The sequence below is a fragment of the Mytilus edulis genome, unplaced genomic scaffold (assembly GCF_963676685.1).
Source record: "Mytilus edulis unplaced genomic scaffold, xbMytEdul2.2 SCAFFOLD_110, whole genome shotgun sequence".
NCBI lineage: Eukaryota > Metazoa > Mollusca > Bivalvia > Mytilida > Mytilidae > Mytilus > Mytilus edulis.
In genome coordinates this window covers 1-72,089 of record NW_027268344.1, presented here as the reverse complement: position 1 = coordinate 72,089, position 72,089 = coordinate 1, and the positions used below count along the sequence as shown (strand labels likewise).

Here is a 72,089-nt window from a genome sequence, read left to right as displayed (position 1 = left end):
GCTTTAAAGGTAAAAACAAACAAAGGGATTGAACTTTAACAACTTTCCTATAATGTTCTTTTCATAATCTTCATGTTTGATAATTCCCTGGACTTATATGCGTGTTTTTAACAACACGGAAAATCAGAATTAAGCAGTATTTATATTTAGTGTTTTTCTAAATTTAGAAACACGTTAGAGGGAATTCCCAGTTTGATAAAATGCGAGAGTTCTCTGAATTTGGATATATCTATTGCTGTCATAATTAAGAACTGAAGTGGAGTTTTTCTTATATTTTACCTTTATGAAACTGATATTTGAGATTGTACTTCCATAAAGAAATAGAGAACTATCTAGGTCGTTCAATAAACATTATAATACGTTCTTGCTCCAGGTTTTTTTTTGGAAATTATGCGCATGCGTATACTTTTCTTGACTTTGAGGGGTTTTCGATTGAATGGTTGCTCTGGATTCCCCACTCAATTAATTAATTTTAAACTCATGGGATCTTTTCTATGTATGTCTGCTATTGAAGGTTATTATTGTTGCATAATTTTAAATCATATGCATCATTTAAATGAAAATAAATATAGTCCACATCGTAGAACACCCCTTCAGGTAAAATGGAGTCTTCCATATTATTGTTTCCAATTGTCTCCCTTCTGGAAGTAACTTCCGTGAATTCTGAATTAAAACAATACGTGAATAATGAAAGTAGTGAAATTCATTTTGCTTTGATATATAGATTTGAATTATAATTGTTCATGTTATTGTAATGCATATAAAAATAAGGAGATGTGGCACAATGTAAATATATGATATTCTGTGAGTTTATCAAACTAAAGGGGATAAGAAATGGGTATAAGCAGTTACAGGACTGTACTACTGTACAATCTCCAACAATGAGAAAAACTCATACTGTAAAGAGAATTTCATATTTACAAGTAAGTTTTGTTTTTGCATTGAATAATTTTCTTCTATTGTCTTAAAAGCAAATATGGGAAGTGGTTAAAATGCTAATGAGACAGCTTTTATGGCCACCAGATGTCATTGTTACCTTGATTAAAAACTCCTTTTTAGCTCACCTGACCTGACTCATCACTTGGTTTCGTCGTCCATAAACTTTTACAAAAAATCTTCTCTGGAACTACTGTGCCAAATTTAACCAAACTTAGCCAAAATCATCATTGCGGTATCTAATTTAAAAAAATGTGTGTTTAGACCCGGTCAACCAACCGAGATGGCCACTATGGCCAAAAATAGAACATACAGGTAAAATGTAGATTTTGGCTTATAACTCTGAAACCAAAGCATTTAGAGCAAATCTGACATAGGGTGAAATTGTCTCTTCAGTGAAGATCTATCTGCCCAGGATTTTTCAGACAAATCTGACAACCCGTTGATGGATTGCTGCCCCCAAATTAGTAATTTGAAGGAAATTTTGCAGAGTTTGGTTATTATCTTAAATATTATTATAGATAGAGAAAAACTGTAAACAGCAATAATGTTCTGCAAAGTAAGATCTACATATAAGTCAATTCACAATATGACCAAAATTTTAAGTTATAGTCAATTTTTAACAATTTTCATAAATTTTTGTAGTTTTTGTTAATTTTTAAAAAATATTTTCAACTGTAAATACTGGGCCATGTTTATTATAGATAGAGATAATTGTAGCACCAAGAATGTTCAGTAAAGAAAGATCTACAAACACATCCCCATCATCAAAAACACAATTTTGTCATTTTATATGTGTCCGTTGTTTAATATGCACATAGACCGTCCAAGGTGAGCGACACAGGCTCTTGAGAGTCTCTAGGTCATTAATACAGGTAGATAACTTTATCATGTTTATACTGAAAAATAATTTTGCTTGGAGGGAGAATTTTAAAAAAGTTCTGTCTTCAAAAGAGTTGACATGTTACTATGTACATTAACCATTATGTTACTTGATGTTCTAGCAATACACACAGAACGGAGACTAGTCAATCTTTGTGAATTATTTTTCATAGGATAGGAGTAATTGAATATGTGTATATAATCAATAATTAAAAATAGTTTTATTTACATTAAAAAGGAAAAGTTCTTATGTCTTAAAAATGCATTTCATGGCGAGGTACAGAAAATATACTGTAAACAGTAGACTATAGATATAGGTGAACTAGGTACAAGAGAACTCTAAATCTTAAATACTACAAACCACCTCTGTTCTATGGAAGATAATGATATAACTGGACTAGAAATACACACAACCTGTAATTAACTGCCTTTACAGCGCTTTCGCGCTTTGATTATAAATTTAGAAACACGTTAGAGGGAATTCCCAGTTTTGATAAAATGCGAGAGTTCTCTGAATTCCGATAAATCTATTTCTGTCAATTTTTATAAGAACTGAAGTGGAGCTTTTCTTATATTTTACCTTTTGAGATTGTACTTCCATAAAGAAATAGAGAACTATCTAGGTCGTTTAATAAACATTATAATACGTTCTTGCTCCAGGGTTTTTTTTGGAAATTATGCGCATGCGTATACTTTTCTTGACTTTGAGGGGTTTTCGATTGAATGGTTGCTCTGGATTCCCCACTCAATTAATTAGGGCCCCGCCAAAGGCGGGTCGCCCTATAGTGATCAGTCTGTCCGTCCGTCCGTCCGTCTGTCCGTCCGTCTGTCTGTCCGTCCGTCCGTCCGTCCGTCCGTCCGTCCGTCCGTAACACTTTGTGTCCGCTCCATATCTAGAGAACCATTATGATTTCATACTTTATACTTTACATGTTTATTAACCACCACCAGAGGGCGTGTCATGATGTATGTACAACTTCCTAGGTCAAAGGTCAAGGTCAAAAAACTTTGGTTTCAGTTGACAACCCTGTGTCCTGTGGTGAAAATCGTGTCCGCTCTATATCTTGAGAACCGTTATGATTTCAAAGTTTATACTTGACATGTATATGAACCAACACCAGAGGGTGTGTCATAATTTATGAACGACTGCCTAGGGCAAAGTTCAAGGTCAAAAACTTTGGTTTCAGTTGACAACCCTGTGTCCTGTGGTGAAGATCGTGTCCGCTCTATATCTTGAGAACCGTTATGATTTCAAAGTTTATACTTGACATGTATATGAACCAACACCAGAGGGTGTGTCATAATTTATGAACGACTGCCTAGGGCAAAGTTCAAGGTCAAAAACTTTGGTTTCAGTTGACAACCCCATGTCCTATGGTAAAGATTGTGTCCGCTCTATATCTTGAGAACCGTTATTTTAAAGTTTATACCTGAAATGTATATAAACCAATATCAGAGGGTATGTCATAATTTATGTACAACTTCCTAGGTCAAAGGTCAAGGTCAAAAACTTTGGTTTCAGTTGACAACCCCATGTCCTATGGTAAAGATCGTGTCCGCTCTATATCTTGAGAACCGTTATCATTTCAAAGTTTATACTTGACATGTATATAAACCAACACCAAAGGGTGTGTCATAATTTATGTGCAACTTCCTAGGTCAAAGGTCAAGGTCAAAAACTTTGGTTTCAGTTGACAACCCCATGTCCTATGGTAAAGATCGTGTCCGCTCTATATCTTGAGAACCGTTATCATTTCAAAGTTTATACTTGACATGTTTATAAACCAACACCAAAGGGTGTGTCATAATTTATTTACAACTTCCTAGGTCAAAGGTCAAGGTCAAAAACTTTGATTTCAGTTGACAAACCCATGTCCTATGGTAAAGATACAATTTTTTAATGCACATTATTCACAGCGGGGCCCACAGAGATGGCTCCCATCTCAATGATATCTAGTTAATTTTAAACTCATGGGATCTTTTCTATGTATGTCTGCTATTGAAGGTTATTATTGTTGCATAATTTTAAATCATATGCATCATTTAAATGAAAATAAATATAGTCCACATCGTAGAACACCCCTTCAGGTAAAATGGAGTCTTCCATATTATTGTTTCCAATTGTCTCCCTTCTGGAAGTAACTTCTGTGAATTCTGAATTAAAACAATACGTCGAGTATTAGCTCGTTCTGTCAATAAAGTGTATTATATTAAAAATGATCGAAATTTAAACCGATAAATGTGTACGGAAAGGAGTCATGATCACTGACCGAAAGGAAATTAAATATTTAAAGAGTTAGGAATGGGGTTCCTCCTAGAATTAACGTAGGAAAATAGGTGATAAGATACGAAGTGAAATACCTTCCCTCACTCTGAGTCTCAGTGACTGCTGTGGAAAGTAAACTTGGAATTGATAGTACAAAAATAAAACACAATAGGCCTAATCGCATTGTTCATACACTTTTATCCGGGATTGGCTATTTTGTAACTATTTTACATGTGCAGTTGAATTAGTTTTGAAAATAATATTATCCAGCTACATGTATACATGTACATGTGTCAACGAAACAACGGCAATCGTATCCGTCAGAGCAATCTGCTCTTTGATTTTTTTGGGGGGAGGGTTCCAAACCTGTTGTTTATAAGTTGCAAATCAGGCCATTACATTAATTGTTGCTTACTTAACATGTCTAGACTGTTTTTTTCTCACTTATTAAGGCTGTATGGTTGCCTATAATTACTTTGTTATTTTAACCTCTGGAAAGCTGTCTCATTGGAAATTATACCACATATATACAGATTTTTATATGGATTGTAGACCTGAAAAAGATTTTCAAAGTTGAATATGCTGCAAACTTCAAACAACCTACTACTTATTTACCATGCATGTCTATCATGAAACTTTTGATCAGAACTATGTATAAGTGATTTCACCATTTCTTCATATGTGTACCACTATCAATCAACAGAACAAATGCAAATTATTTTTTTAATATTTGCATATGGTTTCCTTTAATTTCTCACATCTATTTATTTGAATTTAGGGAAATAAGTATTATGTATATAAACAAATCTCATGTCGATATATAACATGTACAACAATCAAACATCAACCCACACCAAACTGGCTGTAGTTGAAAAACATCAAAAGGGAAAATACAGTGAAATCTGGAGAATTTATATTATCACATATACATGCATTTGAAATATATTTAAAATATTTTTTTCAAATTTTTTAGTTTTAGGTTCCACCTAGCTACCATATTAGAAAACTGGAATTTAAATGCTAGTCTATTGGAGGGATATTTCCAGTGGCGAATCCAGAAATTTTCATAAGTGCGGGCCCACTGACTGCCTAAGAGAGGGCCCACTCTGATCATGCGCCAGTGGTCCTCTAAATAATCAACCATATTTTTCCAGACAGGGGGGGCCTCTTAATTCGCCTTTGATTTCATTGGTTGTAATTTTATTTTATCATGAATTAGATTTGAACAGGACTTGGGGAATGAAGGTAAAGACTGAATGTCAGTTTTAGTCTTATATCATGTATATATGTACTTTAATTTAGTCTTACATGTATTTATGTGTACATATATCACTGATTCAGTGGCGATGGTGAATAGCTATATATAGACACTGACAAGTCTTGGATAACATTTTATAGTTTTGAATGTTTCTTCATCAGTTTACTAAAATTAGGTGGAGGTATGTTTTTATTTCCAACAGAGGGCACTCATGCTCAACCTATATCAGTTTGTGCATGAAGCGATTGATAGTTGCCAGACACTGAATGATTATACCTCAAATTTGTGAAAGTTTTAACCTATGCATATATACTTTAAATACGATAAAAAAAAAAAATCATGTCTTTTTCAGGACTTCTGATCCAACCATGTAGAATGGCATGTTATTGAGATATGGTTCTGGTTGATGGATGTTCACGAAGGACCTGTAGTACAAAGTATATCACTGGATTGAGCTCTCTGTCTAAGTGTATTATTAAAGTGCTTTGCTTTGAGCTCGGTTCATTGTTATGCAATTCATTCTTTGTGAAGTAAAGATTTTACAGACAACTCTCATGTACAAGGATGTCTCCATGTATTATCATTTCTATGTACAATGTAAGTAACAGGGAGATAAAAGCATTTTATTTTTTGTTTGAACCAAACATTATTTGTCCATTGACCAAATTTGTTTTGCTTTCACCAGCTTTGAAGGAGATATTATCAAAGAATTGATAGAAAACAGCACAGAAGCTTACTTTCTAGCTCATCAGGCCCAAGCATCATGTTAGGCATTGTCATTACTAAAAACCAATAAATTTCTTCTAATCTGAGGATCAATTCAACATTTTAAAGTGTTTTACTAATGATACTGACAAGCCACCACAAAGATATACTGAGTGCCAATGAAAACGCAACACTTTTGTTTTTCAAAAAAGTCTGATAATTTTTATTTATTTTATATTAGAACTTTGTAAAGTTGGTTGAAAATGACTTTAAAGACAATTGTCGACAACTTTACGGTTGGGTGATTTTTGGAACAAATGCGAAGTAAGGGTTATTTTGAACGGACATAAACCGAGTTCACCGCTTTTCAATATACGCACCATTTTCACGATTTTGTCATTTAAAGCTTGGCTAATATCATGAATTTTCCCGCCCTTATTGTAAGGAAACTGCATTAAACATCTGAGTAAATGCCAGGACTTTCTGACAACCAGCGACATGCAGTTTCCGGCATGATCCAATGAAGCCTTTCACAGCATACAATTTCAAGAAGACTGTAGCCTCTACAATAACCCAAATCATCCACAAATTCAACAAAAATGGATCAGTTAATGATAAGCCACATCCCGGGGTTCAAAAAGCAAGAAACGCTCAGCAAAACCGATACATTTGGTCTTTAACATATCCGATATCGACTCTGATGGATGTCCAAAGGTCACGAGAGTTCAATGGTAGTCACGGTAGATCCTCTGAAGCAATTTCAGTAAAGCACCATTTGCGCAGAAATTCAACAGTTAAAGAACACCACAGCCGACATCTTAATGGCCGTCTGGCGTAAACATCGAATTCTGTAGACCAAAAATCATTCATTATGTACCAAAAATCGTCAGTGGTGGTTACATAGACGTTTGGCACCCGCCTTGGCCAAAAGTCATGCGTTTCGCCAGATTTAGGTCCGATAGAGCAAATTTTGCATCAGATTTGACATGGTTTAGACGATGAAAACCACCACCAATATCAAAAAGTCAGCTTGAGTTTGCTTTGTGGGACAAGTGGAATAACATTCCTCGAGATCACATTAAACGTCCGGGATGATCAATTCCGCGGCGCTGTCGAGATTGCGCTGCACAACAGGGTTGTAACATTTTTTGTTAGGACTGTGATTTGATGATTCGACATTGGATGTTTCGTTTATCTATTGCGCCCGAAAGATGACAATGAAACATTTTTGTTTGATATCGATCTATTGTTAGAATTGTTAATTTTCAAGAACAATTCATTTTGAAAGATCATGATTTCTAATATAAATTTTATTTTTGAAAAACCAAGTGTTGCGTTTTCATTGGCACTCAGTATATATAAATAGAACCATACAAATAGTTAGCAAATACATATAAAAAAAGATGTGATATGATTGCCAATGAGACAATTCTCCACAACAGACCAAAATGACATAGAAATTAACAATTACAGGTCGCCACACAACCTTCAACAATGAGCAAAGCTAATGCAGCATAGTTGGCTATAAAAGGTCTCAAAATGACAATGTGAAACAATTCAAAGGAGAAAAATAACGCTTATTTATGTACAAAAAATAAAGAAAAAACGAATATGTAACGCATAAACAAACGACAACCACTGAATTACAGGCTCCTTATATCATGTTCTCAGATATCATCTCCCAATTTAAAAAAAATCACGAAAAATTGAACCTATTATGTGTTGCTCTCCTAGCTATAAAATGTATCCAAAATCAAAGATGTGGAACATATTCTATCATAATCATTTGGTAACTAATGCAATTAGTGTCTCTTCCATGCCTGTCTTGAACATAAAAACTAAACTACATATAAAATAAACAATACTCCTAATGCTCCAGTTGGTTGTCATCGTGCAACACAGTTAATAACACATATAGGAAAATCATAGAACTACATTTATCATAAAACACTGTCAAACATTCAAACATACTATCCACACTCATCTGTGTCCACACTTGTAAACTATCAATTTATTATAGTAATTGGCTAAAAATATCCTGTCCCCAAGTATTTTTAATTAAAAGTGGATGAGAATGTCAATTTACATAGTTGTTACATTTTTGAGACAACTATAGTGTCACTTCAGTCTTTACGGGAATTTTCTTTGTATACTCGTATTTATTCAATCAGAAGTAGATTCTAAAGCTGTCGCAAATATTGATTGAGTTAGCGAAAATTTTAAGTTTCAACTTTTGTCTCGCTTTGGAGGTATATATATATATATATATATATAAAAGTGACAACTATGCGACAGATCCAATGACTGGATGACCAGTGAAGGTGTTACACGACTGCAAAAAAAAAAAATTTATATTCATAATTATATACTTGTAAATGGGATTGACTGGTAGCAGGCTAGCCTCGAATACAAATTCAATTATTCTGTTGAACCCCCTGATCGATTGACTTTAAGACTGTATTTTCGGCTTCTCCACCAAGCATGATGCATTCACGAGCAAGAGCAGGTATTGGTTTACTCGTAGAAAGACAAGTGTTTCTTTATAGTGGTTACGCTCTCTTGTTAGCTAGCATATGAAAATGCGACTCTTAATTGTCGGTCATGTTTAAAAAGGTATATGTATTTATCATTATAATTAATTTTTATCATCCTCAATATATATGTAATATTTGTCGCTTGATATAAGACATATATCAGTATCATCATCATAAGTACTATTATAGCTTGAGGCTAAATCTTCGTCGTAAGTACATGTATTATATATAGCTTGAGGCTTCTTCGTCGTAAGTATAACGTGAGGCTTAATTCTTATTTTATATTTAAGCCAGTTTATGTCGAGAACTTATTTTACGCATGCATATCTATGATACATAGTTTTTATAAATATCCAAGTTATAGCAAATGGAGATCATAGAAGTATGTTTATCAAATGATCATGATCACAATTAAAACAGATAGAAAGGGATTGACTCGTAAAACTGAAACGAAGCATAAAAACAGCTAGCCATTTCTAGTATTTCCAAATAAGCTACAGGTACCGAAATGATAGTATCCACAGCTGCTGAACACTATCGTTAAAACAACTACAACTAATAAATAAAGAATAATTATCCCGTTTATAATGATGATTTTGTACTGTTACACCCTTGTCCTAGTACGAATGTGACTGTCCCAAGTCAGAAGCTTTTAACTAAGTGCTTATCGTTTGTTTGTTTTTTTAACATTGATTTGGCTGTTAGCTTTTGTTGTTTTATATTTTTCATTTGGAGCCTCTTATAGCTGACTATGCTGTATGGGCTTTGTTCATTGTTGAAACCCCTTCGTTGGGACTATAGTTGTTAAAATTTCTGTCATTTGTTCTCTTGTGAAGAGTTGTATCATTCAAAATCATACACCTTGATTTTTGTATATATCACAAATTATGAAATAAAAATAGTATAGACAGTCTAGAAAAGCGAGAACTTTTGTCATGTCAAACGTACAGAGTACCTGTAGGACCATTAATGGTCATAATTGTATGGCAGATTTTATGAAGTGCCCATGTGTCCATTAGATTACGCGTCAGTATCACATTTCTGTATTCAGTGAGCTACTAAATCACGGGAAAAAATCTAATTCAGTTTGTAGTCTTAAACTTTTAAATCACATGCGAGATGCCTAACGTTAAGACATTGTTGTTTTTAAAAAGTATTTATCAAAGTCAAACGACAATCATTTAATTAAGGATTTTTTTTCGTGCAATACAGTTCGTGACTATGGCCGGAGGGTGTAGTTTTCGATAATTGAATTTATACTGACGAGCGAAGCGATGCAAAAAACAATTTGGACAATTATACGCTAAAAATGATATTGTGGAAAACATGAGATTTTAAAACTTATCTAGCGATCGAAAGGGGGGGAGGTACGCCCTCTACCCCTGTATCCTCGGATGCAAGTTTAGGTATACTTTAACAAAAACCTCGCCCCATAATTTGGTATAGGTAAAGCAGAGAAAGTACTTTTGAAAAATATATCATTGATATAAATTTCTGCCCACATCAAATTATCTTCAATTAAATTATAGAAAAATATTATTTTGTTTTTAAAAGTCGAGTACACCTTTTACATTCGGGTGTGTTGGAATTTACTTTAAACTTTAAATCTTTTTAAAACAATAAAAAGTCAACCTTCTCGCTTTGGAATTCGTTATTTTAATATTTGTATGCTAAATGTCGTCTTGGTAGTTTTTAAAATTCATCATGTGAGAAGAACTAAAATATGGGTCAAGTGAAATGACAAGAAATGATGGGTGTGTTTGATTACAAGTTGCTAATTTACTTGTTCCATTATAGTATTTATGTCAATAAAATCATTCAAAGTTTAATGACAAAATATTTAAAGAGTAAAAAAAATAGTTGGGTTGATTTTAACTGAAGGCATATTCCACCAACAATGCGTGTAAAAAGAGCAAAACATGCATGCAGTGTATGCTCCCCTCCGTCATGCTTCAATGCAGTAGGACGAAATACGTTGAGTTAGGTCGGTTATGTCGAGTAAAGTCGTTTTATTGGAAATCTCTAATTCAACATAAAACTTAGACGATGCATTTAAAAAATGAATAGACTACTAGCTGAATATTCAGATTTACTTACAGGAAAGGAAATAGCATAATTGTGCAACTTCGTCCTTAAACGCGGACGTATGCATGGATTACAATTGCAAAATTCGTAAATGTCAGCAAATGCAAAGTGCAGTTATAAGACACCGAAATAAACCAAATATTAACATTTTACAACCAACATTTCTTAAGGTACAAACAAGAGACGTAGGACGTCTAAGTCATTGTACAAATCTGATACACATGTATTTGTGTGTTAATTGTTTATATTGTTACACGTTACAAATGTTTGCAGCAATGGAAACAGTGAAATCACAAAGATACTGAACTCCGAGGAAAATTCAAAAGCAAACACCATAATCAAATGGCAAAATCAAAAGATCAAATACATCACACGAATGTACATTGACGATAACAAGTTAATACATTTGGCCTCTTATCCTTTTAGGTGTAATACCACCATTGATTTTCCCCTATTAGTCTTTGTTAAATTTGCACTTTTCAAAAAATTGTGCAGAATTTATCTTTGTTTAAAATAAAGAAATACTTGACATGAGTAAAGTTTTATCCTGTCCAGTTCTATGGAAGTTATTCAATCAAATTTCTCCCCTTATTCTATGTGTGCACAAGGTTTAGTCACCATGTAACCTCAAGAATACAAAATTTTCTGTAGAAATCACAAATAAAAAATAATGGTTTTAAGAAATACACAAGACATATGTTTATGACACAGAAATAGTTTTACTTCAATAAAATGTAGGATTAATTACCTACAACGGTCAAATTCAAGGGAATATTTTTTTGGACCTACTTTCGTATACAACCGGATGTGACATACCATGATTTGGTGGTATTACACCTAAAGAAGACCTTTTAGTTCAATAAACTGAATGAGACTTTTTTCCTTTGTTATACTGGTTATTTCAAGCATTTCTGTCAAGTTTTGTCATAATCAGTTCAATAGTTTGAGAAAAATCTAGTATAATGAAAGACGACATCTACAGCGATTCAAGCAAAATTTCTGCGACAAATCCAAACCAAGTCGCATCAAGATAGAATGGAGTGTGGACCATTAAATGATCAACTATCTATCTTATCTGCCTACAAACAGTTGAATATGATACACAAGAGGATTTTAGGAAGATAAATACCACTTATGAACCTCTTTGTCTTCTTTGTAAGGTCTCTTTGGGTCAATTTATACCTCTTATTTCCTCAAAATTTCAACTTTTCAGGACAATAAATAAAAATAATGGGGTAACTTTCACTCATTTATGATAGAAATGATATAAGAAATGAGTAATTGAAGCATTTAAGCAAAATGAACAATCCATATAAAAGTTTACTGTCTCCAAGGAGGTTTCAATAAGTCCTTACGTAAAAATTAAATTTACCCCGCGTTCCAAAGAGGGACATAAAATTCTTCTCCTTTAAAGAATAACTTGTCGTTGCAACATTAGAAATAATTTCATCTACTTATAACTATATATCTATTTAAGTATATTACCTAGGAAAATGTTATATCATAGCAAAATATAAGAAATAACCATCCCCTCCAAAAAAAAATATATGCACTTAGTATGGCTTGTTCTGTCAACTGATTATTCATGGTACAGGCTTATTTCAAGACAATTTTCTCATAAAATGTGTTTTGGAGACTCAATCCACTCAGAATATTTCATTTTTTGTATTATTTCACTTAAATAGCAAGAAATTTTAACACATTAGAATACTCACAAGGCCATAGGTGCATGTACAGCTTCCCATATTAGGTGTAATACCACCATTGATTTTCCCCTATTAGTCTTTGTTAAATTTGCACTTTTCAAAATATTTTTCAGAATTTATCTTTGTTTCAAATAAAGAAATACTTGGCATGAGTAAAGTTTTATCCTGTCCAGTTCTATAGAAAAATTTTCACATAACATTTCATTGCATATAGGAAATAACCATCATTTGAAGTTAACCAATCAAATTTCTGCCCTTATTCTATGTGTGCACAAGGTTTAGTCACCATGTGACCTCAAGATTACAAAATTTTCTGAAGAAAACACAAATAAAAAATAATGGTGTTTAGAAATACACAAGACATATGTTTATGACACAGAAATAGTTTTACTTCAATAAAATGTAGGATTGATTACCTACAACGGTCAAATTCAATGGAATATTTTTTTAGACCTACTTTCGTATACAACCGGATGTGACATACCATGATTTGGTGGTATTACACCTTTACAGTACATGTGTTTATATAACATTTTGTATCATATTTTAAGGTCAGTTTAGATTTAACGTCTCATACTGTCCGGACCTTGCAAAACAATGCTAGTATAGTGTAAAGTAATGGTATTCCGTATTTGATATATATATATATAGCCGGGAAACAAACGAGCTAATCAATTTATCTAACCTTTTAGGTGTAATGCCACCAAATCATGGTACGTTACATCCGGTTGTATACGAAAATAGGTCGAAAAAAATATGTTTCCTTGAATTTGACAGTTGTAGGTAATTAGTCCTACATTTTATTGCAGTATACATTTCTGATTATTGAACATATGTCTTGAGTATTTCAAAGCACCATTATTTTTTTTATTTAAGGTTTCTAAAGAATATTTTGTAAACTTGAGGTTTCTTTGCACTAAAGCTTGTACATAGTTAAATAAGGGGAGTAATTTAAATTTATTTGAACAAAGATAAATTCTGCACATTTTTTTGGAAAGTGCAAAACAAAAAAACTAATAGGGGAAATCAATGATGGTTATACACCTATACATTTCTGTGGTGTGTTAATTAGTTCTTTTGTTAAAAACGTTTGCAGCAATGGAAACAGTCAAATCCCAACAATACTGAACTCCGAGGAATATTCAAACAGGAAGGTTCCTAATTAAATGGCAAAAGTAAAAACTTAAACACATCAAAAGAATGAACCTTGTCATGTAATCTGATTTTGTTTGATTTTTAATTCCATTTGTTCATATCTTTCTGTTTAAGCGATTGGTTATGTAGGTTATCAAAAGTTTAGGTTCAAATCCCGCTGAGGGAAAAACATTAATGATAAAACGTTTCAACAATTATATACAACAACTGTATTTACTCAAATTATAGTGCTAAAAACAACATAAGAGCACATCATACATCTTTAGATATGATAGAGTCCCTGGACTGTGTTGATCTATGGCGAGCATTAAATCCGGATACAAAACGATTTTACATGGCGTGGACCTGAGCTTAAGCAAAGCCGTTTGGAATACTTTTTGATTTCATCTGATTTTAAACCATTTGTAAAAAATGTAGACAAGTATATAAGTTCCAGGTCTGATCATTTTCCAGTGTACCTGACCTTACAATTTTTACAATCAAATTGATTGTAAAGGCGCATGGAAATTTAACAATAGCTTACTACATGAAATGGTCTATGTAACTGAAATAAAAAATTGCATTAGGGAAACTATAAATTAATACTCTCTGCCTGGGAATGACCAAGAAACAGAACTATAAGTAAACCCGTACATGTTTTTGGGAACTCTTAAAATGTATGATGATAAGATAATGATATATTATCTGCCAGTTAAATAAAAAAAAAGAAAAACACAAAAACTAAAAATGATTTAGAACTCAAGTTAGCTAAATTACTTGAAAATTATGGAATAGATCCCTCAAAATTATAAAATTCAGAAATTTAAATTTTAGAAGATGAACTTGTTCAACACAGAGAGAAAATAGGAACTGGTATTATGGCAAGAGCAAATGGAAGATGGGTAGCAGAAGGTGAAAAATGTACTAACTATTTTTGTTATCTTGAAAAAAGAAATTATGAGATGATAATTCCAAAATTAATTAAGAATAATAGAGAGGAGAAATTTTCAATCAAAGTGAAATTTTAGAAAAACAAAAATCATTTAATGAAAAGTTGTACTTCTCAACAAATCCTATTCTTCATCAAGAACATAACAATCATTTTTTTGATGAAAATAATCCCTTTATCCGCAAACTTTCTGATGAACAGAGGTTACAGGCAGAGGGTAATTTGAATGCTAATGAATGCTTAAAAACATGGGAAAATGTGAAACATGGTAAAATTGCAGGGATGGATGGATTTACAACAGAATGTTAAATATTCTTTTTGATAGACCTCCATGAATTTATTATAAAATCTTTTATGAGTCTTTTGTAGACGAAACGTTCGTCTGACGTATATACAAAATTTAGTCCTGGTAATTATGATGAGTTTATTAATTATATCTTACAAACTGGACCTTTTTCGGTTAGTCAGAAATAAGGAGTAGTAACATGCATTTCAAAAGAGGGTTAATCAAAATGTTAATTAAATAACTGTAGACCTATCACTTTATTAAATGTTGATACAAAAATTGCATCAGCTGCATAAGCAAATAGAATGAAACATTTTCTCGGGGATATGATTAGTGAAACCCAGCAAGGTTTCATAAAGTGAAAGTATATTGGGGAATGTACCAGGCTTATTTTTGACATTATGGGGAAAAAAGGCAGAAGATGCTAATCTACTAGGTCTTTAACTTTTTTAGACTTTGGGAAAGCTTTTGATACTCTTGAGTGGTCATTTACAGACTTGGCTTTGTCTTTTTTCGGATTTGGGTCTATTGTTTGTAGATAGCTTAAGACAATATATTCGGAATCTCAGAGCTGTGTTTTAAATAATTGACATTGCTCTCAATTTTTTAATATTGGTCGGGTTGTTAGACAAGGTGATCCTTTATCTCCTTATCTCTTTACATTATCTTCAGAACTTATGAGCGCTGCAGTAATAAAAATAACCCAGATATAAATGGTATGAAAATAAATGATTCTGAGTATCTACTAATAGTTATCAAAGGTACCAGGATTATAATTTAATACGCCAGACGCGCATTTCGTCTACATAAGACTCATCAGTGACGCTCATATCAAAATATCTATAAAACCAAACAAGTACAAAGTTGAAGAGCATTGGAATCCAAAATTACAAAAAGTTGTGCCACATACGGCTAAGGTAATCTATGCCTGGGATAAGAAAATCATTAGTTTTTAGAAAAATTCAAAGTTTTGAAAACAGGAAATTTATAAAAATGACAACATTGTTGATATTCATGTCAACACCTAAGTGTTGACTACTGGGCTGGTGATACCATCGGGGATGAAACGTCCACCAGCAGTGGCATCGACCCAGTGGTGTAAATAGTTAAGTATGCAGATGACTTATGTCTCATATTAGACGAGGATGAAGAATCGTTAGAAAATGTTTCTATACTTTAGAAAAATTTCTGAGTGTGCGGGACCTAGGACTAACTGTGATAAACCTGAATCCGTATGGATTGGGGCAAAGATTCACTCAAAAGATAAACTAACAACTACAAGAAATTTGAACTGCAATTATTCAGGAAAATTTAAACTTTTAGGAATAAAATTTTATCTGTTCAGTGAAAATAAAACGCTTGTAAATTTTGTAGAAAGAAAATAAAAAAATACAGAGCTTACTCAAGTCCTGGGTTTATAGAGATTTAACACATATAGGAAAGAAAGATCACTGTAATTAAATCACTAGCTCTACCTTTTCTAATTCAATCTTTGACAGTTTTGCCAAACCCGCCTGATGATAAAATAAAATATTTCAAGATATTCCAGACAAGATTAAAAGAAACGTTGTGATAGGGATTTGAAAATAGGGGGTTGAAAATGCCAGATATAAGATCTTTTTGTTATTCACTAAAGATGGCATGGATAAATAAACTGTTACACCCCTTGAATATATCTACAAGTAAATCATTGTTAATAGATCAATACAACAGATTAGGAGCAGACAAAATATGGTTGATAACCCCTGATGGTATCCAAAAGATTTCTTCAAATTGTAATATTTTGGGAAGATATTTCACTAAACTGGAATATCCTAAACACTGTCACTAATGTCACTGCTGAAGGGATCATGAAACAATCCATATGGCTTTACAAGAGTTTGAAAATTAATAATAAAACTGTATTTTACCAGAGGTGGGTTGAATCAGGAGTTTTCTTTGTAGGTGATTTACTTGATGAAAACAGTATTTTTTTACTTGAAAAGAATTCTGCAAAACATATAATCTTAATATCAATTTCTTGGAATACCATTCTTTACTTCATACTGATATCAAAAGACTGGACAGATCTAATCACTACTTCAGAGAAGATTACGCACATATCTAACAATAAATTTGAATTTATAAAAAACAATAAAAAGTCCTGTCAGTTCTTTTATAAAACAATTTTGTCAATGTATACAGAACGTCCTATAAAACAAGAAGACAAAATGTGTAAGGAACTAGGCATTCATATAGAAAATTGGGATTTCATTAATAGTTTACCCTTTTGTTGCACTAAAAACAACAAATTTAGTTTCTTCAAATTTAAAATTTTACATAGAACGCTCGCTACAAATGCATTATTGCAGAAATATGGGTTAAAAGAAACTAACTTATGTAGTTTCTGTAATGACACTTAAGAAACTATAAGTCACCTTTTTGGGGATTCTACCCTAGTTAGAAATTTGTGGTTAGATATTACAGCACTTTTTCTAGTTGAAAATAATTCAACTTTAATATTTGATGTGGAAAATATTGTTTTTGGATCAGAGTCTTATGATGTTTCCCTAAACTTATTCACTATTCTGGTTAAATATTACATTTAAACATGTCGCTTTGATACTTCATTACAGGTTCTTACAGGTGGCATAGCTATGATTAGAAATTCCTTCTGAATAGAAAAATATCTTCCTCCCCTAAAGCAATAGAGAAATTTGATAGTAAATAGGAATTAATTAAAACTTAGTTCACATGTGAGGAGAATTTTTTTATTTAATACTTAATTAAGGCTTTATAATAATTCATGTATAATTAATAATACTATTATGTTAATGCTCATCACAACTGGAAAGAGATTCGTGTGCATCTTAAAAGTACTGTCTATGTTTATTGATATTGTTATATATATAAATATTGATATACTTGTATTTTTTCGATTGTATTTGAATTATATCCCCTTGACTTTGGTTGACATGTATCATGTGATTCTGTCCAATATGTCATGTCTGACCCTTATCTGTTAATAATCTCTGGTGGCCTCTCATGTTCAACATCATTGTATAGTCAGTGGTGCATGTGGCTAGAGGAGAAGGCTGGTGCCATCTTTAACCTTATCAGCATATTCAGGTATTATAATCCAGAGTGATAAAGGATGTGTATGATCAAGTAGAAAATTTATAAAAATTCTAACTAGCATATCTAACTTTTTAATTTTTGACTGTTATTGAAAAATTCTATATCAATACATGTATTATAAATTATCTATATATTTATGTATCACAATGCTTGGTGAATTTTCAGATGAAATACAAATAAATAACAAAACTGTATTTACTCATCTTGTAAAAATTGGTTTATCTTATTCTGACTCGGACTAATTTATGTCTTTCTTTTTTCCCTTAAGCGCCTCGGGATGAACTTTTTTTTAACTTGTTAACATTTTACAGTAATATTAAACCAAATCGAAACTAAAACTTGAATTACATCTGCTTTACGAAAAATTCAATATCAAGGTTAGATAATTGACACGTATCCACTTAAACTACTTTTGTGTATTATCAGTTGCTGTACTTGGTACATTGTATTGTAGATCTATCGAAACAAATCACGTAAAAAATGGCAATGGCAAATGTTTCAATAAATTCTATCCGAAACGAACGTGACTTAGAAATCTTCATTAGAGAGCATATTCAAACGGATGATGCATATAGAACTGTCTGTAAACGGGTCATTAAGAGTATCAGTGAATTTTTAAAGCATAACATACAGGGAAAATACCGACCAGATAAATGACAAGATAAAAAAAAATGGTTGAGAACAATTACTTAAAAACATTCAAAATATGCTGTCAGTATATCTTTAACGTTTCAAACAAATATGTGTTTTTGCAAATGTCTTCCCGAATAATCTAGTCGTCATAATTTGATCACAATGAATAGTGCAGAATAATGCAATTATAAGTATTATTTAACTTTTTTATTATTCAACATTATTATGTCATATCTAGACTTACTATAGACCACTGAGTAGGACAGGGATAATAGATATAGCATAAGAAGAAACTTCTTTCAGATAACATAATTTATTCATTGATAATATCTTATAAGTGTTCTTTGTCACATGGCTTTTAACTTGAAAATAATGAATAATATCAAAAATACACTACTGAAACATTTCACGCTTTTTGGCATCTGAGATAAACATCCGAACTTCAAGGAAAAAATTTAAAACGAGAGTCTAAAATCAAATGGTAAAATCAAAAGCTAAAGCACATCAGACAAATGAATAACATCTGTCCTATTCCTTAATTTTTTAAGGCAATTTCTTGTGTAGAAAATTGTGGTTCAACAGCTAGCTAATTCTTGTTTGAGAGTCGCATAACATTTCATGATATTGACGACAATTAGTTACAAATGAAGACAATGAATACAAAATATTACAATAAAACAATAACACAATGACGAGATGTATGAGTACAGTATCAAAGAAACACAAAACCATCAGCCGTTATGTTTTGGTTTTTTTTGAAGATTTAAACCTGTTATGTGTTCGTATGTTAGATTCTGGTGTTTAGAACCTCTTAGACCTTTGTTGATATATTCTAAATATATAGCTAAATAAATACCTATTTTAAATTTAGCTACCAGTTCACAAGACTTCGTTATTTTTGTTTATCTTTATTCCTGATTATTGTATTTCATGAAGAATGAAACAAAACGTTTTCACAAGGACCTTCATACCTTATTGATCTGATGTGGTTGCATACAAGTATATTAAGCATTACATAAACAAATATAAAATCATAAACCCTAAATAAAAAATCATAAACCCTAAATAAAAAGAAATAAGAGGTAATATTGCTATATTTCAGAATAATTACATTAGATGTATGTTACATTATAATACGTTATTCTGATTGGCTAACTGCACATCACATGTTATTCCGTAAGCAATTGCATTAGACAATAAAATTTATCATTCATGATGACACGAGGTCTCACAATAAAATGCACAGATGAATTAAATAAAACTTGATAAAAAACATCGTGTTTTCATGATCCTAGCTAAAACATGCAATTATAAGTATTGAATGCTTCTTTTTGTAACTTTATAGGGCTGTAAAAGCTTGACCGTCCGTACATTTTTAGAATGAAGCGCTTCATACAAAATGTACTTCGGTCAACGCTTTTACACCCCAATAAATTTACAAAAAGAAACATTCAATTCTTAAATAAAAAAAACCACTTAAATACAGGTAAAATGGTTGCACGTTTAGCTACAAACTGTATTGTTTTAGGTATACACATTACATACAAAGGGAAAATGTCGAAACCGAAATCACACCACATAAATAGCATCCTTATCTATAGATTAAAACTGGTCGTTATTTACCTAAAAATTATAACGCAATCCTTATACTATGCACCTCGATATAATATTTGAACCTTACACCAACACGTACATGTACACCTCACAAAAGAACGCATACGTACCGGTACGTTAACCATTCACTTTCTTTACCGGATTTCTGGACATTAAACCTTACGTAAAACCTCAAGATTCATTTTCACAAAATACCTACCATATATCTGTTTTCTAACTGAATGTAGCGGGAAAATTCCTACATTTTGATATAGGATGGAAACATACTTAAAGTATGACTTCGAGGCATTCACAAGCAGTGAAACCATTCCGGAATTTAGCATTTTTACTCTTTTAGAGTTAAACTTGTCAACATCTTACGCACAGAACATATTTCTGATCACAGGAATAGTATAATTACCGCTTAATATCTAAAACAGATGGATCACGCCCCTACCCCATGCGTAATTATAAAAATCACTGAGCTGCTGTCCACTACAACAAAATCCTTCTATATTCAGACTGGATCTACAGCAAAGGGAACGGCTATTAAAGGGAAGTCAGATGTGGATTTAGTGTTTTTGTTGTCAAGAAGCCGGTATCAGTCTGTGGATCATCTGAACAATGACTTAAAGGAAATCTTGGCTCATATAAAAGGTGTCATTATTGGAAAATACCAGAATGTGCAGGTACATCAAAGAGCTGTCTCTTTCGAAACTGTGTGTAGAGAATCAGGGACTGGTCATAGCCATGTTATTAGTGTTGACCTTTTACCAGCTGTTAACTTCGGAGATCTTGGTAAGGACAATCGTCTACATATAATGAGAAATAATTAGATTGTAAAAAGTTTTTACATTTCTTTAAAGAAATAATTATTCTAATATGACGTTCTTCTTTGCCTTTTGATACAAAGCAATGTTTTAATTTCAATGAAATCTGGGCTACAAGTGATTGACGTCACAATTGCAAATTCAATGTCAATAGAATTTTGAACAACACCGGATATTAACATTAACATTTTTGTTGGTGTTGATCGCTAGGAAATTAAATGAAACCATTCTAAAAGTAAGTTTAAATATATCTGTTAATTTTTTTGTCGTGAAACTGTTGATTTTCTATAACATTTTTTTCTACATCAAATCAAAATAGATGACTTTCGTGTGTATTATATGTTCCATCGAAGTGCAAATGTTAAAAAATTGTCTTATTAAAATCAAAATAATTATATCATGTCATGAGCTATGCTCATTTTATTACGGGTAGGCATTGTATTTGTCAACATTTAACATCTCGCTTATGTTCGGTATTTAGTTATTGATATATATCATACCTACCAAATTTGAAATGAGCATAAAGGAGGGCATAAAAGAATCATTTCTTAATTATTGAGTTACTATCACATTTGAAAATAATGTCAAGACTCGATTTTCAGTTAATTTGAGGAGTATCCATACACGAATGAGAATAGCATCAGAGGAAGTACGAAATATGTACACCCCTTCTTTGACCAAATGGCAGAGAGAATTTGTCAAGAGAGACAGAACCGAGCAACTGAAAAAGCTAATAAGATTCGTAAAGTATTGGAAGAATGAGTCTATTCAGGTATCGTCAATTAACTCTTTAGAATTGTATGGTTGTCACTGCGAAATTGGCTCACCACAAAGTCCTAATTGCTTAGAATATGGAGCTCATATCTTCCAGTTGATACTACTTGTATATTCCAGAGTATCCTCTCATACTTTTCTTGACAGTGGGCTAAGCTTTTCAAAAGGTAAAGTCGAGGACGTCCCGTCAGTTTTTGGTTTTTGTCACTTATTATTTTGTGAAATGCAATTTCTTCTCTTAGTATTTTCGATTAATGATAATTTTTTTTATTATGGCATTGCATTATTCGTGAGTTTTGAATGTTTTTTTGGAATCCCTTTATAATAACAAATAATGACTTTGACATGAAGTATGAAATAAAAAGCAATATATGTTTAATTCTGAGTTTTCGTTGCCTACATTATTTTTGGTATACATATTATTTGTATCGCCAGTATAAAATGCCAAATATCCTTATCCACAATAAACCTTTTTGACCTATCATGGTTTACTTTTATAAAATGTGACTTCGATAGAGAGTTGTCTGGTTGGCACTGATTGGCACTCAAAGCCCATCTCCCTATATCTATATATTCAAAATATCTGATTTTTTTATATACGAGCAAACATACACCAAGGAACATTTTGTAAATATGCTTGATATAACTCGCTATCTGTCCGTAAATTGTTTGGTGTATGTTCACATTTTGTGACGTCATATGTGTATGTGTTGAGCATTAAATCTACATCAGTACGTTTAGCTAAAGTATGACTATTCTAATGGGGATGATTGACTTATGACAGCCTCGATAACTGTTTATAAATGATAGCATAAATATATTTCTTTAGGGTTTGTTTATGTGGTTCATAGGTTTTTATCGTTTCTTGTTTTTTTGTGTAGATTAGAACGTTCGTTTTCCTGTTTGAATGATTTCACACTTTACATTTTGATGCCTTTTATAGCTTATTTACTGTGCGTTGTGAGCCAAGGCTCCTTATTAAAAGCCATTCTTTAACATATAAAGGTTAACTTTTTACAAATTTTAACTTTGATGACGAGTTGCCTCAATGGCACTCATACCATATCTTCTTATATCTGTATATAAAAAAACGGGTGTTTGAAAATGTCAGGCAGTCCCAATTAGTCTATAAGTTCAATGATGTATGTAATAAGTTAGCCGATAACACGTTGAAATATTGAGAGAAATCAGAGTAAAGTAAAAAGAGAAATTCTGGTAATGGTAATGATATGGCTAAAACTGTTTTATCTTTGTAGCACTCTACATCATCTTTTGCTATTGAATTACTTGTCATTCGTCTGTGGAGTCAGGACGGTTCTCCTGTACATTTCAAGCTAACAAATGCATTGAAAAAAGTCATGGAAACAATCGCTGTTCCGAATCACATTAGAGTGGAATTCGTCGGGGAGTTTTACAACAGAGAGTTTCAACAAAGGTATAGTTTGCTAAAAGAAAATCAAAGAGGTCTATTAAACCTTTCGAAAAAAGATTCATAAAGGAACAATGATCATCAAATATATGGTATATCTATTTAAGATTTGTTGAACAGAATTTTGATTACAACGTATATTTACAATGTACACGTTCATAGCAGTGGCGTATTAACCATCCTTTGTAGTAATAAACTAGACTATACTGATCTCTGTGAACGTGCACAAGACCTGTTACCAATTGGGACTATTGTTTTTCTATTTTTCTATCTTAAACAGCTTTTAGGCAGAAAAAAATTCGTTCCTCCGTTTATCAGACTGAATCAAAAAATTAAAAAAAGTCGTTGATGCACATTTCAACTTTCGAAAGAAATATTTTTAAAAGTTAGGTTTTGCAACTATACAGATTCACTGTGAGATTAATCTAAAAAGCTTTGAAAACGCTTTTACAACGAGCAAGATTTAACACAATTGTGTGAAGGATTTTGAATATCTTATTGATTCATACTTTGACATAATGATATTTGTGTTTCGTGTTGCATGGACATGTTACAGAGTTTCTTGCTTTCTTCCTACACTTTTACATCAATATACTAGTATACCGTTTACTTTCCTATAATATATGAGCCATCCACTTTATAACGGGTTGAGATGTAATTTTACAATCAATTATTCTGAATAGATCATTAAATACTATATAATTAGGTCTTTCCACTTTTCCGTGGAAAGACCTATTGTATTTGTTCTGATTATTATTTATTTTTTTTTTTTTTTTTCTTTCGCCTAAATTTTTTTCTTGCGTAGTATTGATGTTTCAAAAGATGTCGCTTAGATATTTGGAATATGATGTCGTATAGTTTATACGCTTTTAAAATTTACAACTGCGTAACAAAATACTTTACGTTGTAAGAGTTATCTTCCCAAACACTGTTTTTCTTGTGGCCACTACTCCTTCGCAACCGTAAAAGATTACGACAAATTTATTTTACCAAACTGCTCGTTACTTCTTCAGGATTAGGCAATTCATTTGGACCGAAGCTATCTGGAGACTCCATATGAGAGTTATTTCCCCTTATGCATTTGATATAAGTGATATGCGTTTCTAACTGGTAAACCATAAGTGATAGAGACCTAGGGTCTCTTGATTTGAGATCCTTGGTCCAAAAAAATGAAAATAAGGTCAAGGTCAAAGGTCAAGGTCATATTCTAAAATTTGATTTTGGCTTATTTTCACTTATTTTCAAATACTGTATGACATATTGACAAATATTTTTTCCTAAATTGTTAGTTGCAACATGTCCTTACTTGTATATTTTGGTTGAAAGGGTGCGCATACAATAAATTGGAGTTTTTGTCCATCTTACATTTAGAATTACGCGTAAAGTGGTATTACTCATTAACCAAACATATTAAAGACCTAGGGTCTTATGATTTAAGGTCCTTGATTTGTGACCTTGAAATTTAGGTCAAGGTCATAGGTTAATAGGACGTTCTATATTTTGACCTTTGCTTTAAATTCATATTAATACATCACAAAGCCATAGGAACTAACATTTTAAACTGATTTTTCATATTTCAATATCAAAATAGATCTTCACTAGTGGAAAGACCTTCAATTGTTCTCTGAACAATTGGTTTTTAATTTTGTATCTGCTTTTTTGCGCAAAATAAAGTCATGAAAAAAAGAAGACTAAAATTTAGCATTCACCTTACAAGATCTAAGTTGATACAATAAATTTCTTTGCATACATCTTAACAATACTTTGTGTCTTGCTTAAAGCAGTTCAGTAGAAATTTTGCCTGATTAGACTCCCACACCAACAATAAACATCTTATAAACGTTTAATATCAACCCGCTGGAAATGTTTGAACCTGTGCTAAGTAAGAAATCTGATGTAAAGTGGTTTCCCTCTGTTTATGTAATTCATACGTGTATATTATTTCTCGTATTTATGTTGATTAAAAAGTTTGTTTCCCCGTTTGATTGGTTTTTCGCTAATACTTTTTTTGTGGCCCTTTATAGCTTGCTGTTTGGTGTGAGCCAATGCTCCATGTTGAAAGCCATAACTTGACATATAATGATTTACTTTTATGAATTTTTACATGGACGAATAGTTGTCTCATTGGCACTCATACCACATCTTCCAATATCGAACAAATGTTTTTTTTTATATATTTGTAGCTATGCTGCGCCATACATCATAGATCCTACCAATCCGTATTCAAATGAAGCTGCAAAATGTCGGTGGAATGAAATCAGCCAGGCGGCAAACACGTTCCTGCAGAAACCCTGGATGATAAGTGCTATTTCTAAATTTGTTTAACTCTAATTTGAACATATGAAAAGAAAAAGGACATGTTTTTTTACAATTCTATTGTAATTTTATTGACTTTAATTGTCTAGGTTGTATTACATCAACGGCTGGTAATTAATATAGTAGCATGTTAAATCCATAAATGTTGTGTAAAATGAATTAGGAATAACAACAGCAGTTGAGGTTTCGATCCAACTGTCAGTTATGATACAGGGGATCGTTGATACATGTAAGTACGAAAGTCGAGGAGGGTCATTTAAAATTCTGATTACAAACTTGATATCTATAATGGTTTACTTTTTTTTTAAATTGTTATTTGGATGTAGAGTTGTCTCATTGGCACTCACACCACATCTTCCTATATCTATTGATATCTTAAGACGTGTTCTAAGACATGTCTTATGATAAAATTTGGGACAGTCATAAGACCATCATTCGATACGTATAAGACTGCAAATAAAAGACAGCCATATTTAGTATGGAATCATGACAATTTTAGTTGTATTTATACTCTATTTAAAAGCATCCATTCGTCTATTAAATTGTATAATTTCTTTTATAATGACTTTATGATATATAATTATAGTAATAATTATAACACTATACAAAGAAAAAAAATCAAAATAAAAAATTGTTGAATATATAGCTACAGAACTCGACTTATCACCAGTAATGTACTAACATGCGAAACAGATTTAATGGAATATGATTGAAAACCTTCAATTCAGGGTTTTAGTAATAAACAGGCATATCATGTACAAATTTACTAACTTTTTAATATTGTAAATACTTAAAATAAAACAAAATGTATCAATGGAACAAAGTCATAGTTTGTGTGTTGTTTGACTATCAACCAATGGCTTATGTACAAGATAGCTATAGTCAATGGAAGTATCTACATTTCAAATAATCAATCACATAATCAATCAAATTCAATCATGACATGACTAGTTCATAACATAATGTACATTCATAGGTCCGACCTTATTGGTTCTGTTTTTGAATTTTATATATAATTGTGCTTCTGTGTCAACAGGGGACTGACAAATACGGATTAGAGGTACTGTTGTTATCACACTGAAAGATAAAACAAAGGTTATATTATATAAGAAAATTCAAAAAATTGATTATATGTTTTCTTGTAGTTTACACGTAAACCATTTTTATGATCTTGATTTTCAGAAAACAAACATTTCCATCAACAAACAAAGACAATTCAGAAAAATGCATTATCACTTTACCTTGATATCTATAAAGATAATTCGTGTGATGATTGCCAAAAAGACCACTCTCATCGACTTTAAACAATAAACAAAGTCCATACCGTAATGTCAGCTATAAAAAAACTTCTAAACGACAAATATAAAACAATTCAAACGAATAAATTAGTGGCCTAATTTATTGACAAAATAATGAACGAAAAACAACATACTATACATCACCAACAGAAAACTATTATTTATTTACAGTCTCCTGACTTGGGAAAGGCCCATACATAATGTGGCGGGTTAAACGAGTTAGATAGCGCCGATCCATCCTTAACCTAGGACTGTTGTTTTACAGTACAAAACAAGAACACACCGAACACACCCTATAAAACCAAAACAAAAATGATATAAACTGCAACAAACAAACAACCCCTCAATAACAGACCTCTGACTTAGGGCATGCACAGAATGTGGTACGGATAAACTATTTTTCTGGATCCAAACCTTCCCCTAACCTGGGACAGTGGTGTAACAATCTTATCGAAAAGCCAAAATCAGAATGAATTTTCAATCTTTATAAACTCATCATAGATACCAGGATTAAAATTTTATATTAACGCCAGAAGCGCGTTTCGTCTACTAAAGACTCATCAGTGACGCTTGAATCAAAAAATATTTAAAAGGCCAAATGAAGTTGAAGAGCATTAAGGACCAACAAAAAGTTTTGCCTAATTCAGCGAGGGTTACTGAAAAGGTTTTATGTCACTTCACTTGATTTATGCAGATTTGTATACACATAGCCCTCATGAATAAGACTTTGTTGTCGGTCGAATCTATTGAATTCATATACGTTCAATATACCTGTTCAATACTGGTTAATTTCTCTTTGATTGTTGTAAAATTTGGCCTCAACCTAGAATCATCTGCCCAGCAATTGGTCATAAGCTGATATCTGAAAATTAAGAGCATTTAAATGGCAGGGCTTACAATTATTTAATCTCAGTCTCATTTAAACATGACAACTTATAAATGATACAGTATTACGTTCCCTTATATGATTTATGTGTAGTCTATGTAATGATTAATGTTGTAAATAGTATGTCTCAACCGAGCGTCATCCATTCCGAGCTCCATTTAGACGTAAATGAGGGAGACTTGAACTATTGGTTACGTAGGTTCTGAAAATGTTCCTACCTTTTCCTAGAATCAATAGGAAGAGATTCTCTTTTCTACTCCCACTTAAAACTGTTCACTAATTTCGTCGTGTTTTATTGTTAGTTTTTTTTTTTTATTAATTTCAGTCTTAATGTTTAAATACAACATCTGAAAACATTTGCAATCAAAATCACGCAATGTCATTGGGATTAATTATAAAAAAATCTAGACGGGAATTGAATATTTATGACTGGTTAATACAAGATAACATTAAATGATGTCACTTTATTCAGTGTTTAATACGATAATTGCAATCCTTAGATATCAAAGATGTGGTATGATTGGCAATGAGACAACTCTCCATCCAAGACAAAATTTTTAAAAGTAAACGATTATAGATCAATATACGGTCTTCAACACAGAGCATTGGCTGACACCGAACAAGCTATAAAGGGCAACAAAAATTGATAGAGACCATTCAAACGTAAAAACTGTCTTATCTATATACAAAATGAAAAACAAAAACAGTTATTACCCACACAACGCTTTGTGTGTAATGTTCTATTCAAGTAAAAAAATAATATTAAGAAGAACGAATTGATTTTCAAGGATCAACTTTCTTCACGCACACCACTTTATTTCTGACAAACAGAATCCCGCCAAATTTTTTCAACATTATTTTTATTAAGGTAATATTACAATGTATATGTATTATTTATTTTTATTGCTCAATCCAATTGTTAAGATTCAGATAATTTTACTATCAAACTAGAAGAGAAAAAATATATGCTGAAAAAATTTATACCAGTAAAGAAAAAAGTTCAACTTAAACTAGCATATTTAAATCATTACATTTTCTCGGTGCAAATTTCTGGTTTCGGCAGTCGTCCACCATGTTTCACAAATTGCATGACTTCTTCGTTTGATTTTCCAGGATAGGGAACATGCCCTAACGAAAACACTTCCCATAACAAAACACCGTAACTCCTAAACAAAACAAAATAACGAATCAATGACATAGCAATATCTATTTTTCAGTTTTATTAGAAAACTGTGTATTAGTATATATGCCTAAATTAATAATAGCAATGATTGAATTCGGCGAACTCATTGTTTTCCAACATTTCCTATTCGTCATCTGTCAAATATGATTTTTGCATGGTAACGTTAGCAATGTTCTTATATACTTATGATGTGTAGGCGAACACTTAACTTCTAATAACTAAGGCTGCAATCAAGAGTTTTTTTCTATGACGCCATATTTTGAGGGACCATATAAAAAACAAGATGTGGTATGATTGCCAATGAGACAACTATCCACAAAAGACCAAAATGACACAAACATTAACAATTATAGGTCACCGTACGGCCTCCAACAATGATCAAAGCCCATACCGCATATAGTCAGCTACAAAAGGCCCCGATAAGACAATGTAAAACAATCAAGCGAGAAAACTAACGGCCTTATTTATGTAAAAAATGCATGAGTGACCCTTAGTGGTGGACTGATTAATAAAGATACTTGTATAAAACTAGATATCACTTGAATCAGAATGTTCTCTAGTTTCTAATAAAATAAATATATAGTGTACTTTTATTATATTGAAAAAAATCCATCCAAAGTACATGGGGAAAAAAACTGAAATCATGTCATATTCATACCCATGAAGACATGATACGTGCACATTTTTCATAATCAAAACTGTATTAAATTTATAGGTTTAAACCCAGATTTTATGCCTAAATTAATATGCAAATGTATTTCAGTTGTTTCCTGTAATTAGTTAATACTTCAGCTTTATCATGTACATCTTTTGAATATTCATTTTATTAAATTTACTGTTTGCAAAAGTATAAATTACTCTAAATTATAGGGATTTTCTGGTAACTTAACAGAAAACCCTTGCCGTTTTTGGCACAACCTTTTTGATCTTTTGGTCCTCGATGCTGTTTAACTTTGTACTCGTTTCGGCTTTCAAACTTTTGTATCTGTGCGTCACACATAGGTCTTGTGTGGACAAAATACACTTCTGGCGTATTAAAATTTTGAACTTGTTGCCTTTTGTTGGCTGTTGTTCGTGTGATTCTTTGTCAATTGTGTTCTCCAATTTATTTATATTGTAGTCCTGTGTTGTCATTTTGATGTTATATTTCACATGGCCATAAAAGTGCGAGGTTTGGCATGCCACAAAACCAGGTTCAACCCACCATTTTTTCCTTTAAAAATGCCCTGTACCAAGTCAGGAATATGGTCATTGTTATATTATAGTTCGTTTCTGTGTGTATTACATTATAACGTTGTGTCGGTTGTTTTCTCTTATTTTTGAGTGTAAATTCACATTGCGATAGACGTGTCGCGGTACTTGTCTATCCCAAATTCATGTATTTGGTTTTGATGTTATATATATATGTTATATTTGTTATTCTCGTGGGATTTTGTCTAAATGTGTTACATTTTAGTGTTATGTCGTTGTTCTCCTCTTATATTTAATGCGTTTCCCTCGGTTTTAGTTTGTTATCCCGATTTTGTTTTTTGTCCATGGATTTATGAGTTTTGAACAGCGGTATACTACTGTTGCCTTTATTTATAGGTTTAAACCCGGATTTTCCAAAATATTTTGTTTCAGGGTACGGTCCCCTGCTCCGAATAGAGCTACAGTAGCTGCATAAAAAAGTTCATTTTTCATTGCCTATAAAACAGGATGTTTATAGTGTTATACTCAAAACAATAATATTCAATATAATTTTTAAACTATTTCAATCATTCAACCTGTTTAAATTGAAAGCTAAGTAACTATTTTTTACAATTTAATACAAAAAACATGATACCTTTTCACCAATTAAGTCAATAAACAAGGGTTTCCCTCCATGGTTATTTTTAGTCGGGGGATAACCCCTAGTTTTTTTATACGAAACTGTTTATAGCACCCAATACTACATGCATATTTAGGATGATAACTTGTTATTAAGCATCAGCTTCCTAATACTAGATGGATATTGATTTTCGTATGATAGCTTTCAATGCAAGACTGTGTTGGAACGCATGCAACTTTCACATGTTGCTGTTTTGCATTTTTAAATGTTTCATAGAAAGTCTTCTTCAATTCAATCATTAAATCATTCATTAAATCATTCGTAAAATGATTTTTCGAATTATGCTTGATGAATGATGTACTCTTATTGAATTATTCAAACCTGGATTTATGCCGGTTGAATTTATCCCGTTGAACTAGTAATAAAATAATTAAATGGAGACGGTTATGTTCATATCTTGATATATATCAAGATTTAGACAGTGGAGGATAAGTGTATGACATACGTATACATGGATTATAAATGTTCCAGTTATTAAGATTGTTCACTGTTTCTGACTACTATAATGATTTGCCTAGCAATGATTTGCCTGAGATTGTTGACCCATCGTTTTCTTTTTTGTTATATTGAAGCCATATATTTGACATTTTCAAGGACTATACATGTAACACCAATAAAACAATATATATGTATATATATGGATTATCCACATCATCAGGTTTATAGTAACACCATGAATTGGCTGACCAGTATAATGTAACACATAACTAGCGAGTGCATATCCTTAGATTCCGGTTAAGTCGAAAGATGTCGTTGATGTAGTGAAATTTCGATATCGGTATGACACTATCGCCTAAATGCACTTTATTTCCCTTAATTAAAAGAAACCAATTGAATATTAATTGCAACTAGTCCTAGGAGCGTAATCAATCAGGTTTTGAAAACAGTTATAAGACTTAGTATGTTTCTATCAGCATTGCAATTTAATCATAATTTAAATTGAGGGATATGGTGCTTCAATTCATCACTCGCGCACATACAAAAATGAAATAGAATAGCCAGACTGCAATCCTTAAACCTTTGTCTTCTAGTACTTTAAAACCAATACTTACCAAACATCGGTCTTTGATGTGAAAACTCCGTCGATGAAAGCCTCTGGAGACATCCATTTTACAGGAACTAAAGCCGTACCTTTCTTCCTGTAGTAATTTGTTCTGAAATAATCAATGGCTTCAAAGTTCAGTATGAGTATTTAGTACATGCTATCCATATTGACAGAAACTGATTGCTTGGAAATGTAACGTATTTTTTAAAAAGTTGTAACACAATACCAGGTTCACATTTTCAATCGACCTATGGAAAAACGACACCTTTTATTTAAACAATAAAGAAAATAATAATAATCTACCTTCCAGTTAATCGGCTCATCCCAAAATCGCCGACTTTTACTATTTTCCTGGAACCTTTCTCTGACAAAAGACAATTTCTCGTTGCAAGGTCTCTGTAATTTAAAAAATGCAATCAAAATACACATGCACATCAACTGAAATATAATCATTAAAATATCGGTTGTCAATATACAAATAAATAATATGTCGATTACAATTGAATTCTATCGATTGAGTTGTACAGTATAACATTGAGGATGGAATTCCATCTAGTACGATAAACCATAGACGGATGTTGGTTGTTTTGCTGGCTACTGTATTACAAAACACATGCAGAGAGTGCATAACAGAATATGTCAAGATGGTGTACATTTTAATTTACAAAAAGATCGCAGATTTTTAGAGGTTCTAATAAATCCACTTGCAACGTATCTAGACTACATTCGATTTAGATTTATATCAAAAATTAAGTTAGAATGTATAGTATTTGTACATAAATTAAGCTGATGAACTTGTATTTAGGTTTGTGTCCATCATTTTTTACATAAGGAAATGTCTGTACCAAATCAAGAATCTGACAGTTGTTAGCCATTCATTTATTGTGTATGAATTTTTAATTTTGTCATTTGATAAGGGACTTTCCGTTTTGAATTTCCTCAGAGTTTGGTTTGTTTGTGATTTTACTTTTGTCGAAATGGGTCAGATGCAGCGTTTTACATTACCGATACTCTAATTGACTCAACAAATAAAATCAATTGTATGCAACTTGTGAAAAAAACTTATATAATTAATAAAAAGTAAAATCACAAAAATGCTGAACTTAGAGGAAAATCAATTCGGAAAGTCCATAATCACATGGCAAAATCAAATAACAAAACGCATCAAAACCGAATGGACGAGAACTGTCATATTCCTGACTTGGTACAGGCATTTTCAAATGTAGAAAATGGTGGATTAAACCTGGTTCTATAGCGCTAACCCTCTCACTTTATAATGACAGTCTCATCAAAATCCGTGTATTTACACTGATGCGTTAAACAAACAGACACAATAAACAAAATAGTCCAAACATGCGTACATCAGTCATCATCGTATAACAATTTCAAAAGGAACAATTTAACAGAACACATCTACTATCTACGAATACTTTGAGTGTCTGACGTCAGAAATTTTTATACGTCACATAACTTTGCATGCAAACAGTTTTACAATTTTACATAGGCAATGTTAGCCTACAGGGTTATTAAAAAAATCAAAAGTATGTAAGAATAAATTTCAGAGATAGACCGAGATTTAAGCTAGTCCATAAGTTATATATATAATTTATAAAAATCCAAAGTTAGTTGATTCCACTACGCGATAGAATGATATTGACGTTTGTGGTTCAACGTATATAGTACTTCATAATAGAAATATATCATAAATATATCATATATAAACGGTTGTAACAGAGATGTTCCGATTTAAATGTATCAATTACAGTAAAATGCAATTATTGTTAATATTAATATGGCACTACTTTTACTGTACTGTAAACAATACAAAAAACATCCAGTCAATGAATAGATATGGAAAATTGCCTTTCATTGGATACCGTTTTAACACCTTCATATTTATTTTTCGATCCAATTTAAGTTAGATACAGTGGCGAATAAAGCAACTTGTATACGTAATTGGGGCCCACCGACTGCCACTTAAGTCAGTCATTCCTCAGTGATTCCCTATATACTTAACTTGTTTTCCTTCAGAAAAGGGAGGGGGCTTCCTTATTAGCAGCCTCTCAATCCAAGGTGTGCCGAATGGGATGAGATTTCTACAAGTCATAACTTTTTATTAATATTAGTTTTACTTTTTTGTGTAATTCGTTCGATTTTTCACAAGATAATTCTAAAGCCCGTCCTTGCTGACATTTGTGAGATGATGTTTTCGAAGAGTAAGACTATTTTCATACAATTACCTATGAATACACCCGTGTTCCTCTAAATATTGACAACCGGTGGCAACATCTATACAAAGAAGAACGAGCTCCTGGGTTGTTATGTCCTGGGATTAAAAACAGATTCGTATTACATGTCATGAAATAAGAACTGTTGTCTGTTTTAGCTTAAATAATGTATCACTAGCAAATTTTAACAAAAGCCTACAATGTTCATAGTATCGGGAAATGAATTTATCAATTACAAAAAAATATAGCAACAATTAATGAAAAGTTTCCATAAACTACAGAATTAGAATTAGTTTACAAAATAACCTGATGCTCATCAAATTTAATGCTGATACCAGTCAAATATATGCTTAGTTTTTTATAACGTTCATTTTGCTATCGAAATTTAATTTGCAGAAATTTTATTATGATTGTTTTTTTTATTGTAAGCCACCCTTCTGGTGCATCGTTTGGTTCAGTTACAGCTTTAAAAAGGATAAACATTCTTGTTTTAAATATCATTTTCATGTAACTAGACATCGCTTTTCCACATATTTTAACCGTTGCTCGCTGATATCAGAACATTTATTTCAATTTTTATTAACAAAAATCTCTATTTTGATATGTAAAACTACAAATTTAATTCGACATTTTGTTTAAATCCCAGTTTATGTATTCTGTGTCGTTATAGATCGTTAGTACTTAAATCGGTACACTATTTTATAAGACATAACTTATGCTAGACTATATCGGGTATTTTACTTATCACTTACGTGTAGCTTAGTTCGCAAACATCTAAGGTATGAACGTAAATCACCACCGTCCATCAGTTCGGTAACCAGTAATATGGACGACCCTTCGATGGAAATCCCGATAAATTTAACTATATTTGGATGCTTTAGTTTGCTGAAAATATATTTCATGTTCATTTATATTTCTTTCACTCTAAAGCTAATAATCAGTGTGGTTAATCATTATTTCAAAAATATTTTATCCATAATCAAGTTCTGTATCATTTTAAACACAAATGTATAGGTGTCATGGGGGAATTAACTGTGGTTTGTTTTACGTCCAGTGGCAAATATCAATGACAACAAATAAATAAATTATACAAAAAGTAGGTCCTGTAAATGGAAGAGCAAAGATGATGGCGGGAATTGTGGAATGCCACTGGAAAACGAGGTCATGTTGGACAGAGACATGCATTCCTGGTCGACGAAAAAAGTAGTACTATATTATTTAATGAGAGTTGAATAATTCCTCGGTTTATAGAAAGACTACAAACAACTGAGTTACAGAAATGTGCAGATTATTTTAAAACTTTAATACGGAAGCTTTTAAGGGCAACAGTAAACAAAAGTGTGCCTTATTAACGACCTCATTAGTCGAAAAAACGAAATAGAGTTGATGTAACACAACTTCCGTTATATTGCTAGTTTATATCGTCTTTATTTTTTTCACTATTGCCCTAAAAGACTTTCGAAATGAAGAATTATTCTATTAAAGAACATTTCGATGTGCGCATAATTGTGTAATATATTGATTCAAGCTTAAAAAGCGTCCATGATTGAATGCAAAATGGGTTAATGAGAAACTCTTCATTATATTCCTTTTTGGATGCGTAGAAAGTAAACGAGAGGGGAAAAAATCAACGTATATTATGATGTTATGTCAGGGCGGTAATTAACACATTATAGAATGTCTTTTCTCAATATGTAAGATTTAGTTTTTCATGCAATTCAGTCTTTCAGGTGCACTTAGGATCCCGAACGATCATTATAAAGAAATTAAACACAAAGTAAAGTGTCTTTTAATTGAATAATTACGCGAACAACTTACCTTAACATGACGGCTTCCATAAAGAAATCCAACTTTGTTTGGTCTGAACATAATGTAGGTAATGTCTGAAATCACGAAAATGAAACACTGAAGTACACAATGCAGAACAAAAACATCTTGAGATGCGAAGATTTCAAAGTCTTACTTTCTTTGCTGCCATTTTTTCCGTTCGGTCTATTTTTATTCCTGGTTTGCAATGCATATTACCATTTTCCGGGGATTTTGGAATAAAGCAACAAAAAACAATAAATATAAATATGTATATATCGGATACAACTGTTTTGGATGGCAATAATATCGTTCGCAATGCAATTAGACTAACTATTTATCATTCGCATATACATATAATATTGTCATTTGCTTGTCTTTTCAAAAATCATAATTACGAATGTTTTCTAATAAGCGTGCTGAGGATAATCACAATGACATATACAAATTAGATAAAATGAATTGCGTCTTGATGCTTGATGTAAACACTTAAAAAAACTTCTAACATTTCCATATTTGTCATAAAAATCATAACTTTCCACCAAACACCAAGTGACGTACATGTCGGTGTAAGAAAATTAACGACCTAAAGTTTAGTAATCTCGATACTACGTAGCTAGTTCTAAAAGGTGCAAAAAAAAAAACAATTAACAAAAACATATATCATATGGTATACATAAGTCAACAACAAACAACGAACACCACTTTTAATTGTCAACAATAACCGGTTGTATATCCACATGTATGTATATGTTTATGTATACGCTTACGTGTATTACAAGTTTTTGAACAAACCTTAACTGCTACTGGGGTTGGTACTTCTGAATGTGCAACATCTGCTAGTAGACCATAGTATACTTCACCAAATGCACCTTTACCAAGCAACCTGAAGTTATACAATTAAAGTTCGGTGAATACAACTTTTAGAAAACACAAGGTTTGGTGAAGAAGTTATAAACGCAGAAACAAAACGAATATCCTATTATATTACATATGGTGTAGCATTCTACAATTTTCGTTGAAAAGTACGATAAAAATGATTACAAACAAGAGTTTACTGATAAGCTAGTATTTTATCCATTTTAAAATAATTTAATTTTGGATGTAACGCGTCTTCTGATTGGCTGACATTGTTGTTTATCAGCTAATAGACATAATTTAACCATGTGACAGTAACATCATCAACGTATTTACATTATTTACTCCGGTTTAAAATTGAATTTTGAATTTAATTATAAGAAATGGCTGTAATTTTTTTTGTCTATTCGAAATAACATAAAAAATGTGGTGCACACTTAATGGCCAACGTAGATACAAATATCTTGTCTCATGGAGGGATAAATCTTACTTTGTAAAGAATCACTCTGATTCAAACAAAAAATTCTCTCTGAAACCGATATTATCAAGATGCTTGATTTCTTGATTGACAACATATTTGTTACGTTCGGGGAACGTTTGTGTTTTTCAACAGACAGTCGGCATCCCAATGGGAACAAACTGTGCCCCTCTACTTGCCGACTTGTTTCTTTATTATTATGAGGCTGACTTAATGTAGGAACTTCTTAGGAAGAAAGATAAGAAGTTAACAGTATCCTTTAACTCTACTTTCCGCTATATAGATGACGTTCTTTCACTAAAAAATTCAAAATTTGGTGACTATGTGGAATGCATCAATCCCATCGAATTGGAGATAAAGGATACTACAGATACAGTTAAGACGGCTTCATATCTTGACTTACATCTAGAAATTGACAATGAGGGTCGGTTGAAAACAAAACTTTACGACAAAAGAGATGATTTCAGCTTTCTAATTGTGAACTTTCCATTTCTAACTAGCAACATTCCAGCAGCACCTACATACGGGGTATATCTCTCCCAATTGATACGATATACCCGTGCTTGCATTTCCTATCATACTTTTCTTGATAGAGGGTTACTGGTCACAAGGAAGCTATTAAACCACGAGTTCCAAATGGTGAAGTTGAAATCAACCCTTCGTAAATTTTACGGACGCCATCACGAGTTGGTTGGCCGTTATGGAATAACCGTTTCACAAATGATATCGGATATGTTCCTTGCGTCGTAAATACAATCCCCTCCCCTTTCATGAATGTGGCCTACCGAATTAGACTATTTACCGGATTTGTAATGACATAAGCAACACGACGGTTGCCACATGTGGAGCAAGATCTGCTCACCCTTCCGGAGTACCTGATATCACTCCTAGTTTTTGATGGGGTTCGTGTTGTTTTATATTTAGTTTTCTATGTTGTGTCATGTGTACTATTGTTTTTGTGTTTGTCTTTTTTATTTTTAGCCATGGCGATGTCAGTTTGTTTTAGATTTATGAGTTTGACTGTCCCTTTGGTATCTTACGTCCCGCTTTTAAAATAACCCGCTACGCGCATTATTCAGTGTGCACCACATTTTTAATGTAATTTTCTTCATAGACAGAAAAATTAATACAGTCATGCCTTAAATAAATGTAAAAAAAATTCTAAGCTCACATCAGTCTGAGCATTTATAGTGGAAAGACAAGTTCCTGTTTTTAAATTAATATTTTCGTTTTGTCCTAAGAAGAGGTAGAAGAAGAAGAAGAAGAAAAAGAAGAAGAAGAAGAAGAAGAAGAAGAAGAGCCTTTGTTTGAGGTCGATACAAAGATATATGGACCTGAAAGAAGTATATTGACTGAGGACAAAGTCCGAGATCGATATACTTCTTTGGGTCGATACATCTGTAAAGACCTCATAAATAGGCTATAATTGTTATATTACTAATTTCCGACCATATTTGTGTTCTTCAAACAATCGATCATATCCGTGCAATATGTGTTTTTGCTGTGCAATATGCTATTTGCTTTTCGCCGTTTTCTATCTACCTAAGATTATATAGTTTAACATGTGACTATCCCTGAACGAATCAAATTAGTTAAAATATACAAATTAATAATATGTTTGTATATTGCTGGTCAATATAAAAAAATCTTGATAAATTTATACTTATGACGTCATGACGTAACACAAAACAGTCATAACAACCACAGGACACAAAAATAAAATTTACAAGTGAGTCATTGGATAATTTAAGAATTTGTTCGGTTAAATGCATACGCTAAGAACACACGACAAGTTATGATTCTTGCAAAATACAATTTTACTAGAGGCTCTAAAGAGCCTGTATCGCTCACCTTGGTCTATGTGAATATTCAACTAAGGACACAGATGGATTTATGACAAAATTGTGTTTTGGTGATGGTGATGAGTTTATAGATCTTACTTAACTAAACATTCTTGCTGCTTACAACTATTTCTATCTGTAATGATTAGCCCAGTAGTTTCAGTGGAAAATGTTAGTAAAAATTTACCAATTTTATGAAAATTGTTAAAAAATGACTATAAAGGGCAATAACTCCTTAAGGGGTCAATTGACCATTTTGGTCATGTTGATTTATTTTTAGGTCTTACTTTGCTGTAATTTTTGCTGTTTTAAGTCTATCTATAATAATATTCAAGATAATAACAAAAAACAACAAAATTTCCATAAAATTACCAAATCAGGGGCAGCAACCTAACAACCAGTTGTCCAATTCATCTGAAAATTAAGAGCAGATAGAAATTGACCTGATAAACAATTTCACCCTCTGTCAGATTTGCACTAAATGTTTTGTTTTTTAAGTTATAAGCCAAAAAACTGCATTTACCCCTATGTTCTATTTTTAGCCATGGCAGCCATCATGGATGGTAAGCCTGGTCAACGGACACAAATTTTAAACTAGATACCCCAATGATGATTGTGGCCAAGTTTGATTTAATTTGGCCCAATAGTTTCAGAGGAGTAGATTTTTGTAAAAGATAACTTAGATTTACGAAAAATGGTTTAAAATTGACTATAAAGGGCAATAACTCCTAAAGGGGTCAACTGACCATTTTTGACATTTGACTTATTTGTAAATCTTACTTTGCTGAACATTTTTGCTATTTACAGTCTATCTCTATCTACATTAATATTCAAAACAATAACCAAAAATAGCAAAAATTTCCTTAAAATTACCAAATCAGGGGCAGAAACCTAACAACAGGTTGTCCGATTCATCTGAAAATTTCAGGGCAGATAGATCTTCACCTGATAAACAATTTATTTGGTAACAGATTTGCTCTATATGCTTTGGTTTTTGAGTTATAAGCCAAAAACTGCATTTTACCCCTAAGTTATATTTTTAGCTACGCCGGCCATCTTGATTGGTTGGCCGGGTCACCGGACACAATTTTTAAACTAGATACCCTAATATTAATTTTGGCCATGTTTGGTTAAATTTAGCCAAGTAGTTTCAGAGGAAAAGATTTTTGTAAAAGTTAACGACGACAGACGACGACGGACGACGGACGCCAATTGATGAGAAAAGCTCACTTGGCCCTTTGGGCCAGGTGAGCTAAAAATACACAGAAAGAACATTAAACGTCATTTTCCTAATACATAATCTAATAATGTACAATGTAATTTAAGGATTTTCGCTCAGACAATATGTTATATATGGACCTGTTAGATTATGTTGACACTCGGACGTCGTACAAAAAAGTAAAATCACAAAAATACTGAACTTCGAGGAAAAATTCAAAAAGAAAAATCGACAATCAAATGGCAAAATCAAAAGTTCAAACACATCAAACGAATGGACAACAACTGTCATATTCCTGACTTGTTACAGGCATTTTCTTATGTAGAAAATGGTGGTTTGAGCCTGGTTTTCTAGCTAGCTCAATCTCTCACTTATATGACAGTCGCATCTAATTCCATTATATTGCCAAAGATGCGTGAACAAAATAAACAGACACAATATGTAAAAATGTCAAAAATAGTCAAAGTATACTACCGCATTTGTATACATATATCTGTTCTCAGTACAAAGGAATGAATCATTAGAATACAAAATAATGTCCGCATTTAAAGGGTGACTTCAGAAATACTGTGACACTGTGTACTCAAGTTGTGATATTAACAATGTGGATTTTAAAAAACTCTTAAAGAACTTCTGAATAAATTCAAATCTCGATATTTCTCTGTAATGATTTCTATCAAAACGTTTGATTTTACAAACTGGCATACCACAGTGACTGTTCCTAATGTGAAATTGAAAATTGAAGAATTAATTCACAATGTTTTCCAATATTAAAAAAGTAGCATATGCTATACATTTCTTCCTTTTTTACCATACGGTATAGTTTGTTAATAGTAAATAGCATGTTTACCTTTTTGTTCACTATTAACAGAATATGCCGTATGGTATCCCAAAGCAATCAATCTATAGCGTATGATCAAAGTTTTATATTATCTAAGTGCTCATTTATTCCTTAGGGTAATACAAGACCGTCGTAGTTCATGAAGTACGATGTTCACACAAAAAACAATATTATTGAACCTTTGACAACAGACACAACACCATATTCATCCTACAGAGATGATAGAAATTGGATCACTTCTTTGTCTCTAATATATTTGCCAATAATTATTTTGGGAAGAACGGAAGTTGCACAAGCAGTCATATGCTAATGATATAGTGTATTATAAAGATAAAATGTATGCAAAGATATCCGTAAGCGAGAAGGATGCAACAAGTAACGCTAGTTACTTGCACTTTAAAATCTCTTACATCCTCTCCTTGATTAAAATAGCTAGGTATTAGTTCGGCCAAATTGTCAATTATGGTAATGAGTTTGTTTTATTTTTATTGTCTTTGTTATTTCTGATCAGATTTTGATGTTCTCATTTTAAAAATTGGTACAGTCCATTAAACAATGTCTTAACATTTTGAAAATTTCATTTCAAAATAGGGAAATTCTCCATATTTGCACAAATTCAATTTACTGTGCGTGAATGTTGTGTAACATTAGGAAATTTTGACACTATTTTACGTTATCATATCATATTCTATCAAGCGAACGGTAATTTTTGTAACCTGAACGGAAGGCTTTGAGGAAAATATGAAGGGGGACCAGAATCATTTTGAGAAAGGGATGAGAGGTGTCCAATTCGTTTATACCTCAGATTAGGAGCATTGCATATTTGAACAATTTTAATATTTAATATTATTCAAACTGGCACATATCATATAAAATTGGGAATGGAAAAGGGGAATATATTAAAATACAATAAGCAGATCAAAAAGCAGTTTACAGCCGGAGGCCACTAATTGATCTTAAATGCAGCGGGAAAATTCGATCCACGGAGGTCTCTAAATAAAAATGTATACTAGTTCAGTGAACGTGGACATCATACTAAACTCCAGAACATATAAATGAACAATACCTTATTCGTTCAGGTATTTCACGTCCAATCTTATATGGTAATATTCTTTTCGTCTGGCGTATAAAAAATTTTTAGTCCTGGTATATATGATGATTTTATTTACAAAGCACAAACTATCAGTATTTACATCAACAGCTAACTAAATCTTTAAATAAACTTATTAAAAAGGGATATAGTAACGATGCTGTTGTCAGGTCATAACAGATTGCCTATTTTTTTTATTAATATTGATTCAATTATTGCATCTGATTTAAACACATTTATTCTAAAACCAGTTGTTGGCATGACACAGGTTATGTTCTTCTCTGTATATTTTATGATGGCATAATACTACACCCATACCGGGAGGGATTGTGTTTGATATTCATATGATGAAAACTTAATCTTCAATCAGTTTTTGAGGTCTGGAGCTGGCAAGTAAGTAACTGCTAGTAGTCTTTTGTTAATTTCTGTTTTATTGTCATTTTGTTAACTTTTCTTTGTTTAGTTTTTTTGTTAACTATTCTGATATCGGACTCGGACTTCTCTTTAACTGAGTATTACTCTGCGAATTGTAATTTTGTTTTTCCTACATTGGCTGGAGGTATAGGGGAAGGGTTGAGATCTCAAAAACATTTTTTAACCCCGCCGCATTTTTACGTCTGTCCCAAGTCAGGAGCTTCTAGCCTTTTTAGTCGTGAATGGTTTTTAATTTTGGTTTCTTGTTCATTATTCAGAGTTTAGTATGACGTCCATTGTCACTTAACTAGTATACATATTTGATTAGGGTCCAGCTGAAGGACATCTACGGGTGCGGGATTTTCTCAATGAATTGCAGACCCATTGGTGGCATTTGGCTTTATGGTCGGGTTGTTGTCTCTTTGACACATTCCCTATTTCCATTCCGAATTTTAACAATTAAAAAACATACAAGACTTTTAAGGTCAGATGCTCCTGACTGGGGACAAGCCAAAAAATAAGGCGGTGTTAAACATATTTTGTGAGATCTCAAACCTCTCCCTACACAACAAGCTTATTGAATCAATACAAAATACGCTTGATCAAGGCATCGTATCTCTATCTCTTGTTTCGCCATTTTTGGCTTCAAATTTTATTTCGTGTGAGTCATAACCCTCTTCTCTTAGTATGTTGGACATGACGGACGACAATATCAGAGACAGATTGTTAAAAGTCTTAGTTGTTGCAGTTTTCTGATTATGTCCCTTTCCACATAGTAAGATCACTGATAATACATATTGCTGTTTTCGTATCATATTATTTAGAATTTATTTTTCTTCTTCAAGCTCGTACTTGATAAAACAAAAAGTCATATTCAAATGTTTTATCTCCCAGGTATCCGCTTTCAATGAAGGAAAATTACCAGTCCCTAATGAACGAAGATATTGTGCCTGACATTAGAAATAGAACATTTTAATATCAACATATGATGTGGATCACTCCATCTTAAACTAACTTCCAAATGTGTTGATGTTTAAGCGAAACAGTAATAGTCGTGGGTGAAACAATATGAATTAATTGGTTTTAAATTATATCTGTTTAAAGATCAAGGTAATATTGCATTAATAATTTACATACAAGAAGGCCGTCTATTCAAATAGGTTTTTACTCTAAGTTTAAATATTTGCGTTTTTTTAATGGTTGCCTTTTTTTAAAAACGAACTGCAATTGTTTGAATCATTCCTTGAGCAATTGTTGGAACAGAAGCATGTTTTTTACTAATATTTTATTATAGCTAATAACTTGATGATCGATTTAATTAATTCAACGTCTCTGTATGCAACATAATTGCAGTGATTTTTTGTATGTCTTTTTCCTGAATAATTTTACGTTGATGTACAATTGAGTGATGTATTTCAGGTATCATTGTTTTTCTTCTTATAAGTTTATTTCTACTTTAGAGGAGGCGGAGTCTACTTTCTTGTGTAACATACACTTTTCATTCAGGCTTGTTAATGACACTTGTATGTTGCCCTCAAGACGTCTTTTTTGTATTTGTTTTCGTCGGTTTACTGTCTAATTGGAATGTACCCCCCATCTGTTTTTGTAAATACCAATAATGCAGGCATACCAAATGAAAATGCAAATAAACAAAATAGATATACATGTAGTTCTTGCACTGCAAGTTTAATAATAATACCAATAAATGAAAACCATGCATATAAAATTATATGTGACTTATGTAGACAATAAAACGACATTAAAAAATAAAGAAGCAGTGTTCATAATAACAGTCAAGCAAAGAGTTTCTTACAATAGAGAATAATGAATACAGGAAGTCAGTCCTACACAGATCATAAAAAGAATACAGGAAGTTAGTCCTACACAGAGCATAAAAAGAATACATATATGACTGTATGGTTTGTTTTAAAAATTGCAATTTTATATTTTGTCAATTTACTTTTTAAAATCAATATATCTAAACTAAAAACTTATGTAGTGAATAAAAAACGTGATTTTGCATTAATAACTAGTCAATTATAAATTCCCATTACACTTGATAATTTACAATAACAAGTGTACGAGGCAAAACGTTATTGCATGGGTTAAATTATCACGTGACAGGTATAAATAACAAACCATACAAGGCTGACAACATCAACAAAACGTTTATTAAACAGACCTCTGAACAGTTAACTTATGCCTGGCAATACTGTGTATATCGCTTTGGACTTTTTCATACTCCTCTATAGATGTATAAAGTGGAGAATTAACACTGTTTCCACCAATGAATGAAGACATTGTGTCAAGCGATTCGTCCGATCTCAATGATGCACAAAATAGTGGTAGTCCACATTGTGTTGATTTTTCATTACGACTCATCTGTCTTACTGAAACAATAAAGAAATATAAATATGAAATATATAGTCCTTTGACTACGAATCACATGCCGTAAAAATACATTCATCTTAGAGATGACCTAATATTCAATTATAATGGACGCCTGTGTACTGAGAATAACAACTTTCGAAACTTTATGAGGTCACTTTGTTAAACAAATGGATGTTTCCTATACACCACTGTAGACCTTCTTATTTGAGTAATGTATGAGTAAACTGTTATTCTAGCACCAATTGTGTATTAAATATAAGCTCCTAGACGTTACAAGTAACATATTCTTTTATCATATATTCGTATGAATAATATAATTCAAACCAATCTTGATATATAATTAACTTAGCTAGGAAGAATTGGTAGTTAACCTTACGACTGCCTTTGGTGTATTCCCTTTTTTTGTGATATTCTAATGTTATTCTTATGTGAGCAGAGGTAGAACATATCTCCTATGCAAAAGAATTACCCATTTCTTCGAAGTTTCACAATATCAAATAACAAACCTTTCAGAATGATTAATATAAGACACAGTCCTAAAATGCCAGCTAATATTGAAACTACTATAACTACAGAGTTGTCCGTTCTAGGCTTTTTTGAGATTCCTGGTAGTTCTGTGAAAAAAATAATACAAGATTCATATTACAAATATATCCCATAATGAAGTCAGCTACCTATGTACTAGAAGTCAGGGACGTATAGAATATTTTGGCACGTCTGATCGAACTTAAAACTCAAATTGTAAAGAAACAACTCTTCCAAATGACAAGTTGTATTATCAGAGATCAAATTTCAAAAGTATTACTTTTCAATAAAGGAAAAGAGGAATACAGACGTACACCCGTCTTTTAACCTTAGAAAACATCTTTTAGATGCGAGACCATCAAATAAAGATTTAGGATGCCAAATATACATGGTGCAACATTGAAATTCCCAATTAAAAGAAGCAGATATGACAAAACAGTTGACGATACCAGGCTTATAATTTGAGAAAACTAATCTCAAGTCGAACAAATAGAGTTGCAACCTTATTCTTAGTACAATTGCATAATTATGAATAGTTATTCCAATAAAGAAAAACTTGGCATTAAAAAGTTGCCATTACTTATGCAAAATATTCCATGTCAAAAGTAATTGATAAACAGACGATAGATGTGGAGTAACTACACATATTTCCAAGATGGTTTGACGACCACAAGATACCTCGCGCTAAAAAATAACACATAGTTTGAATTGTTCTCATATATGATAAGTTTAAGTAACGATTGTTACATCTTTTGACTTTAAACTATTGTCATTACAAAAGCAAGCTATGTTGGACAAAATATACGATACAATATGTTATAATAGTAGACCGGATACGTAGGACATAGGAGGCAAATCTTTGCAGCTGTTGTAATGTTTTGTTAGGTATGCTAGAACTGCATTAAAATTATTGCTCGTTTCTGGCCGCAATGACAGCACAGTGATTGTCCGTTTCTAGCCGAAATGACAGCACAATGATTGTCTGTTTCTGGCAGCAAGGACAGCACATAAACTTAAAATTTGAATACCGGTATGTAATCCTATACATGTACCAAATAATATGCTTAGTGACTTTTATTGAATTTAACTTTACGAATATGACAGTTGTTATCTATTCGTTTTATAAGTTTGAGCTTTTGATTTTGACGTTTGATAAGGAACTTTTCTTGGAGTTTTGTGATTTTACTTGTAATAGTAACGAAATGAAAAATATATCTCTGTAACTAAAACATATCTTAATATAAAAACTAACTATTTATGAAGCAATTCCCTTCAAAATATATTGCGTCAAGACCAATAAACAGATCCTCATGGTTCTCAAATATAATTCCTCTTATTCTTATTCTGTACCTGCAATATTCAACAATTGATTTTATAATCGTGTAGAAAAAATAATTTCGCATATTATTTTATCCATTAAAACTTGATACGGATTCCACCGTTAACATTGTTCAATTTGTTATATCAATTTCCCAATAACTACTGTTCATTTTATTATAAGGTTCTAACTACTAGTACTATAAAAATGTTGATACATGATCAACCGTCACACTACCTTAACTGTGATAAAATCCCCTTTAAATGTTAATGTGATTAATTTGGTTCTTTATGATTTTTTTTCAAGTAAACTTTGTGAGACTAACCTCGCTTTTTCTAATGGTAAATAAACATCTGTGGATAACCATTGTCTCTCGATGTTAAAGACTCCTATCCTCTTCGAACAATCTTCGGTGTCATTACTGCGTATTTCACATAGATCAACTCGCAATATACCAACATTCATTATATACGAGAAGTGCATCTGAAATTGATCGTTCAGTTTTTATCATGAAGTTATAGAAAAGCCAAAACTGCTGAAATATCCCAAGACAAATATTGGTTTGACTGTTTTGTAGATATTTTTTTTTACATACCATTTTGTTTTTTTTTAAAGGTGGGAGATAATACACGTTAGCAAGGTTTAAAAGCCATATATGCATTTAAAAATCAAAGTAGCAAAATGAAAATAGCTGTCTAGATTTTAATTTAAATTTCACTTGACGTGTGTCAACATTCTTACACCACTTTCTGTGGTTATGAAAGAAAAGTAATAACATTATAAGTTACCTTGCAAGTTCCATGGCCATCAGAGAGAAAAATTGGACTTTTCATATCTACATATGCATCTACATGACCTTTTTCGTTGCACTTTGATCCATTAATAAATAAGATTTCACCTGTCATTAAAACAAAGTAATGAAGTTAGACTATTGCAGGCATCAAATCAATATGTTTTATATTCAATCCATGGAAATATTTTAAATTTTATGCTTCTATTTTTCTTTCATTTTTGTGAGAGTAAAAATTCATGGTAAACGATTTTAAACACTTTGCTGAACTACAAAAGTTTTATCAAGCAACTCTTCCTTGAAGTCAATGGAATATAGTCTTAATTTATTTCAATATTTGCTTTGTTGATTCAAATTAAGACATTACAAGAAAAAGCAATATACCTCTCGGTTGGAACGTAAATTTTAAGTGGCTAATTATAATGTTCGATATCTGTACTTTCTCCCATCTACAGCTATGTGAATGATTTTGAATTTTCCAACCGCATAGTCCATGGTCAAAATCACATCTGGTAAAATCTGATGCTATGCCTACAATGCATTGTATACCAGTTTTGTATAATCCGATAAATGTGAAGCCGAAAAACTTAAATCAAAAAAATACTAAACTCCGAGGAAAATTAGAAATGGAAAGCTTCTTATTATTACATATTTTGATATGAACTTTCAATTAGTATTTTAGTCGTGCAACAGTACAAACTGTCTATACTAATGGGTAAAGGTAACAGTTTTAGTGTGTCGCAATATACTTTTACCTAGACTTACAGAGACGAATTAGTAGATATAAAAGTTCTGTTCAAAACCCAAATCAAACAGAATCAAACACTGGGGAATATGTTTTTTCCTTCAGATTGTTAATTTTGTTTTGATGATTTGTTAAAAACTTTAAAATAAAAATAGAAAAAGAAAAAGAAAAGAATTGAGCTATATGACAAAATGATACAAAAATGATACGATTTTTCTATAGTGTGGACTCTATGCCATCCCATATCATCTCACTACGTTTTGGATGTATTGTGGACTCTGTGTCATCTCAGGTCATTGCCCGTCATCTAGTTTCTTTCTCAAATAGTAATTCGTCCATAACAAGAATGTGTCCAAAGTACACGAGCACTATAGTTTTCCATGTTCAATGGACCATGAAATTGGATAAAAATTATAATTAGGCATTAAAATTAGAACGATAATATCATAAGGAACATGTGTACTAAGTTTCAAGTTGATTGGACTTCAACTTCATCAAAAACTACTTTGACCAAAAACTTTAACCTGAAGCGGGACAGACGGACGAACGGACGGACGAACGAACGGACGCATAGACCATAAAACATATTGCCCCTCTACTATCGTAGGTGGGGTATAAAAAAGGAGATAGGGTACGGTTGCCAATGAGAAATTCATATGAAGTGAATGTCAATAATGATAGGCAACTGGACCGTCTTTAACAATGCGAAAACCCCATACTATATAGTCAACTATAATAGTTCCTAATTAAAAAATTATGAAACAATTCATTTGAGAAATCATAAAAACCTAATTTATTTAACAAGAAAGTAAACAAAATCTAATTTTAAGACATTCATGAACAAACGACAATCCCTTAACCACAGGCTTTGACTTGGGACATGCACATATGAAATGTGGTGGAGTTAATATTAGTTACATAGTGTGCTAGTGACCTAATACGGTATAAATGGGGTCAGTAAATTCCACCTGGGGTGAGAGCACTGTACCTAAAATAGCATTTGATGTCCACCAAAATGTTGTTGATATTGCCTGCTGAGGGACACAGTGACAAGTTCTGTGACATAAGACACTTGTATTTGTCTTGCAAAAACACAGCTTTCAAAATTCTTAAAGTTTTCATTACCATTGCATAATTCTTTAGCTTCGTCATCTCCATGGAAACAGTCTTGGATCATGTCACATTTCGTATGGTTGTTTATACACTGCCCAGAATGACATTGATATTCGGTTTTTGTGCAGACCTTTGGGGGTATATCTAAAGATAAAAAAATAGTTCATCAAAGATATCAGGCTTTCAATTTTTTTCGAAAATTCATCTTCTTATCTAAAGTTTATGACTAAGCACTAATCTATTGAATATTATCACATCTTAATTAAATTTACCAAATCCTTTCTTTTTAAGAATGATTTTGCAGCATTGACGAAAGGATAAACATATCAAATAAATATTACAAAAAAACACCTTTAAGCTTTAACGTATACCGTTACTGTTAAGACTATATATCATATACATCTCTTACCCGTTTCACAGTTTGATAACACAATGTCGTCAACAGCGACAAGATACTCAGAGCGGAATCCTATACTTAGATAAAATGGTTCAGGTATTCGTCCTATCGAAATCCGTGTTTGATTCCAGTATCTGCTAAGGTAAGAAATAATAATAACACCGTAATATATCGACAATGATACATGTTTATTGCATACTCCATATACATGTATATATATAAAATATACATATCTGAACCATTGACAACTCTATTACCAGACTTAGGGTAATTGTAATTGTAATCGTTAATCAGCTGTAATTGATTACAATTTTTAAGTAATCATTGTAATCATTAATCAGCCAAAAATATGATTACATGTAATTTAATTTAATCAATTACTTTTCAAAATACCCTGTAATCCTGATTACATTTTGATTACATTCTGATTACAATGAATTTTATTTTACTGTTTATGGTCAAGAAATTATCCTTTTTGTTATTCTTATTTGATAAATAGTTTTAACATGTTAAGATAGTTTGGTTTACTTTATAAAAGAGGGACGAAAGATACCAAAGGGGCAGTCAAACTCATAAATCTAAAACAAACGGACAACGCCATGGCTACAAATGAAAAAGACAAACAGAAAAACAATAGTACACATGACACAACATAGAAAACTTATTATAAGAATAAACAACACGAACCCCACCAAAAACTAGGGGTGATCTTAGGTGCTCCGGAAGGGTAAGCAGATCCTGCTCCACATTCGGCACCCGTCGTGTTGCTTATGTGATTACAAACCATGTTGATTGATTTGTATACTTCAGTAAAAAATAAACTGTTACAGTCTTGAAAAGTCATCATTTTCCTAAGAAGAGACATATGAACACAAATATATGTCTTTGGCCTTAGTAAAAGATATTGTTCATATATTGACAATTAAAAGATGTACATGTATATATTTGATAATAACTGTTAAATTCTAGTAATACATCTCTTTAACTCTGAATTTTTATCTTTTTTTAATATTTTAATTTTTGTCAACTTTAAATTGACAGGAAGATAACCAATTAAGGTTTGTTTTTATTACAGTTACCAATTGAGTATAGCTGTAGGACAATATATATGATAAAAGATTAATCAGACATTCAAATTATTTCTCTAATTAATACAATTTAATTAAAAGTTTGAAAATTTCTTGTTTAAAATAAGCAAAATTTGTGTATATATTTGGACTGGACATGTAACATGCAATGATTTTTAGTACTTGCATTTTGTTTACAATTCAACTAAAGAATTATATAGAAATTTTACATAGATTTTTTTTTACTTTATCATGTTTATATCATCCATATTTTAACTTCCATAAACTTCACCTTGAAATACATATAAAGTCTGGAAGAGGTTAGAAGACAAACAGTAAACTCTTTATAAAGCTAATAAAGTATATTCAAAATAATTCAGAGATCATTAATGATAAAGTGTAATGGGTCAAACCAGTGACACAATGTTCATGTATGTATGTAGTGAACTTTCATGGTTTATTAGATAGATGAGGTTTGAAGTTATATGTTTCATTTTATATATCAAACCTAATCCTTTCTAAAAATGCTACAGTTATAAACTTTTATTTATTCACATCATTCAAAATGTTTTTTTTATAATTCATTGTTATCAGATGTAATCATGATTACTTTGCCAATGTAATCATTAATTTAATTAGAAACTTTTAGAAATGCTGTAATCGTTAATTTAATTTAATCATACAAATGGCAAAGTAATTGTAATTTAATCAATTAAATTGAAAGTAATCGGACCCATCTCTCTGTCTATTACAGAAGTTATCCATCAGTTATTGAATGATGTGGTGATTCAAGGCTGAAAACACATTATATATATGTAAGATTTGTCAATTTGGGGAATTTTTGTTCTTCCCTGGCCGGGATCCGAACTACAGTAGAGCCTAGGTAGTCGAGTGGTCTAGTGCGTCGGGCACAGTGCAAGGCGATTTGGTGCCACGATATCTCAGTAACAGGGGTACGAATCCAGGAAGAATAAAAAAGTTGCTTCCGCAAATTTACAGATCTTACTTTAGTGGCCGTGGGCTGCCCTTTAGACGAATTGTGTATATAAAGTATTGCATTAGTTCAGTATTATGCAATGTGTAATGTTTTATTGATTATGATTCTGAAACATGAAAAAGAAACACATATTTTAATAGCAAACACTTTTAAAAAAAAAATGGAAAAATGTGGCAGGTGTTCATGCGACAAAGGTTAACTTCCTGTTATCAACTTGGCACCTGTTGAGCAGTTTCTATAAACCGTCCTGAGCACATGTTGAACATTCATGCATGCCATGTGTTGAGCAGTAACTATAAATCTTCCAGATCACTTGTTGTGAAGTAATATTAAACCGTCTAGTGCAATTGTCGAGCAGTAACTATTAACAACCTAGAGCTGAGCAGTAAGTATAACCCGTCTATAGCACTTGTTGAACATAACTATTAACCTTTATATCGTTTGTTGGCAGTTGTCGTTCAGAAACTTTTAAATGTTCAAAGCACTTGTTGGGCAGTTACGTATTATCGTTCGGAGTACTTGTTGAGCATTAACTAATAACCGTTTAGAGCACTTGTAGAGTAGTAACTATTGACCGTCCTGAGTCCTTTGGAAAGGTGGTATTTTTTTATCTTTTATAGTTTTTTAATAGTTATTTATGTGTATGTCAAAGTAGCAAAGTTTTTTTCATATCTTTTCTTGCTTTGTGCTGTTGCTATTAGGGGTTTTGAGTAGCAAAGTTTTTTTCATATCTTTTCTTGCTTTGTGTTGTTGCTATATGGGGTTTTAAGTAGCAAAGTTTCTTTCATATTTTTTCATTCCAGATATTACAACTTATTATTTGTTAATTGATTAAAAAGAAGCAACTTTTGTAAAGAATTCAGATCTACAGTTTATTAAAGAAAACCATTTAAGGTCAATGTACGACCCATATTGAAACTGATAAAGACAAAGGATGTTATTACGACATTAATGTGTTATAAATTCAATGTGGACTAACTGCCTACTCTATAATGATGTTATAGTTCATTTTTAAGGACGACGATATATCGATATTTGTTGAATACTGATATTACAGTGATGTGAATCAGGGTTGTTTTTTGCAATCATTCCCACTCCATAATAAGTGGATTAGCAACGTCATAATGAGACGATCTATTCAATTTTTCTCTCTTGGGATTATACTTATTGATTTTCAGTCGTTCAAAAGGCGTTTAACAATTGTATAAAATGTATCCAGAAATTGTATGCGTTAATATTTCATGTGATCAGAGAGAATCATGATATACAATAAACAGTGGTGAATCATAAATAGCATAAATCTTTAATGATAGTTAGTCTTTTGTTAAATGCTTTTATTTTTTTAGTACCGGGAATGATTTGATGTATGTTTCACACGTGAAACAATGTTAAACTTTGCCATCATTGTTAGTAATACTTTAACACTAAAATATTTAAGATTGTTTAGTTAACCGATTCGATGTTTTGATATAAATACAAAAGATAAAATGTAAGTCTCAAAATTATTTTCGATTAAACCTACAACATTAAGCATACTGTTGCGATAAGCAATCCTTACATAAACAAATATAAATACATGTCGTTGGAGCGCTATTGTATAGAAAAGGGATTGAAAGCTCTGATTTCTGTTGCTTAGTTTAGTAGATGAATTATACTTAAAAACAATATCAATATTGCAAGAAAAAAAGGAGTATTCGGTTCTACAACTATAGGAATACAAGGAAGAACTAGTAAAAAGCTTTCATGTACAAGATGGAACACTAAGTTGTGAGTTTGAACCCCGCAGGTGTGCTCAACTGCAATCTTAATTGACTATGATTGTCAGTTTTCCTGTCGTAGGTCAGTGATCTTTTCCGCTCACTCCGGTTTCCTCCACCAATTAAAACTGAACTTAAGATTGGTTCGAATCTTCACTCGGTAAAGAAACGTTTCTGCTATATAAAATATCTACTATTATAGGAAGAGGTTCCCTTAGAGACATTTTAAAATAAAAACCGAATAATGTTGGAAGTCTATTACCTTTTATAAGTTAATCCAATCATTTTGGTTAGAGATGTGCTTCCGAGTATAGTGTCAATTTTTTTGTTTAGAAAATTTGTGACGTCAAATAACATTGTGATTTTATGTACAAAAACAAAATATTTTAAGTGTATGATACTAACTGTTCAATCTACACATTACAGCAGGAATTTACAATTTAAAGATATTGAGTGTGTGATTTAACTAAATGTAGTTGAAGTCGGTCCTCTCTATTAAGAATTATCACGCATTGTACCTTACCTGTAATCAAAACGCACTCTTTTATATTACAAAAAGCAACGTTTATATACCAATATGCGAGATTAATGGGGTTTTTTGGGGTATACTTTATTTCTAGATTTGATGAATTCTAAAAAAAAATTATAGTGAAATTGTATCAATAAAACACTTAAGTTCATATTTATCTAGAATCCACTAAACCCATGATAAATGGTAGACCACAACCAACAATGTATATACAGATTCTGAAAATAATCAACGTTATCTTCGAAACGGTTACGTAATTTACATACCGCTTGTAATGCTCCCGAAGAAGCGTCTTTATTACACGGAACCTGTTAATCGTTGTTATAGTAACAATAAGTACTTCTTTAGTATACTGCCATTCGGAAAGTTTCAACTCACAACCATAAGAACTGCCGTATATGATTTTTGATTTCATCCAGGCCATCGAATTGTTTGATTCATTTTTCATCGTGTGAGCATATCGTCCTGAAAAATAAATTTAAAGATAACGATTTAATTTTTTTTAACTAAAAGAGTATATCGCAATGTAATTCAGATTTATTAACATTAGTTTTATTTTATCGATTATACATGGTGTACTAATTGTTGAGTTTTAAAATGAAAACATATTAAATAGATATATATCTAATTATATAATATATAAAGCAGACATAAAGAATTATAGTTTGCCTTCTTTGTAAAATGTTTCGCTCACCTAGTAATTTTGCATAAAACTGATACAATGCAAAATGAATATTTGCGTCACTATATACTGTGATGACCAATTTTTTTTGTCTATCTGATTTCGTTTTCCAAAATGGAAAAATGTTTGAGATTTGTTGAAATCATGGGCCAGGCATATACAGAATGTGATTGAGCTAACATGTTTGTGAGAGCTAAACCCCCTTTCGCTTAAACTGGAACAGGTACGAAATAAGAGAGTAAACCGAAAAATTTTATGGTAAAAGTCATCGAATTTCAGACGAACGCATTGCAGTTAGTTCAGTTCTGTTTGCACACTTCTTATGAGTGTGTGTCCTGCAGGTGAATGACTGTTAATAAACGCATCATAGATACCAGGAGATAATTTTGTATATACGCTGGACACGCGTTTCGTCTACAAAATTCTCATCAGTGACGCTCGAATCCAAAACAGTAAAAAAGCCAAATAAAGTACGAAGTTGATAAGCATAAGCACATCACGTATTCCAATGTTTAAATGACTTCAATCATACGTTTGCCAAACATGGGTACCTCATATACAACCGAATCTGTGTTTTCGTGAATTTCAAACGATTATAATAACTCTTGTTCGTAATTTTTTCCAACAGCCTTGACAATGCGATAAATTTTGAAATCTGGTCCAAATTTTTGTCTGTTTAACTTGTCAATCTACCGTAGCGATATCGGTGAATCGGGTGGACTATTTGTGTTAAGATATTTCATATGAAGTTACAAATTATGCCATATTTGGTACAATTTTTTGGAATTTCGGATCCTCAATGCTCTTAAACTTTGAACTTGTTTGGCTTTATAAATATTTCGATTTGAGCGTCACTGAGGAGTTATATGAGACGAAACGCGCGTCTGGCGTACTAAATTATAATCCTGGTACTTTTGATAACTATTATAACACAGTTTTGACTAATGCTTGACCAATTTGAATTATTCACGGAATCTTGCTTTTGACTTCCACGAATGTAGACCTCTAAACGTATTGTTTGTAGCTTGGTCGTGGTCTCGTTGTCGTCTTTCCGTTTGTATGACCCTGTCTGTCGCTATAGGTCTAGATTTTTTACTTATCCAACTAAATATTGAACGTCGTGTAATATTTTTAACACTGCTACAGACAAAAAACCTTCCAATTGGGCAATATCAGCATAATCAAGTAATGTTTGACATGGAACGTTTTTTTTTATTACCTGAGATATGTTCTGTTCTGGGTAAAGTCATACAAATGTTACATCTTCCTTCAGTTCCATTATCGCTCATATAAAATTGTCCTTCATATTCAAGAAAGCATTGGTTGTCAAAGTCACAAAATGGTTCTGCAAAAACGAAGTAAACATGTAAGTTGACAGTTAAGACAAAAAAAAACTTTCTAGCATTGACAATTTTATTGATTTATTAATGTATTGGTGATAAACGCAACTTTTACCACTAATGTCTTATTTCCTTGTGGTCAGATTTTATCGGAGGAGGACGCCGAAGTAAATAGAGAAACCCATCTACTTCTATAGGAATAGTTATCAAAGGTACCAGGATTATAATTTAGTACGCCAGACGCGCGTTTCGTCTACATAAGACTCATCAGTGACGCTCATATCAAAATAGTTAAAAATCCAAACAAGTACAAAGTTGAAGAGCATTGAGGAACTATAATTAAAAAAAAGGTGGTGCCAAATACGAATAAGGTTATCTATTCATGGGATAAGAAAAATCCTTAGTTTTAACGAAAACTGACAATCAGTCAAAATTGATTATTCGTGTATTGGTTTCACACATAGTTGGGGTTGGGTTTTTTTGGGAGGGGGGGGGGTAGATTTTAAAAACTCCGGGACAACAATTGTCACCTTTATTTTTTGTCAACGTAATGTAATCTTAATGTCGTCTTAAATTTTTCTGGCTCTAGCACCACTGATAAAAATTACGTGATATCCCTTTTTCAACCATTTCCTCAGAGGAAAAGTTGTTTTCCTCGAAGGAATTTTATTACCCTAATGGAAAAAGATTTAAAAATATTTCCCTTAAGAAATTTGCTACATAATTATTTCCTGCGGTAAATATATTCTTTGAGGAAATTCTATTTCCTTTGGGGAAATTCTATTTCCTTTGAGGAAATTCTATTTCCTTTAAGGAAATTCTATTTCCCTTGGGGAAATTCTATTTCCCTTGAGGAAATTCTATTTCCTTTGAGGAAATTCTATTTCCTGCGGTAAATATATTCTTTGAGGAAATTCTATTTCCTTTGATGAAATTCTATTTCCTTTAAGGAAATTCTATTTCCCTTGGGGAAATTATATTTCCATTGAGGAAATTCTATTTCCCTTGAGGAAATTCTATTTCCTTTGAGGAAATTCTATTTCCTTTTAGAAAATTATATTTCCTGTTAGGAAATTATATTTCCTGTAAATTCATATGAAACGAATGAGTGATGAAAAATAATGTTTATCCAATTCTTGAACCAATACATGTATATATCGTAAACTTAGTCCTCTGTGCACGATTTTATCATTTGTTACTCAAATATATCGTATAATCATCATTTTTTTCTCTCTTTCTGTTATGATATAACAAATATGGCTGCTCATTAAATGCCGTGTTATAAAGCCGAAGTTTAGCGATTGTCACCTTATAGTAAACAAATAACAAAAAGCATGGGTATTGAGCACGTGTTTAACATGTATGATCAGATAATTGTTTATTTTAATGACAGATCCATGCCTATTGCGATCACCGGATTTTTACGAGGAGGGTCACGCTCAGGTCACAATGCATACGGAAAATATGTCGGTGAATTGCTTGCTTCCAGCAAGCAATGAAGTATAAGTAAACTTCTTTTAAATGTGGAAAAATTAAAGAATTTTCCTCAGAAAAAAGTATATGTACATAAGTTGTATAATGAAAGCTATCCATTTAGTTATAAAAACACATATGCCTATTTTTTTTTTAATTTGAGGTTTCTTATGACTTTAAGGACGTTATATTCCTGTGAGGAAATTTACGGCTTCAAACTTTCCTTTGAAGAATACTTTTACTTTGAGTAATTTTTTGACAAACATTTTTACTTGAGGCAAAATTCAAGACAGCAAATTTCCTCTACGGAAAATATTGATCTCCTTATTTCTTTTATTGAAATTTGTGTACATCAAACTTCCCTTAAGGAAATATTTTTCCTCCATGGAAACAGTAAAAGCAGCTATGATAATCATGATAATATAAACTTTAAGTCCTCTTAATACTTCTTCACTGGGGTAAATGTGATCTCCGTAACTGCAGTTACGTATATCCAAAGATGGCGAACGACTTTCTGGTCAATATTACTTTTGTCGATTATGTAATAATGATGTACTATTCTTCGAAATTTCGTGTCTTATAGGACTAATTTCCTCAATTTGAAACTGAAATACTATGGGTTTTTCTCATAGTTTTACCGCTAACAGGAGAAATCGGTCGTCCAAAAAAACGCGATGATATGGGTAACTGAAAAAATAAATTGCCGTGGATATACGTAACTGGAAATATAGATATCCGTAACTGATTTCATTTCTATACATTTGTCCTTCTCGTTTGAGATGAAATTAGTGTCTCTGATTATCAAAATAATTATGAATCGGAATCTGAATTGTTCTTAAAAGTCTGTACAAAATATTGTGTGAAAATATATTGATTATGCTAGCTACTCTGTGTATTTCTATATAGCCAAACCAGCAGCATGTCTAGTTAGCTATATACAGGTAGAGAAGGAACTTATGTAGCTTATTTCAGACGAAACATTTTCAACCAAGACAAGCATATCGCGTATAACGAAAAAGTAAAAGAACGAAACTACCAAGAAAAATTGAATACGGAAAGACTTTAAGCAAATGGCAAAATATAATTAAAAGCTCAACCACATCAAAATTATTGCTAACAACTGACTTAAATTTATATTCCAGACTGTCACAAGTCAGGAGCCTGTAATTCAGTGGTTGTCGTTTGTTTATGTGTTACATATTTGTTTTTTTTGTTCATTTTTTTTTACATAAATAAGGCAGTTAGTTTTCTCGTTTTAATTGTTTTACATTGTCTTACCGGGGCCTTTTATAGCTGACTATGCGGTATGGGCTTTGCTCATTAATGAAGGCCGTACGGTGACCTATAGTTGTTAATGTTTGTGTCATTTTGGTCTCTTGTGGATAGTTGTCTCATTGGCAATCATACCACATCTTCTTTTTTATATTGTTACAGACAATTGCTTTTGTAAAAAATGGTAGATTAAACCTAGTTGTGTAGCTTGCTAAGCCTCTCATTTGTATGACAGTCGCACAAATTATAATACATATATTGACAACAATGTGTGAGCAAAACAAACAGATATAATAGGTAAAAATGGGGTACAGCAGTCAACATTGTTTTATAATCTTATTCTTTTCAAAACAAATAACTATTTTCAACAAAGAAAAACAAAATAGCATACAGATAAAGAACATGAGCGAAAATAAACTTGACAGACGAGCACAAAAATGACTGGTGCACGATAACACAATGATAGGATGTATAAGTACCGAGCCACGCCAAAAGCATATCCTTTAAAATGGACCAAACCGAAAAGATTAAAAATATAGACAGATAAAAAGAACCCCATCAATGATAAACAAAGTCAGTACCTATAATCTATACAACAAGACCATCATGTACTATGTTTAAGACGTCTTTACACCAAATTCATTAGATGTGTAATGATGGATAGTTTAGTCTTAGATACATGCAATTATTTAGTAGCTGTTAATTCGTTGAACAAGTTGTCAGTAACTGTGATTATTCTTATATCTGTTCTAAGTTTTCATTTTGTTGGTGGGATGTAAAAGTAACCCCCCTCGTCCACTTTTGTTTTTGTCAGGTGTATTTATATTTGTACCCATCTGATGAGTTTAGTTTAGCCTTTTTCAATTGATTTTTATAGTCTGTTCACATGTTGTACTATTGCACCGTTGTCCAAGGTTAGGGAAAGGGTTTGGCACCCGTTTATATGTTTAAACAATCTCACCCTAGATACCAGGATAAAAAAAATTATTTACGCCAGACGAGCGTTTCGTCTACAAAAGACTGATCAGTATCCCGCTACTTTCTGTATGTGTTTTAAATTTGTCAATCCGGGGCCTTTTATAGCTGACTATGCGGCATGGCATCTAGTCATTGTTGAAGGCCTTACGGTGCCCAATAGTTGTTAATTGCTGGGTCATTTTGTCTCTTGTGGAAAGTTGTCTCATTGGCAATTATACTAAATTTTGTTTTTAATAATTAGTCGAGCATTCACGCATATTTTCAACTTATGAATTCGACGTTTATTCAGATACCTGATTATTTTGACACATTTGGACAAATTCTGGCTAAGTCCTTAATGAACATGTTGAACAACTGTGCTTTATTAGTCAAATTAAAGGCATGAAGATATGTAGAAAGTAAATCAGATTACATGGTATTCCTTTAGATTGCATTTGGATTGTTAGCTGGTTCATTTGGAAGTTCTTTAATTGGTAATTTTCAAATGCTGTGATAATTGCTAATCTTTTGACCAATTTAGGACAATTTTATTACAGAAAAAATGTTCGTCCGATCTATTAAAACCGAATGGCGTACAAACAACAAACAGTTACGGATATCCTTTTCTAAATGTTTAATACAGTTACGGATATCAGTCTTTACAGTTACCCATATCATCGCGTATTTTTGGACGACCAATTTCTCCATTTAGCGGATAAACTATGAAAAAATACATAGTATTCAGGTTCAAATTTAGTAAATAAGTTTATAAAGACACGCAATACCGAAGAATAAAACATAGTTATTACAAAACCGACAAAACAAGTACTGACCAGAAAGTCGTCCGCCATCTTTGGATATACGTAACTGCAGTTACGGAGATCACATTTACCCCAGTGCTTCTTGTGGGGAATTTTTTCTCTGGTTTTTGTTGCTGGTTTATTGCCGGTTTATTGACGAACAACTTTTTTTTCTTCAAAATAATAATATTAATGTTTATTTCTTTTTATCACTATATTGACATTTCTACAAATGTAACGTTATATTTCAAACTAAGTGCATAGTTATAAACTCATTCATTATATATTCAGACTGAGAAAATATGTCGGTCAATAGAACGGAGCGTTTTCTGTTGTTTGTGAGGTAAGAAGTAAATCAATAATGACAAGCTAAGTTTTTGTTAACGTCATCACCATTGCACGATATGATGACACAGTCTTGTGTGTTGTCTAACAACCTTATGTAATAACCATTGTGTACACATGTTACGTGATTAAATGAATCGATACGTTCTCGTATCATTCTCAAAAACATAGAATGATCAAATATTTCTGCAATATAACTTCTAACGTTCCTGACTGCGAATATATTTGTTAACTCACCACAAGCTTGTAACTAGCTAAAAACATCAGTCTTCATCATATTCCAATTTAACCAAATCAATTTGAAAATAATTTTTACTTTAAAATTCTGCACATTTCCTGAAAACTTTCTTTTTTGCAGCAAACCTGCAGTAGAACATCTACAGCCGATCTGCTGCAAACGTTTTTAAAGTTCTGAAACCGTTGTTTAAAAAATTGGAATTTACCATAGACTTTTATATATCTCCAACTTGGTGCGATATCCCCTGCATTCTCATAAGAACGCTAGCAACTTGATTGTAGAAATATTTGATCATTTTATATGTTCACATGAAATCTTTTGTTATATCGTGTTGAGGGCGGTTGAATAGCATAACCTATGAAAAATCAGCAATGTTTGGTTTCTACATGTAACGATAAATTCAAAGTTGAATTATGTATATCGTGTTGAGGGCGGGTGAATAATATTACCTATGAAAAATCAGGTATTTCGGTTTCCTACGAGAAATTTAGTGTTTAAATATGTAGAACAGTTATTCATAGAACTGTACACTTCTGAACGTATTACCTTTCCAGCTCTAAAAATTCTTTAAGGTATGTACAATGTAAACTCATGTTTAAAATACTCTCTTATCTGGATAAAATTTTGGATATCCAACTGAATAAAGCGAAATTAAGTAAGGCGATTTGGTACCACGATATCTTAGTAGCATGAGTTTGAATCCCGTCCAAGAAAGAACCAAAAATTTGCTTTCGCAAATTTATAGATCTAACATTATTAGGCTGATATTTAAACGAATTATATATGTAAATATATAAACATTGTTTATATGTATATTATTTTGATTGCGTTATTAAATTATCTGCTTTTGACATAAATGAGAAATGATAGCTAAGTATTTTTGGTACAAAATAAAAGTACTTGTGAAAGAACGAAAGTCAAAATATATAGTGCAAATCCTGCATATAACTGAACTTGTTTAAATTTGCAATCAATTTAAATTTTACGCTTGTGAACACTGTCAGAAACAAAAAATGGTATTTCGTCTTTATTCAATAATAAAGGGAGTGCATGTTTACTGTGGTTAAAGGTTCACTTGTACCGAATTAAATGCGATGTTATGAAACTATACTACATATACTAAGTACCATTACAAAATTTAAATACATGCACTGAAATAAACAATTTGTTTACCGTTATGACCGATTAACTTGTCTTAAGGTTCAATAACCGCATACGAACTTTTTGTACTTGATGTTTTGAATTATTTCACACTCCTCTTGGTTCAATTGTAGGCATGCTGAAATTGTATATCACTTGACTATCCCTTTGGTATCTTTCGTCCCTCTTTTACAGTATACTTGATAGATATCATTTCCAAATTTTCGTTTTACATTTTTTTCTTTTCAATTTTTTCCTGTTTAACAGTGTTACTGCTATAACTAAGAGATGGGGATTAATTCTAATAATCCTACATGTTCCTTTCTAATTTGTTCATTTTGTAGTTTTACCCCTTTCAAAACTATTACTAAAGGGATTGCCATAATATTTACAGATTAATGTCCCTTCCTAATTCGTTTGGTTTTTTTCTTCAGTTTTAACACTTTAACCATTTTACTGCTATACCTAAGAGATTGTCATTATATTGACACCTCCTGAGGGCAACCGGTACAATCAGTATAATGACAGTTATCGGTTAATATATTAATTAGTAAGAAAGACAAGAAAGGGAATTGTATCAATTATAAACTTACAGCAAATTTATTTCTAGTCATTAATCATATTCTCAACATTATTTTTTGTTTATATTTACAATGAAACGTTATTTATTGACGTTAAACATAAAATCTGGAATTTACAGAGCGAAATGGTACTATAAAACTAACTGAGAAGAAAAACGGTTAATTTTTATTTGAATGGTATCTGTTTTATGTCTACGTGAATTGATGAAAACAAATTCCTAATTAAAAAATTTGTTGGCACTGCATGAGGATCAAAGTTGTTGTTGTACACTAATTTTTCTTTCAGCAGCCGGAAACATTCTTTATGCGGTCTATATAATATAAATTTTAATTATAACCCATAATTTGTGATAGCAATAGATTTTTATTTATTTCATAGTTTGGTCACGTTTGTCCTTGGCATTACAACCCATCATCATGTCCTTATGCCTATACAAATGTCTACAGTATATCATCATGGTTACCACCCACTATAATATGCTTTATTAATTAAGTGTTAATGTCAGCTATTGTCATTATAGTAAATGATAACTCCTACATCGCCTACAATTAGGCAATTAAGAGTTGAGATAATGTCGCTTGATAATCCTTGAAAACCAACAAGTACTAACAATCACGGTATAAATTGTATTTCACAAGATGCACATTTCGACATTGCATATCTCTTCGGTAAAGCTCGAATTTTCTATGCTAAACCGAACAAGACGGTGGCCACATGTGAAGCAGGATCTGCTTACCCTTCCGCAGCGCCTAAGATCACCCCTAGTTTTTGGTGTCACTGTGGTTCGTGTTGCTTATTCTTTAGTTTTCTATGTTGTGTCATGTGTACTATTGTCTGTTCTTCTTTTTTTCATTTTTATCCATGGCGTTGTCAGTTTATTTTCAATGTATGATTTTGACTGACCCTCTGGTTACTTTCTTCTCTCTTTTTGATCTGAACAGCTCTTTCAAAAGACTGACAAATTAAAGTCAGGTTCAATCTTTCGGTATATTTTTTTCAAACTTATCAACTACGGTTCACTAAGTACTGTTCAGACAATTTCCTTGCAGTCGATTAAAATCTGTTCAGATCATTGGTATACTGTTCAGCGCCTTTTCAGTACCTTTACAAAACTACAACATACTGAATAGTGGCTGAAAAGCTACTGTTCTGCTTAGATTGAGTAAAAAATTTGAAAAGAGGCTCAATTAAATAAATGAAAAGTAATCTAAGTTCTTCACAAAAACTTTTTAAGTTAACTGTATTATGGGCAGATTTTTCAGATGTCGTTAAGATCAAAATGACCGTTTCGGAATATAATTCATTTATTAGACAAAAAACAAATGATACAACGAACTAATAGACATATGAACTGGCTTATTGTCGTTAATTTTACAAAAAAAATTGTAAGAAAAAAAATATGGCGAAGTATGTAAACCTCTAATTTCCCTATTTTTTTAATTATATATAAATATATAGACAAATATTATATGTGTATACATATTAACATACATAATTGTTTTTTATGGTAAAAATGGGGGGTAGTTTTGGTGCCGTTGCGCTCCTATGGCATTGATGTATCTCGTTATATCAATATTGTATATATATTGTATTCATATACAAAATAATGTTTTTTAAAAGACTATTTATAATAGCAATAAAGTTAAATTCACTTTCATAAATAAATAGTATATATGCCTGGAATTTATGGCAGATTATTGTATAGTATACTACATTGACAAAAGGTGGTTTGATTAATAAATGTGTACCTGTCCAAGAAGTGCTGAGTATCGCTGACATTGCTGACGTATCAATATCCTCTGATTGTATTCGACATGTTAAGTTCAAGGTCAAACAATAAGTCATATTAGAACATTTCAATTCACAAAGATCATTTATCAATAAATACTGTTCCGATGAATTTAGATATATATGAATGCGTTCCGTCAGATCAGTTAGTACCATATTCGTCTTGTGATTGACTACATGGTGTGAAAAAGATTTTTCAAAATCAATTCGACTGACATTTTCAAATGATATGGAAACATTAATATCTTCAATGATTTTTCCAACAGGAATGATGTTCAGGAAGGCAAAACTGATTTCAGAAATCCCATTAGTGTTTCTTGATAAAAGTTTCTCAATAGGTCGAACTCCATGCCTATAACTGGTAGCATCTTTCACATTTGTAATGGTTACATTGTATGAAGAAGAAAAGTTTGGTATTATGCCACACAGGAGAAAACTAATGCCCAATGTACGTTGTAAGCTCATCTTTAAAATGTACAAAAACGAAGATAGGAGAACGTGTCGCACGAGTAATTCGTCAACATGAACTAACAAATAAACGTGGGTGTCTATCTACACATAAACCATGATATCATACGATGACGATATATATATATGAATGTATAGTATCTCTTTTCGTAATAAAAAAAATAAACTTCATGTACTGCTAAATATAAAACCAAATATTTTTGTTCAAGGAGTAAAATTACCCTTATATAACAACTGTTAATATTACTATAGTATTATTGATAATTATCACACGTACAAAATATAAACATTTACTAAATTATATTGTACTGAAACCATTCTTACATTTTTATACGATTTATTTCAGTTTAAACTGCATTAAACCGTCCTACGGGAATTCATCGTTAAGAGTGTTCGAAGCTATTCTATAATAGCAGTCTATCGGATCATAAATAAATGATATTTTTAATCCTAACTGAACTATTCATGTCAGATGAGCTGGAAACATATGCTATATGGCTAAACAGCAATGGGTGTTTTTTAATATTGTGAAACTTGAATCCGCATAATGGTTTTTAATCATCATTGTTATTGTAACGCCAAGTGATTCTTAATGATTGATAACCGATAGCCATGATTTCTCTTTTAGGACTAGTTAATATTTTATACAATGTATATGTCAGTAACGTAACAACGAACTCCGAAGAAAATTATAAACTGAAAGTCCTAAGCAAAAAATCAAAATTAAAAGCTCAAACACATTAAAGAAATGGATAACAACTCTGATATTTCTGACTTTGTACAGGCATTTTCTTATGTATAAATATGGTGGTTTAAACATGGTATTATAGTCAGCTAAACCACTCACTTGTATGACAGTCACAACAAATTCCTTTATATTGATAACGATGTGTGAACAAAACAAACAAACATGATATGTAAAAATGTGAAAAATACGGGTTTAGTAGTTACCATTGTATTATAATCTGAATTACAATAAAAACAAATATGCCAACGAAAAATTAGGCGTATAGACAAAGCACACTAGCAAAACTCTAAGACAAGGATACAAACATTTATAACAGATTATAATAACAAAATGACAGGCTGTAAAAGTATCGAGTAACGTCAAATGGATATTACCAAAATGTTTCTACAGTAAAAGTAATAGTTAACACGTTATGAAGATGATAAACAAGTGAATACCTAGAATCTATACTTCAATTTATATATCATTGTCAATGTTAAGGTTTTTTTGTGACATCGAACAATCTTTTTTTAAATAGATTTTTACTGTGCGTATTGCTGTGTGTTTGATTTTTGTACATTGGCTAGAAGTATAGGGGGAGGGTTGGGATCTCCAAAAAAGATGTTTAACCTCGCCGCATTGTTTAGCCTGTTCCAAGTCAGGCGCCTATGGCCTTTGTTAGTATGCTTTTTATTTTTAGTTTCTTTTATATATTTCGGAATTGAGTATGATGCACAATATCACTGAACTAGTACATATTTTTGTTTTGGGCCAGCTAAAGCACGCCTTTGGGTGCGGGATTTTCTCGCTGTATTGGAAACCCAATGGTTGCCTTTGGCTGTTTCCTGCTCTTGGTCGGAGTGTTATCTCTTTGGCACATTCCTTGTTCCATTCTCAACTGTATTCAAGACCATCTTGCATTATTTGTGAAGTTGATACGGAATATTGATAAACGTTTTTAGAAAGAGGAAGCAACCCTGGTCCATCAATTTTCAGCTTAAACACTATTGACGTTTTATAAAGTCTGATTAGTTGCTGAAAACTCTTGAATACCGAATGAGTTGGGAAATAGTTCTGATGGATCGACAACTGTCATTATTTTCAATAATTTCAATCAAAGTTGAGAGTATCCATTGGAATCACCTCCACTTAATTGTGAGTCTGAATTGACCACAGTTAATAGTTATTGTTTTACATATTTTAAATACACGCTCTATTACACATCTCAATATATATCTTCATTCACAATTATATACCTGTACCACTTTTAATATGAAGTTTTGAAAAAAATCTTATCCTAGAATTGAAAGTTCATTTACACCACAATTTTTTTCAAAGGTCAAAATATAGGGCTGTGCGGCATATTTTCAACGTTTATATGCCCCGAACTTCTCAGAGTTGAAACTTACACTAATTTTCTTAACTACCCCTACCTCGAATGAAAGGTTACCACAGATTTCAATGTAAACAATATGCACGTGTTTATTTACTGGTAACATTCCCCAGTTCTGTCTCTACGATATGGAACACAGAGAGCATAACTGGGAACCAGTATGTAAACAAAATTAATTTTCTATGAATATTCTATTTCTCCCCAAAAAAGGCGTGTTCTCAGAAACAGCTGTATTTACAAAGTGCAACCTTTAAAACTTCAATTGAAGATTAAATTTTCAATTTATATTCATGGCAAAAAAATATTTAAAAAAAAATTAAGTGATTCATTTAATTAAATCGTAGGCGTGGCTGTTTGCGTTTAACAAGGTATCATTTCTTTAGTTTTCTCAAAAAAATCTACAATCTGAATAATTCTCTGATATTGAGAAGTATATTTACATTGTGATTACGTTGTTCAAATTGTGCTCTATAATGCTGTTTAAACTTAATTTCCGAGTAAATGCAAAGCTACTACCTAGAGTATTCAAAACGCTTATTGCAATTAGGCGAGATAAAAGAAGCACATTATCTTAATTACTACAGTCAGTTTTGTTAATTATATTATTTGTTATATATAAAGAAAATTTATGTCCTCAGAGTATTTCTTTAAATACTTCAATGAACATTCTGCTTAATGAAATGAAAATATTTGGGCAGATCATTCTTCATTCCGTTTTTTTAAATTTTGTAACTTTGCTTAACCAATCAGATTGCAAAACTCTAAAACAAAGTTAACATCACAATATTGTGTGGGCAGTGTTGGCTTTCTTGCACTCAAAAGCTTCATTTGTTCGTGCTTCCCGATCCCAATTTCCTCTGTATATTTATTACGTGTATCAACGACGAATTAACACAAGCAAATAGAATAACACATTTAAAAAAATATTCTGTAAGCAACAATTTATTAATATTAAAATTTATATGAATATACGAAAATGTGGTTTAAACGACAATAAACAACAACCAAACTGTACAAATAACAAAAATATATCTCTATATACAATTCAACGCTCAACATCGAGTCTTTAACAAGAGACAATATCAATTAGTAAGGTCAATGATACATCCACTAACTACATGTACAACCAGATCACACCTACAGGTCAAAATACAATATTCAAATTAAGAAAAAAACATATGCTGGGATAACGTCAACGATGCAGCTAACCAATACACACCATTACCCAATGATATCTACAAATAAAAATGATGTCTACAAGATGAGAAACTAGTTACTAAATGATATCTAAAAATCAACAAGCTGTCTTTACGATAAGATACAAGTAATCCAATGATATTTACAAATCAACAAATCAACATGCATGTTTCAGACCACCAAGTAAATATCCCTATCTGAAATTTTCACAGCTTCCTAAATATTTTACCTTAACTTTAACTTCATAGAAACCGGGTATATCCTGAATTGTACATGTATCACCTTTTACATGCCCCTTTTCAACTCATGTTAAAATCTTCTAAGAAAGAATTGCCTTTCGGGAAATAACTACTCCAAATAAAGGCAACAGTAGTATACCGATGTTTAAAACTCATAAATCGATAGAAAGAAACAAATCCGGGTCACAAACCAAAACCGAGGGAAACGCATTAAATATAAGATGAGAATGACGACACAACATTAAAATGTAACACACACAAAAACGAACTAAAACGAAACCCCTTGTTTTTCTGGAAATCTTAAATTACTATACTATGTACATGTAGCGCATTAATCATGAAATTTTAATGCTAACTCAAAATGAAGTGCATTTAGCTCAAAATGGTCCAAATATATTTCTCGTTCACCAAAAGTTTCATTTCTGCAAATTTTTTTGGTTAGTTTAAGGTGGTACCTAACACTTTAACTAAAATTAATTTGGCTCGTTTAATTTTCTTAAAATTTTGACAAAGTATTCACTTTGACCCTTTGACAAAAATATAAAAATTTCATAAAATTTGAACCAACCGTTTAATCAGAAAAATTACACTGGTTATTTAGCAGTTTGACAAACACTTATTTTGATCATTGAGAAGCTTAATATTCCCTTATGAACACAACGTCATTAAAACGTTCTGCTGATTTTACAGAGTTATATCCCTGTAGTGTTAGGTACCACCTTAAGTAAACAATGACACAAAAAGCACTATTTTGTGTCAGAGTAGGGCTACTTTTACATACGTTCTAAATTTGAGGGAGTAATTGGTGGTCTGACACCTTCCGGATCAGACACAAGGTGGCACAGTAGTATTTCATGGCCCATAAGGGATAATGATAGCATTTTTTGAATTTTCACCACTTTCGAACACTGCCAAAAATTCTACATGCAAAGTTAATTAAAGTACTTTTGTTTAACTATTTCAGGAAGGACTGTAATATTTTTTCTGTCTATGAATAAATAACATAAAACATGTGGTGAATACTTTATAACACTTTTATTAAGTGTGCACCACATTTTTTTCTGTTATTTCTTCATAGACAGAAAAATTGAAGAGCCGACCATACGGTATGGATATTTTTCATTGTTGAAAGCCGTACGGTTGCCTTAGTAATTGCTAACACCCACTTCGTTTGATTTTTTGTGAATAGTTGTCTCATTGGCTATCATATCACATCTCTTTTATTTTATATTATTAGTATAAGGACCTTTTTAAACATTATTTCATGAAGGTTAATGGTGTCCTATAATACAAAATTTTACAAAAAACATTTAAAATTTGTAATTTTGTTTCGAAATGGCTTTAACAGAAACATGCAGAGTAGGATAAGAATTTGATTTTGTAAAACTTGCTGAACAATGTGAAAACATAATTAAGATACATATTCTTAAACTTTCCAACTTCCTGTTGTTGATTGAAAGAAATATAGAGAAATATGTCTCTCTCTTTCTTCCTGGTGCCTCGGTGGTCGAGTGGTCTAAGTAGTTATTACATAGTTGACTACAGTAATCACTAACCAGTCAGCACTGAGGTTGTAAGTTCGAACCCCGCTCGTGTGGGTACACTCGACTCCAATCTTTATTGACTTGGATTGTCAGTTTTCATATCGAAGGTCTATAGTTTTCTCCGGGCACTCCAATTTCCTCCATTACGATGCCCAAGAGCGGTGATTAAAAGTTGCGTTAAAACATCAAAAATCAATCAATCAATCCTTCTATTTCTTTAAAGTCAGGTTTGATGCGTAATCTTTCAAACAATCTGAAAGAATCCTAGATGAGCTAAATGAGCCATGTTGTTTTATTATCATATTGCTATGTCATATGAAATTATATGATTTATAATTAATACTAACTCAACATTAAAGTATAAATTCAAAACAACTTCTTTAATCTAAAAATATAGCATTTCATGCAAAAAAAAACACATTGTGGGCATTCAATTAATCAAAAGAATTAATGATTTAAACTAATTGATAATATATTTATCTCACTCATAAAAGATCGTTTTAATGTTGTTTTATGCTAAATATTTTATTCTAATGTGTTTTTTGTAAAGTACACATTTCTTTGTCTGCAATGAAATCATTTGAACAGCTGCGGAGTATACATTTGTTTGTTGAGGGTACCTTTACTTTGTTGACACGATACATACACCAATGCACAAGTACTCAAACGGAAAACGAAAAAAGCTTAAAACAATAACATAATTAAGAAATAATTCATGGAGCTTGAATACATTGAGACAAATATTTGCCGTTCCCATAAATAAACGCACTATTAATTTGGCGTAAAAGAACGGAGCAAACTGAATACGTGACATGATTTAAACTGTTTACAATACCGTATTAAGATAGTTTTGGATAAATTTAAATGATAATTTACTTATATGTCTTATATGTATAAAAAAATCTTTGCTTATATGGGGACGAAGTCCCCAATTACGGTAGAAAAATCAATAAAAAAAAAAAAATCGGGAAAATTTCCCGAATTTTTCATTCTACTAATCAATGAACTCAAAATCGTTAACTTTTTTTTCAGATCTAGTTCCTGTTCCGGTTTTCCCCGCATTTGCGCAGAAATCTGTCTTGTTTGCATGAGACTTTGAAAAGAAAATTATATGTATCAGTCTAGTAAAATATAAGATTGGAACTCAATACAATTTCATTTTTAATAATTGTTTGATTTGAAAAAAACGTTACCTGATGGAAGCGTTTCTTTTGTTTACATTGAATTTGACGTCATAATTTAAACAACGTCACGTATTTCCGTTTCCTTTAGGCAGCAACCATTTGATTTTCTGGGGGGGGCTATGGTTTTTTTTTCTGGACAAATTTTTTTTTCCGCCTGCGGCGAAAAACAATCTATTTTTTTCACGACAAGTCGAAAACAATTTTTTTCTTTCAATTTTAGCATTACATATAGTGGCAGCTGAGGGTGAAACAAACAATTTTTTTTTCTAAGAATCAAAAACAAATTATTTTTTTCTCCAAAAACTGGAAACAAACTTTTTTTTCCAAAAAAAACCATAGCCCCCCCCCCCCCCCCCCCCCCCAGAAAATCAAATGGTTGCTGCCTTATTAACATGTTTGAGCTAGGTAAGAAAATAATACATACAGACTTCGTCCCCATTCACAGGTTATGCCTGCCTCATATTACCTCATTTTAGCATCGTTTGTTTACGTTTCCTTGTTGTGAGGATTTTCGGTTTCAAAAGCATGTTTTTACCTTAAATGCTTCTATTCTAACGTCATCGTTCTATGACGTCGATTACCTCATTCATAAAAAAAAAGC

The 72,089-nt window shown here is 31.9% G+C and overlaps 2 protein-coding genes across 2 annotated transcripts; one reads left to right on the top strand and one right to left on the bottom strand.

The window, feature by feature from the left end:
- The first annotated feature begins 20,509 nt into the window (after nt 1–20,509).
- LOC139507336 (2'-5'-oligoadenylate synthase 3-like) lies at nt 20,510–25,722 on the top strand. The gene is made up of 4 exons (XM_071295715.1): nt 20,510–20,882; nt 21,517–21,686; nt 22,945–23,123; nt 25,301–25,722. The coding sequence occupies exons 1-4, from the start codon at nt 20,525–20,527 to the stop codon at nt 25,440–25,442; spliced, it is 849 nt and encodes a 282-aa protein (XP_071151816.1). The 5' UTR covers nt 20,510–20,524; the 3' UTR covers nt 25,443–25,722.
- Nucleotides 25,723–26,184: 462 nt separating this feature from the next.
- On the bottom strand, nt 26,185–65,308 carry LOC139507335 (uncharacterized). The gene is made up of 20 exons (XM_071295714.1): nt 64,697–65,308; nt 56,021–56,146; nt 54,386–54,584; nt 49,782–49,903; nt 49,385–49,516; nt 47,899–48,045; nt 47,513–47,622; nt 47,050–47,207; nt 46,659–46,756; nt 45,388–45,495; nt 44,673–44,880; nt 36,545–36,635; nt 35,762–35,826; nt 34,696–34,828; nt 33,956–34,041; nt 32,019–32,111; nt 31,723–31,824; nt 28,649–28,783; nt 27,503–27,593; nt 26,185–26,510 (listed from the first exon to the last, which is right to left on the bottom strand). The coding sequence occupies exons 1-20, from the start codon at nt 65,199–65,201 to the stop codon at nt 26,463–26,465; spliced, it is 2,757 nt and encodes a 918-aa protein (XP_071151815.1). The 5' UTR covers nt 65,202–65,308; the 3' UTR covers nt 26,185–26,462.
- Between the last annotated feature and the right edge of the window lie 6,781 nt (nt 65,309–72,089).

Bases quoted from the DNA above. Each gene is read 5' to 3' on its own strand.
- LOC139507336 (XM_071295715.1), top strand. From the start codon at position 20,525: ATGGATCACGCCCCTACCCCATGCGTAATTATAAAAATCACTGAGCTG. The intron at 20,883-21,516 runs GTAAGGACAATC...CTCGATTTTCAG, and splicing joins TGTTAACTTCGGAGATCTTG to TTAATTTGAGGAGTATCCAT. The intron at 23,124-25,300 runs GTATAGTTTGCT...ATATATTTGTAG, and splicing joins AACAGAGAGTTTCAACAAAG to CTATGCTGCGCCATACATCA.
- LOC139507335 (XM_071295714.1), bottom strand. From the start codon at position 65,201: ATGAGCTTACAACGTACATTGGGCATTAGTTTTCTCCTGTGTGGCATA. The intron at 32,112-33,955 runs GTAATTGTATGA...TTTAAATTACAG, and splicing joins GAACACGGGTGTATTCATAG to AGACCTTGCAACGAGAAATT. The intron at 26,511-27,502 runs GTATATTGAACG...TTTATCTTTCAG, and splicing joins AATTAACCAGTATTGAACAG to TGTGATAACAACAGTACCTC.